Source organism: Psammomys obesus, unplaced genomic scaffold (assembly GCF_907164565.1).
Source record: "Psammomys obesus unplaced genomic scaffold, mPsaObe1.curated_primary_1811, whole genome shotgun sequence".
Classification (NCBI taxonomy): Eukaryota; Metazoa; Chordata; class Mammalia; order Rodentia; family Muridae; genus Psammomys; species Psammomys obesus.
Genome location: NW_026596034.1, coordinates 20824739 through 20895666, shown reverse-complemented (window position 1 = coordinate 20895666; position 70928 = coordinate 20824739). Strand labels below are relative to the sequence as shown.

The following is a 70928-nucleotide window of genomic DNA, read 5'->3' as shown; positions in this document are numbered from 1 at the left end:
ATTCACATCTGTCTCTGTCCACCCTATTCTGAGAGCCCTGCAGTTGTCTGGAGTCTACCTCTTGCCCTAGCCCTCCTCATGTGACCTGAGATGGCTTTCAGGGACTGGTAGACCTAGGTCCTGCACTTTACACTTGGACACGAAGTGCTTTGTTTTTTGTTCTGCAGGGTCTGATGTACCAGGATGCCAGTCGATGGGGCCTCACACTACAGACTTACGTGCAACTCACTATGCTGGACCAGCACACTCGCCCTCAGGTACAGTTCAGATCTCGCTTTCAACCCTGTCAAACAGAACATCCTTCAAATTCAGGTGTTATCACATAGGGAAGTCCCACGAGGAAGTCCCTTTGGACATTCATGCTGTGCAGTCTTCGATGACTACAGCACAATGTCCTGTCCTGGTGCCACCCTGAGCTCATGTCTTTGCAGTCTGAGCACTGATGGGCTTACTGTCATTTAACACAGTGTGTGCTCCCTGCAGCAGCACTGCCACCTGGGGACTTGTTAGAATTGTACATTTCCTGGCCCCTCCCCTGAGCTACTGAGTCAGAAAGTCTAGAGCTGAGGTCTGGCGGTCTGTGCATTATAGAGCTGTTCAGGGATCCTGGGTTCATATTCTGTGTATCTGTGTGTCTGAGAGCTGCTGATCATACCTTCGTGGGGTCTGGCTTTCAGATTCTTGAGAGAATCTGATTTACCTTGGGTCACAAATCTAGTAGTGGTTCACCAGATATTGGGGCAGGACAGGACACACAGAGCTACTTAGACCCTCCCATCAGCAGGGGCAGATTGCCTTAGAAGATAAGATGGCAAGGGTGATCATAGTTGCTATCTATGGGCAGAGCTTTATACACAGCTAGAGCCTTTCCATGTAGGAAAGACAGGACATGGCTATAGCTGTTGGCATTGGCACAGTCATTAGGCCAAGGAGTTTGGTCCAAGTCTGGTTAAGGCTGGTTATAACCTATAGATGTAGGTATCATTCTTCTGTTGACATAAGTCTGTATCTTTTCAAATTGACAGACATGAATAGATTCTGCAGATATATATGAATTTCTTTTTTTCCAAATGTTTCCATAAATGACAGAGAGCAGAAAACCTACAAGTTATCATCTTCCTCCTTGGTTTGCTCTGCTTTGCACTCTAAATTATATCTAACGATATGCTATGATATGTGAATATTATAGGATGCTGGCTGAAATCTGCTAAGGAGGCAGAGAAAGAGCTGATTGGATTGAGCAGGAAAGAGATGGCTGAAGAGGGAGCCAGGAAAAGATGGGCATAGAAAGAGCGGAACAGTATATACAGAAGGGACAGAAGGAAAGATGGTTGCCCAGAGATCCAGGAGGGCAGATAGGTAATCAGAGAGAGTGGGTTGTAGGTTTGAATATGCCTGCAGCTACTGTGGGCCACACGGTTTTGTTCACTAGGTGTCAGGTGGGCAAGCTCCTCCTGCTTCCCAAAAGTGTGTTGTAGATGAAGGAAAAGGTGATCCATGGAGGGTGACATCACTTGCAGAAAGGTGATGTCCAGCCAGCCCCTTCCCCAGTGAGAAGAGAGCATCCCGATTTCAGAGGCAGAGCCTCCAGAATGCCTCCTCAACCCTAGCCTTCTGGGGTTCTGCTTCAGACGCCCAGGTCCTCAAGTGATTTCCCCAACCCAAGGCTCCACTCAGCAAACCACACCAATCGGACAGTGCTTGTCAGCTTTGCCAGCATGTTTCATATCCTAGTTGAGTCTCCCTTCTTCTATGAAAGACCCTGGGTCTTCACACTGCTGCCTTCACTGTGCTTTGTCTTTGAAACTTCAGGATGGGTCATGTCAGGGTGGAGGGAGATGCACTGTGAGCCTCATGGTAGATTTGGCTTCCGCCATCCTGTTGTCCTCTCCTTACAGTCTGATGTTCAGCAAAGATGGAAGGGACGTGTGAGAGGGGTGTGGCAAGTTTTCAAGGCTTCCTGTCCCTTCCTCATCTTCACCTGAGAGTAAATCACTTTTTCCATTCTTTTAGATGTCACCTGTACGGTTGATGGAAAGGTCAATTTACAGCGCAAGATACATTTTTGTAGAAAACCTGTATAGAAGGTACTGTAGTTTGTCTAGTCCATCATTTATTAAACACTCATTTTGTTTGTGTGAGTGTGTGTGTGCAGGCATGTGGAGGCCAAAGGACAGCCTTGGATGTTGATTCTCAGAACTATCCATTATGACTTAAATTCTTTTTTCTAGATTTATTTATTTATTATGTATACAGTGTTCTGCCTGCACGCCAGAAGGGGGACACCAGATCTCATTATAGATGGTTGTGAGCCATCATGTGGTTGCTGGGAATTGAACTCAGGACCTTTGGAGAAGGAGCCCACTCAGTGCTCTTAACCTCTGAGCCATCTCTCCAGACCATTACTTAAATTTTTTTTATTAAGATTTATTTAATTTTATGTGTGTGAGTGTTTTTGTTTTGTTTTGTGTATATGTATGTATGTATACTATGTGCATTCAGTGTTCACAGAGGTCAGCTTGGAGAGCTGGTCCTGATGGTTGTTCAGGATGTTCCTGGCTCTCCACAGCTGTCCGAGCCCTTCTCTCTCTCTCAAGATTCATTTGTGTGTGTGTGTGTGTGTGTGTGTCTTGCTTGCATGCATGTTTGTGCCTGGTGCCCATGGAGGTCAGAACAAGGCATCTGATCCCCTCAGACTAGAGCTATGGACAGCTGTAAACTTCCTTGTGGGCACTGGGAATCAAAACCTGTCCTCTGCAAGAACAATTACTTCTAAGTGCTGAGCTGTCTCTCCAGCTCCCAGATTATCTTGTGTACATACATAGAGCCTCCTTGGTCTTGCTCTTTGTGTGGTGCTGTGGCTCAAACTCAGGTCCTTTTATGTGCCGGACAAATACTTTACCACTAAGCTACATCTCTAGCCCTCTCCTTGTTGCTTTTAGTAAGTGACTCTCTTTGTAGTATTTAAGACATTTACATTGGCAACATTTGGCTAATTTTAATATGTGAAAGTGGCAGTTTCAGCTGGTCCATCTTAACATGATTATTTAATTGCTTTTTACTTGTTCCCAGCTGGATCATGTGCTCTGAAGGCAGAGACAGTCTCTGTTTTACCACCCTGAGCAGAAAAAGCACAGAGCTCCTGCTTAGTGCTTGTCGAAGTTGGTTTGATGGTTTTAGCCTCTAGCCAACTTGTTCCTCAGTGCCCTCTCTCTCTTTCAAACCTCTCCTTTTGAGGTGGATAGGGCACGTTCCTACTTGTTCTGAGCTGCTATGCATTGGGCTCTTGAGTCTGCAGGACTTCCTGAATGAGATCCTCTGTTCCCTGGCCACCCTGAGTCAGGCCCATGTTTTGTGTGCAGGGGCAGACAGCTAGAAGAGGTCTCTGAAGTTGCTTTGTCCTCTGACCGTAGACCTTCCTTGTGGGCTTCAGCTTACCTTCCACAGGTGGCATTCCTGAAGATTCCTTCTCTCCTGTTACTTGGTTTCCAGAGGGCATAAGAATCCACTGTTTGGTTCCTCCAGCCCTTCTCCACTGCTCCCTGTCCCCCAGCACCTCAGCAAGAGGTGGGGGCAGTGGCAGAGCACAGAATGGATGTCCCATGCTGCTTGTTTTTCTGAGGAGAGGGATCTAGACAGAGGACTAGGTGTGGGGTATTTCCTGTGAACCTGAGAGAGAGTGGCTGCCTATCTCCTCTGATGGCTGTTTGTTGGGCTGGCTTGTGAGTTGGTAACCTGGAGTGGAATGACCAGAGCTGAAGGGGAGAGTATAAAATCTATTGGTATCTCCATTCCTCATGGTAGGCTGTGCCAGGTGAGTCTACTTCCCCAGGTCCTTACTGCATTTCCTCATTAGGCTCAATAGGGCAGCTCTGAGCTTCCTTTGGCCCTACTCTGGGCTGTTTGTGGGTGGCACAGGAGGAGAATGTAGCCCCACTCCTTTTTCTGTATTCCTTTTCCAGCTCTTTCCCTGTGCTGGTAATTCCACAGTTGTGCCTCCCTGGCACCTGTGGTTTGGATTTCTGTGAGACCATGAAACACAGCAGTTTAGTGTCTTTGTTTCTGTCCTTGGGATCTAATTGTTTTGAGGTTGTATAGGTGTCAGGAGCAGGATTTCCTGAAGACCTTACTGTAGCCTGGAGACCTTTGAGAAGCCAAAGACTGTTGGCCCACATGTGGCCATGGGTAGAGGCTGTTGGAGCACTGGGGCACCCTGAGGGTAAGACCTTGCCTCAAGGTACAGGAGTATGGGAAAGGGCAGTGGAAAGCCCTCATGGGTGCTGCCTCCCCAGCTTAGCCACCCAGCCCTGCCTTCGGTCTGCACATTTCTTCTGAGGATCATCTTTTATTGTAGAAATCTGTGTTTTCTGTCATGTTACCACCATTGAGCTCCATTGATTGTAGGCTCTATTTGGCAAGGGAGGAACTAAGAAGGGACTGCAAAGCCAGCTCCATTCGAGAGGTGCAAGAAACAGTTCAAAATAAGGGATGATGGTTGCACCCTGCTACATGGGGCAAGCAAGGGGTGAGGAATGGTGAGAGGCATTCCTTATTCGAAATGGCAAACCACAGGCACCACTGAAGCCCCTGACTCTTTCCACACCGAACTCACTTGTGCCTCTCTCTCCATCACCTACCTGGGTGTTCCATAGACACACAAGTCTCCTTAGTACTGGTGGGAGGGGCCCAGGACTCTTCAGTGTTTTTCAGACACCTCTGGCTGAGGAACATGAGGTCCAGCAGAGGCTAGCCACCATGTACCACAGGGAGTGCTCCATCCCCACATTTGCCCTTTTCCTGGGGAGTAGGCCTTCTCTCATGGGAACAAGATTGAGTTCTGAAGGTTGTCCTCAGGACTGAGGGTTTATGGTACAACATTTCTTCTTTCCTGCACCCAGCCTGTGGTTTCCGTTTCACATGTGTTGCCTCTGATTTTGCTGGTTGGAGTTTTATAGTGTCTTTGTGGTACAGGTTTCCAGATTTATTTTCAGGCCTAGAGTTGAGCAGCTGTCAGCCAAACACTTTCTGTTTTGACAGTGAAATGTGGTTTTGATCAGAGCTTCAGAGGGCCAAAGGGAGGAAGGAGAGAACTTGGTGTTCCTGTACGATCACTGTCCAAACAACTCCAGCATGCCCAGTGCACCAGGCTGTCACAGTGGGGGCTGTACAGAGAGGAGATAGTTTAGAGCTCTCTGCCTCTTCTGCCTGCAGTCCCATCTCATCTTGCTGTCTGAGAAGCAGTCACTGAAGGCATGGCGCTGACAAACCCAAACAAAGAGGCAGATAGATCCAAGACTGTGAAAAGTGCAGTTTATTTGGGACTTGTGGACAGAAGTGTGTCTTGGGTGATAGCAAGACAGGAGGATGGATCCCAGTACCCTAAAGTAGGAAGAGAGATTTATTTGTTCAGCCAGGAAATTGGGTAGCACCTGGCTTTTCTTTAAAAAAAAAAAAATTGTTCAGTTTACTGGAAGTTGTGGAACAGTTGCCTTTAATCCCAGGACTCAGGAGGCAGAGGCAGGTCGATCTCTTGAGTTTGAGGCTAGCCTGGTCTACAGAGTTCCAGGACATCCAGGGCTACACAGAGAAACCCAGTATCAAAAACAAACAAACAATCAAAACCAGGAAATTTACCACTGAATAAACAAAAAACTGTCAGCATGTCTGTGTCCGTTAAGAAGCAGTTTGGGCATCAGTGACAAGCATACATCACCCTGGATGACTCTCTGAATATCTCTACTTGCTCTTTAGGGCTTGGAATACATGCTGGATTCATGATGGATAAAGTACAGTTACAACCAACATGTCTATGAACTGTCAACCTGTCCCACATGTAACGTAGAACTAGGTTTGACGGTGCCCTTAGGTTGTGCTTGGACCAAAATGTCTTGGTTCTTACCTGTGGGAGCTCAGCTGGGTACTGGTATGTATGGGTCACTGAAGCTCGTGTTTCCCCACTTCCTGAGATATCAAAGGGAAAGGCTTGCTAATGTGTGGTGGTAGAGAGCCCTTTCATAGTCAGGGGTCTGTGTAGTCATTCCTGACCTGTCAGTGCTGGGTTGATCTTTTTCCCAGGGATCCTTGGAACCTTTGCTGAGGATCTGGAGGTGGGAGCCAGGCTTTGCAATCTGTAATTGAAGGCTTGGGTTTCTAGAAAAGCCCACAGACACACATTGGAGTTCTCCATCTCCTCAAAGCATAATTTCTCAGAGTGTTCCTGCCTTTGGGGCCTTGAACAAGTAAAGAGCAGCCCAAAGGAGAAGCCCACTTCTTCCGGTGAGGTGGGAGGCAGAATGAGTGCAATTATGCCAGCAGCAGTCTTGAGAGCTTTGGGTAAATTGCTGAAGAGGAAGATTTGCGTTTCCTGCTGTTCTCAGAAACAGGAACTTCTGAGCTGCCAGCACTGGGCTGCAATGCAAAGCTGAAGGTGGTGTGGAAGAGTCATGTCTAAAGAGCCACATGACCAGTTGTGTAGTAAGCCCGGTGGGTTGAGAATTGACTTCAAAGGTTTTTACAAGACTGCCTGGTCCTCCTTTCGTAAGAACAGGAGTAGAGGAATGGAGTGGGCCCAGCTGGGATCATGGCATGGATGCACCCAGCACATGGGAACAGCAGGCGGGTCCTCCCATCTCCCCTGCCTGGCCCAGAAACACACTGATCCAGGTTAGCCCCACAGTTGTCAGAGCAGGGAAGACAGCTAATGCAGTGGAGAGCAGGTGGGACTGATGGTGAGGCCTGGCCCTGAACCTTCATATTATTCTCATCTGTAACTGAGGGCTGGAGCTGGCCTCAACAGGAAACAGTGTATTTAAGTATCAGGTTTCTGTCTTAATTTGTTTGACATGTCTCATTATGTAGCCTGGGGTAGTCTGAACTAAGAATATTTTACACAAGCCCAGGTTTGTGTTAACCATGAGATCCTCCTGTCTCAGCCTCCTTAGTGCTAGGATTACAGGTAGGTGCCACAACCAGCCTGTGATTTGGTTTCTTGAGCATCAGGTACTTTCAGCCGAACTAAACGGAAACCTGGTGCAATGTATGGTGAGCTGTGAAACTGTCACTGGTCCAGTTAATGAGTTTATTTGGTCTCACTGTGATTTGGTTTGGGTCACTATTGCTCTGATGAAATACCATGACCAAAAGCATCTTGGAGAAGAAAGGGCTTATTTCACGCACAGTTCCATAAAACAGTTCATCATCAGAAGCAGTGAGAGCAGTCAGGAACTCAAGCAGGGCAGGAACCTGGAGGCAGGAGCTGATGCAGAGCCATAGAAGGGTGCTGCTTACTGGCTTGTTCATCATGGCTTGCTCAGCCTGCTTTCAGAACCCAGGACCACCAGCCCAGGGGTGGCCCCATCCATGATGGTCTGGGTCCTCCCCAATTATTCATTAATTAAGAAGATGCCCTACAGCTGGATCTTATGGAGACATTTTCTCAATTGGGGCTCCCTCCTTTCAGATAGCTCTAGTTTGTGTCAAGTGGAGATAAAATTAGCTAGCACACTCTGGCTCTGCTTCTCTGCATTTCCCACTCTGTCTTATTCCTTTTCTCATTATGATCCCATCACGGTGACAGAACAGTTATGGAACTATTCCCCTACCAGACTCTTGCCTCGCTGGTCCAGTTTGGGACCTTGCACTGTGTTGGCTCAGCTTGGTTTCCAGAACCCATCACCCAACTTGGGGAAAATGAGGACTTTATTCCAGTATACCCACTGGGTCTTCCTAAAGTGGGTGGGGCCAGCTTTCTTTGAAGCACTAGAGCCTGTGGGATGGCCTTGAATAAATCATGGGCTACTACAGAAGGGGTGGCACTGGCCAAAGACAGCCAGTTCTCACACCTCACCTGCTCTTGGGAACAGGCTTTACTTTATTACCCTGGTGCTTGTATTTAATTCACTAGAGTACACACTGCAGTGTGTATTAGTCAGAGTTCTGTAGAGGAATGGAACTCCTATTCATCTACACACACACACACACACACACACACACACACACACACACACACTGAATTTACTAGAATGACTTACAGGCTGTGGTAAGTCACCTAATCCAACAGTGACTGTCTGCCAGTGGAAAATCCAAGAATACAGTAGTTCAGTTCACAAGACTGGATGTCTCAGCGGCTCTTCAGTATACACAGGAATCCCTAAGAAGTAGGCTCTAATGCTAGTGAAGGAATGGACTTCCCCAGAGAGTAAGAACAAGCAAGCAAAGAGCAAACGCCGCCTTGTTCCATGTCATTTATATAGGCTGCCAGCAGAAGGGAAGGCCAAGATTAAAGGTGGGTCTTCTCACTTCAAATGATTTAATTAATCATTTAATTAATGTCCCCAGCCATTTGGGCTTTAATTAATTCCAAATATAGTCAAGTTGACAACCAAGAATAGTCATGATAAGTGGCATAGGAGTCCTGCCTCCTACCTTCCCAGTTACTTGAGATTTGCTAGAAAACCACCTTCTTTGGTTTCCTTGTTGAGGACTGCTGGTGACCTGCCCTGCTGTTCTCATGGGCACCGAATAGTCCTGCTGTTTTCTTAGGCTCCATCTGCTCTGCAGAAGGCATCCTGGTGGTCTCAGGGACATGGGAGAGTGTTCTTCTCCAGGCTGGTGGGCCCTGTGTCTGGTTTCCAACACAGGGCTTCTTGGACCCTGATCTAGACAGCCCAGGCCTAAGAAGCTTTTCCATTTTTAATCACCCCTCCCCACCCCCCAGTTCTGCCTCCCTTCTGTCAAGACCATCCCCTTCTAGCACACAGCCTGGATACCTATTCTCTTTGCAGCCAACCTGGTCATACCCAGGCTGGGTGGGTCCCACAAGGTGATGGAGGAAGAGGTTGCTCCAAGAGAAGGAAGACTTCCTGGGCCTGCAGGCGCCCTGATTATTTTCTGGCTTTGCCTTCCAGCTGTGACCACTCTTGTCTTTCTTTCTTGGTGACCTCTCTGGGCAGAGGATGCCCCAAGAATGCCAGAGGGAAACCAGGTCTCCTCTGTCCCTGAGCTCTTTGTTTCCCCTTGTGTTCCTTGTGTGTATGTATGTGTGTATGTGCACACATTCATTATATGTACATGTGGAGGTCAGATGAGGACATTGAGTCCTGCTCTGTCACTTTTGTCTTATTCTCTTGAGATAGGGTCTTTGACTAATCCAAAGCTTGATTTTTGTCTACACTGGCTGGTCACGGAACTCTGTCCCAGTACCCCAGGGCTGGGTTTATAGGCACACAGGGCATGCCTGGCTTTTTATTTCTATTTTTTCCTTTCCTATGGAAAGTTGATCTCAAACACTCATACTTGCAGAACAGGCAATCTTATTTACTGAGCCATCTTCCCAGCGTTGCTTTTTAAGTTTTAACATTTAAAATATGTAACAATGCCTCTCTTCCCACTCTTGTTTTGAGCACTAGTACATTGTTCAAGTTTGAAAAGTAAAGAGCAAAGGATAAGACATCCTACAGCTATCTTTGAGTAGTTCTGCAGCTCAGAGAACAGCACTGTGGACACTGGTGCATTTCTTCCTAGTCGTTTCAAATGTGTGGACATCTGGGTTTTATGTGCTTGGGCCACGTGCATAGGGTTAACCTGTGTTCGTTGAGCAGCAAGTTCAGAGCCTCTGCCCTGTCTGCATTTGACTTCACTGCACCATCCTTCGGCCACCATGGGCTTTACTGCTTCAGAGACTGACCAGGACTTCACTTATCCTCATGCCGAACAGTGCATGGCAAGCATCCCTGAATATTTTTATAGAAGAAGAGCTCTAGGTGTGAAAATGATTCGCTAATCTACTCCCAATGTGAATGTTGTCTCTGTGCTTGGACGACAGACTATAGCCTTTGTCTCCATTCCAGAAGCAGTCGCCATCAGTCAGTGCCATGGCCAGGCCCTATTCCCTGGTGGTGGCAGGTCAGATAGATGCACAGGATCCTGGCAGTACGACATGGCCATCCATCATTTGTGGACTGCCCTATATGATGTGCTCTTGGCGGTGCCCTTCCAAACAGAAGCTACCTGTCAGTCCTTTGGGGAAATGACACAGCACATGGGTAAATAAAAACCTTTGAACTCTCATTGCAGTGGGAAGATGCCCGAGGTTGACTATGTGATTCTGTCTGAGTGGTTTGACTGGATCATCAGGAACATAGATGTGTCCGTTGATCTGATAGGTAAGACAGTCTCTGCATGGCTCCTACCTGGAGCCTCCCCGGGACACAGCTGGGATATACTTGTGAGGTTCCACCTTGCAGGGATACCTACTACCCATGATTCCTTCACTATCATAGGACCCCAAAGACAGGCAGAAATTTAAGGGCTTCTTCTCTCTGTGAAGGAAGTCTGGTCTTGTTTCTTTAAGCTTCTTACCCCTGAGTCAACTACTTCCAGCCCCCTGCCCCCATCTGTTCTGATCTGCTGGCTTATCTGTGTTGGAGGGAGGGCGCGGAGACAGAAATTGGACAGTGGCTGAAGCTGATGGCTTGCCAGACCCTCTCTAGGAATGGAATCCCTTAAAGCTTCATGGTGATACTCCAGGGCTGAAGACAGGAAAAGGGGATCAGGGCGCCTGTTGCTTACACAGGGACTGGTGGGAGACTGAGCAGGCTTGGTGAGGCTCCTGCATGACTCAGGTAGTTCCTCTCCACCCCAGCCCATGTGTTGTCCTTGTCTGTGCTCCCACACCAGGAGCACAGCAGCCAGAGCCACTTGTGTTTTTAAATCTCAGTGTATCTTCGAACCACTCCTGAGATCTGCTACCAGAGATTAAAGATGAGGTGCAGGGAAGAGGAGAAAGTCATTCCAATGGTAAGAGGCCAGAGCCACCTCCACCTCATCCTGCTAGCCCTCCCCTCCTCACCCACCCTGACATCATCAAGGTTATCTGTAGCAGAAAAACAGGAAGTACAACTGAGGGCCAACTCTGGTTTCCTCTATAGCTTTGGAGCCCTTATAGGTACCAGGGCTGTTTCACTTCCTGTGGTTCCTGACTCAGGCTTCTGCACTTCCATGTATGTACACGAGTGTCGTGTGCACACACACACACACACACACAGGCACGAACGCCTGCATGCACGCACGCACGCCTGCATGCATGCACGCACGCACATGTGAACGCACACACCATGGATTTACACAAATTTGTCTTTGTAGAGTAGTTTCTGTGTCTCAGCTGTGATGTCATGTCCCTGACCTTCCTTATACTGCCCTTCTCTTGCCCCTAGGCCTCCTATAGTGATAGCCCTCAGGACAGCACAGTGTTTGCTTCCAATTCTCTTTACACTGTGAGCACTTCTAAATTTGGTTTTATTTCCTGTCTTCAACATGTGACCCAGGGCCTGGCACCGCTGTTGCTCAGTTAATATTGGACTGAGTTCCTTATGTGCACAGTTGTCCTTGAAGGATAGACAAGGGCTTAGCAAGCTCTTTTGAGACATCATGCTGCTGTGGATGCTCAAGATGGGCTAGGAGATCTGAAAGGCCTGTCTGGTCCCTAAAGCCCAGCCCAGCCAAGTTTTGGTTTGGACTGCAAGGCACATCCCAGCCATGAAGGCCCAGCCTTGCTCTGAGCATTTCCTTTGAAACCTCGGAGATGGTGGTAGAGGAGAGAGCACTGTGGAGCTTAGGCAGCTGTGCTGTGGTGGGGCTTGGCATTTCTGTGCTCTATTCAATGACTCAGATGTTCCCAAGAAATGCCCTGTCTGGAGTCCTTCTAAGCCATTATCCAAGGGGTTGGCCTAATGATTTTGACAAGGTCTTTAGGACAAGCTTGGCTCCTAGTACCCAGGGGGAGTCCAGTGGTGGGTTAAGAGGGCAGCAGCATGGTTTGTGAGCCAGCTTCTGGGATGGAGGGCAAAAGTTGCTGGAGAAGGTGCCTGGGCAGCCAGCATACACTGGCTGAGAGCCTGAGTGTGCAGGTGGGCAGGCCTTCCCAGCATGGAAGTAACAGTGGTGTGGGGGCATCTCTCTCCTTTCCCTTGTGCTGCCCCAGTCAGGCTCTCCACAGGAGTGGGCCTCACGGCCTGGGCAGTCTCCAATGAGTGCTCCACAGGAGGAATTTAGTGAGAGGAGAGGTTTGACCTTTCTGGTAACAAGCCAGAGGGAGGCTGTAGGGGCTGTTCGGCACTGGGACACCCGTCAGTGACAGCTCTACATTCCCACAGGCAGGAACTGGGCTCCCGCTGGAGAAGTGGCAAGAAGTGGGAGCTTCCGGGTGGGGAGGTGTGCTTTTCAGCTTGGCTGGGGAAGACAGTGGGTGGTTGGGGGTGCGCTGAGCATTTAACTCACAGGCTGTTCCCACAGCAGGTTGCTTGTTACAGGGTCCTTTCTTCACGCCGCTGCCTCATAGTCCTTGACAATTCTGCCCTGCCTTGTCCATGTGAGACACTTGGGGGTGGTATTCCCTCCCCTCCCGCTTCCCACAGCCTTTGTGTTTCCGTGACAGGAATACCTCAGTGCTATTCACCGCCTCTACGAGGAGTGGCTGGTCAATGATAGCCTTTTCCCAGCGGCAGCCCCTGTTCTGGTAAGTAGTGGCCCTCCCCGAGTGGAGACTTTTCTATGAGGAGGAAGGCCCAGAGAATGTCACCCAGGCCAGAGAAGAGTTCTTTCTCTCACTGCCCCCACTCACAGAGGCTCAGAGGGACAGACTTGAGAAAAGGCTAGTTCTTTTAGTGACACGTCACACACACAGCGTCGCTGTGAAGAAGAACCTCAGCTGCTCTGGGCCTGGGTTTGAGTTTGGACCTTTGGTGATGATGGTCCCCATCCTTTAGAGGGTGGCACAGAGCCATTCATCAGTGTCTTGAGGAGGCATATTAGTGGCTGTCCTTAGTTGGCACACAGTGGCACCCTCAGGAGGTGCTGAGGGGTGTGCAGGTGTCACACTCCTGCTGCCTCTGAGCTCCTGGCCTGACTGTGGTGCTTCCTCACAGCAGTGTATTGATGTGTCCCTCCTGTCCGCATGTCCCACTGCTTATGCCTTGTGTTCAGTTGGCTCTTCCTAAATTTCCTTGGGCGGACAGATACTACTTGAGGCTGTCACGTATGCAGTAGGGGATCAGGAACTTCTGTTTGTGGCCTTGGGCTGTGGGCCACATAGACATTCTGGTCATGACAGGCAGGCGGCAAGAGACATCTTCACGTCACAGTAGACTTCCAGAGTTTATTTTTTCCTTTTCTGTGAAAAGAAAACCTGAGGGGCTGGGAAGTAGCAGAGTTGGCAGAGAGCTTGTCTAGTCATCGAGTCCCTGGGTGTGGCCCCAGCACAGCCCTGACGTCCAGTTCCAGCGAAAAGAAAAGGCATCGACGATAGGGTGGATTCTTTTGTGAAAATTCCGCTGAGGGGGTAGACTGCCTGAGCTGGGAGCTGTGTAGTTCTGACCTTCTTGGCCTCCCAGCCTCTATTGCCTCCCCGGCGGGCATGGAGTTGGTTAGGGCAGCCATGACCTGTTTGTTTTATTTCCAGGTGATTGAGGCTAACCACAACTTGGAGAAAATGTTAGAACTCTTTGAACAAAACCGGGCCCGAATATTAACTCCAGAGAATTGGAAGCATGGCCCGTAGGACCGGGGCACTCTACGAGACAGTGCCGGGAGCAGCCTAGCAGGGCCTGGGTAACATTCGGGAGCATTCGGAAGAATCTCCTCTCAGGAGAGTCTGTTACCTTGTCAGATCTATTCTCGTAATGGTCTTTTCATTATGGGACAAATGGCTTTTTCTGTCAGGTCCTTGCAGCACACATTCCCCACCCGGGCAGCTTTCTGACACTGAAGCTCTTTGTCAAAAATACTTGCTGTGTCCCTGGTGTTGTTCTGGGGTCTGTGTATCAGGCCACCTGGTGGGGTGGGAGAGCAGGCTTCCATCCCAGGCAAGGATTTGAAGCTCAGAAAGGCACAGGACTCTTCAAGGTCACACAGCCAGTGCATGGCAGAGCTGGCACCATTTAGACACCTGACTTGGGTTGCCTCTTCTTGAGCCATTTCCCACAGCACTGCTGCTCTGAGCTCCAGCCCACCAGGTCTTCATGAGAAGAGCTAACAGTATGTGGATTCCATCATATGTCACTACTGGGCAAGTTTCAAGGAGAATAGACATCACTAGTCTTTGTACACCTCTGTTATTTGGCATGAGCCCAGTGTTTCCTGGTGTGACGGTGCTGTAGCCTCTACCCTTTGTCATCTGGACCTCAGTGTCTATAGGGGAATCCCGCACTGGCCTTTGGATGGTGCCAGTGTCCTTGAGGATGAAGGTCCTTCCCAGATTGCTGCCAGTTTCATGTCATTCTGTGTCAGGAAAAAAGGCTTTTGGGATCTGGACACTTTGCCCTGTGCTGAGTGAGGCCAAAGGCAGCCAGCTGGGCTTCCAAGGCCCCATCACTTTCTCCTGTCCCTATGTGAGGAGAGTGCCCTTGGAATCACTGAGTGCTTGTGCTCCAGGGAGAGGGACACAGTGGCCTTAACGCCTTGGAAGTGTTTTTCCATCTGAGCGGATGTCTTGGACCACAGAGCATGAAGCCATCTCTATTAGATCAGAAACTGTCTTAGCTTTGCTTGGCCATAACTGTACTGAAGGTGCAGCTGCTGCTTGAACCAATTGAGACCAAGAGAAAGAAAGAACATTCCTCGGGGCTAGTGGAGCTGGACAGTCAGGGCTTGCCAACAAAGGCATTTGAAGCCTGGCTGCTCTTAACATTCTGGAGTGGACGGAGCGCCTCAGGAGAAGACTGGCTGAGGTGGACTCTGGAGAAACAGTGCAGTGGGCTGCAGATGAGTGCCAGCTGGGCCTGCTCTGGCTCTCTGTAAGGGCTGGGTATGCCTGGTGGCCAGAGAGAGGGCCAAGAGTCCAGCTCTTGGTCCTTAATAGTTTGGACCAATTCTTGGGCCCTTTCTGTAGTATGAGGGATAGCACCTAAGGGGACTGTTCATCAGCACCTGCAGTCCAGTGAGGCATAAGCCATAAACTTGAGAAAGGCAGGAACCTTGGCATCAGCAGTCCTGACATAGGGGCATCTTGAGAATTTGCAAATGAACAGTCTAGTGCTTGCTGTCTGCTCAACCAGAGCACCTGTGTGGGGAGAGATGTGATGTTTCTCTTGCTATGTGGCAAATAAATTCTACATCTCAGTCCTGATGTCTCTCTCTCTCTCTCTTTTTTTTTTTTTTTGGAGTCAAAGTCATACTTTATAGGCCAGGATGGCCTTGAACTCTCAGCAGTGTTTTTGCCTTAGCCTATTGATTTCTGGGGTTTACAGGCATGAGGGCACCATGTCTGGCTTGTGTGTTCATTTTTAATTTAAATGTAATTTTCTTTTTCTTTGTTTATTTGTATGTGTCTGTATGTACATGTGTGACTATGGAGACTAGAAGAGGGCATTGGATCTTTTGGGACTGGAGTTACAGTTGTGGGTTGCCATGTGGGTGCTAGGAATTGAACCCAAAAGAGCAGCCAGTACTTTTAACCACTGAGCCCTATGTGTACATTTTTCACGTACCGTGTCTCCTAACATAGTGTGCATGATTCAGAAAGAGCCTGCCATCCTTGCACCTCTATACTGCAGATAGGAGACCATCTATAGCAGTGGCTAGGGTTTGCAGAAACCTTCTAGCTCAGAGATCATGCCTGAAGCAACCATGGCCAGCTTTCACAAGGGCTGCTGCCTGTTAGGCAGACCAGGTAAGGACAATGGTCATGGAGCAAGTACCAGTACTAACATCTCCTGGCCAGAAGAGGGCAGGTAGCACACGGTTATGCGTAAGGCCTGGTTCTTAGACACAGGGTATCACTCCCTATTCCTGAGTGGTTGGTAGAGTGTGGCAGAGGTTGGCATCCCTGAAGAGCCAAAGTGTTCTTGTTCTGACTCTAAGACCACTCATTCCTTCCATCTGGGTCAGATTTCACAAACTACAATTTGGAGGGTCACTTCTCAGTGTATTTATTTATTAAGAATGTGGCCAAATAAATTTGGAAAACACTTTGCTAAGCAAGGTCCCCTTGCTTCTTGTTTCCAGGATTTCTCAGGCTGGCTAGCAGGCTAGTGGGATCTAGGCTTCTTGGAGGGAGAGAAATGGATGGTATTTCCCAACCTCTGGGACTCTGGCTTCCTAAATAAAATAATAATAATAATAATAATAATAATAATAATAATAATAATAATAATAATTTTGAATTATATATGTTCCAGTGTGACTGTGTGGTACCCAAAATGTGTACATGTAGTCCAGAAGAGGACCTTGGATGCCCTGGAGCTATAGTTACGTATGGTTGTGAGCCGCTAGACATGGATGGTGGGAATCAATTAGGATTCACTGTATAATCCTTTTTCAAACTTCTAAGGTGAGCTGCTCAGTCTTGTTCAGTAACTTGGGGCTCTTCTGGGTAAGGTTAGGCGTATCTCCCTCTCCTAATAAGGCGGCCTAGCTCCTTCATGCACACAGTATGCACACACCCCTCTATAACCAGGTACCTTGGCTCACCGCCTATGTCAGGTTGTATACACACCCCTTGAAACAATGGGGTAAGTCCTGCCTCCCCTAACAACAATTAGACAGTTTCTATTGCAATATATTCCCAGTGTGTCTAGGTGTGAAGAATAGAAAGGCTGATCAGGCCTCAGCTGGTTTTGGGTGTACATTCAGGATAAGGCAGAACTGTGTCCTGGAGTAAGCTTTTAGGGAGAATCTCCTATTTTTACCATCTTCTGCCTATGCATAACAGAGTGTGTTTATGGTGAAAGTCAGATGCATTATGGGAAGGGGTATGACAGCAGAAAGATGATTTGGTGACCAAACCTATCGATCAAAACAGCAGTACCCTCACTCCACAGCTTAGTAACAAACTCTTCATTCTCCTGGGAGCCATAAAAGGAAGCACCAAATGGTAATCAGAGCTTTGAGCATCCTCACTCATGTAGGTCTTGACAGTATGTCCCTCTCTAGTCTACACTGTCAGTTCCCTCTGGTTAGAGTTACTACTGGCAGTTTTTTGTTTGTTTGTTTGTTTTTGCTAATTGGTGTGAACCCTTGTTTCAATTTTGGATTAAAAGACTAAGAATCTAGATATTACCTGACACCACCCTGACAGCCTGGACCACCAGCAAAAAAGGCAGCAGGCTCACAGGTTCTGGGGTTAGGATGGAAGCATCCTTGGATGGGAGGGGAGTCCCTCTTTGTTCTACCATTCCAAGTCTAGCTGATATTCAAAGTCACACTTATCCAATATCATGAAACTTGGTAGTTGAGAATGGGAGGCTTCCAGATGGGGATATGCAGGGCTCTGGGTCTTGGAGGACGTGATCCCTTGGCTGGTTTTGTGTGTCAACTTGACACAGGCTAGAGTCATCAGAGAGGAAGGAGCCTCAGCTGAGAAAATGCCGCCATGAGATCCAGCCACAAGGCATTTTCTCAATTAGTGAGGAATGGGGGAAGGGCCCAGCCCACTGTGGGTGGTACCATCCTTGGGCTGGTGGTCCTGAAGCAGACCAAGCAAGCCATGTGGAACAAGCCAGTAAGCAGCACCCCTCCGCCATTGCATCAGCTCCTGCCTCCTCCCGGATCCTGCCGTTTGAGTTCCTGTCCTGACTTCCTTCAGTGATGGACTATGATGTGGAAGTGTAAGCCAAATACACCCTTTTCCTCCCCAACTTGCTTTCTGGTCATGTCGTTTTTTCACAGGAATAGAAACCCTAAGGCTCTTCGCTGAGAAGTGGGTATGTGGGAAAGATGATGTAAAACGCGTCTTAGCTCTCACTTGTTTTTTAAGACAGGGTTTCATGTCACTGAGCTGGCCTCACACTCAGTATGGAGCTGAGTCTGGTTTTGAGCTGGTTCTCTGGTCTCCATCTCCCAATGCATGCATTTGCACCATGTTTGGCCTCCTGGCTTTTTCATTCCTTGGCTGTGGGTAGATTTGTTTCTTGAGAAGCTGGAGTGGCCTCCTTTTTCCACTAGCACAGACCTCACAAATTGGCAGACTCAGTTTCCTCCCTTCCGTATGATTCTCCTGTTTGCTTTTAATTTCTTATGATGTTAGTAATTTTCCCCAACAGATGTTTCCCTAACATCTTAGTCCCCAGAACTTGGAACTGGTCATGCCTAAGAGTCACTGGCCTCTCCTAATTCTCAAAGGGAGGCTGTGATTGGCAGGGAGAGTGAAATGACAGGTGAGGTTCCTGAAGTCTCCCTTCATGTTGTCCTGCTTCTCCATGGCATCTTTCTGGCCTGATGCCTGGCTCTATATTGGCCTGCTGCAGCCTGGTGTATTTGTTGTTGAGAGAACCAGTTATACTTTCTGGACCCTCAGAGAGAAACCACTAGCTGTCTAAATGCTTAGCTTTGGGGGAACAATGGGGATCAGTAGGGAGTTGGGACAAGGGATATTCAAGGACTGCTTTGGTCTCAGTAGAGTGGGGAACCTTCATTTTCAGCAGCTCCTAAGGTTCCTGTATAATCTGTGAATTTGGGCTTGTAAGGGTGGGAGAGCCAGTTGAAGGTACTGCCTGGACATTGTCCTAGGTCTGAGACTCAGCACTTAACTGTCATGCATAACACCAGGGGAAGGGCTGTTTCTGTCAGACTAGAACTATTCTGTTAAAGGTTTTCTATTCCAAAGCCCTATTCGCCCCTGTTTAGCTCTGTGCTGGACTGTGTCCCAGTAACCAGCCGTGACCCCAGACCGACAGCCTCAGGAAGATACCTGGGAACAATCCATGGAGGGAGAGGCTTGAAGGAGGAGAGACAAGAGTTCCATTGAGATCCTCCTGAGGGAGAAGACAATCTCTGGACTGTGGCCTCAGGCCCTACGTGATGTCACAGATCCATTCCTTAGACCTCTGCCCAAACTTACGTTTCTCTTTAGAAGCAAAGCCTGTATAATAACTGGAGGTAGCTGTATTTCTTGTGAGGGTCTTGTACTTCCAAAACTCATAGAATGGTTTTAGGATGGAGTCTGCAGCTAGGCATGATGGACATTGGAGCTGTGCCTCTCTGGGCATGGAGTACCCACTTCCCCAACAGAGAAACTTTGGAGGTAAGAGTCGAGATGGATTCAAGATGTTGCCCAGTGAGTCCATTCTAGCTGGAGGCCAATTCTGACTTCATCAGCCTTGGGCCTTGGTCATCAATCATCCCCTGCCACCTTCCTGGGCACCTGTCATCACCATGTGGTCACCGTCTACCTCTGGTTGGCAGTCATTGAGACTGATGGTTGGTAAGTAGAACCAGGACAGGTACGGTATAATGGAGAAGGCCAAGGTGGGTAGAGTGTGGTATGTTGGCATGGCGTGTTGGGTTATGGGTAGGATAGAGGAAATAGGCTAGAGCCTGATGCTCTGCAAGTATACAGTCTTCTTTGCCTCTTCCTCTCTTTTGGAAAACCCATCCTAGGATAGAATATTTGGCTTACCTTCCCTAGAGTGGCACATGTCCTCAGGCCAGAGACTCCCCTTGCCCTGCTTCCAACCACAGCCACTTAGGGGCTCTGGGAGAGTCCTGTCCAGGCCAGTCAGATTTCTCTGAGATCTGATATTTGCTTTCTGGCAGAGAGAGGATCTCTCTTCATTCTGGGTCAGGAAACAACCATGAGACATGAGACATTTGCTGCCATTTTCCCAATGGGAGACTGGAGACAGTCTGGTGGTCAGAGTCTAGAGAAACAGTGTACCTACCCATGTGCTTGGATTTCCTGGATCTAGCTATACCTGGAGTCTGATTTATCACTTGAACAGTTTAGTTACATGAACCATCAAGTAACCATTACCTCTTGCAGTTGAGTAAAGGGTGACGGTTGGGGCTTAGAGCCTGTCAGAGGGCCAAGTTCTCCCTTTCAATAGAAACCTAACTGTGCTACCCTACAGCCCCTCCCTATGACCCAAGGAGTCGAGCTGAAGAGTGTGGCAGTTCGGTGGCTGAGGCTGTGATAACAGGGCTGCCACCTTGGGATTTCTCGGAGACGTGCTGGGCAGACACAGCTGCGGCACAGCTGGGTGGTCAAAGGTATGCCTGGCCTCCAAGCTCAGACCTACTAGACTTGCCTAGTTGGGCTTCAGAGAGTTACCTTGGGCTTGGGAAGTACCATGTAGCTAAGCAGAACAGAACCCAGGACAACAGATCTCCCTGTGATGATGAGGCTGTGGCCGTTCTACTCATATCCAGTCTCTGGACAGTCATGCTAGTGTCAGAGGATGCAGAAGGGAACATCTGAGCATGAGGCTGGGCCACCTCTGCGTGCAACACCTGGGCTTGCAGCTGGGAGCACTGCACCAAAGGGATGCTGATGTGGGCACCGAGGCTGTCCGAATAAATGTGTCTGAGGCCATAGGAGGAGGGCGTTAGGCACTGGTGCCGTGTGTGCATGTGTGCATGCATGTGGAGGGGGGCGGGTTACCTAGCTGCACAGACTTGGTTTGTGTATGAATGCAGGCTTGACCCGATGGTGGTGGATGTTGCACGAGGTAGCCATGGACTTCTGTGCTATCCAAAGCCTGGGACTTTCTGTGTCCACCCGTAATGACTCAGCCACTGTACAACTTTGTCGGCCAAACAAGGAAGCTGTGACTTCCCTGTGTGAAGTCCTCCTCTGATCAGAAGAGCCTGCCCTGCAGATGCCAGGTATGAGAGACACACATCTGTCACCTCCCGGAAGCCTGACACTGAGGCCTTCCACGCATGGTGTCTCCCATCTTACCAGTGGGAGAGTTTTGGTGGTCTATATCCTCCCAGGCTTCCTTCCCTTTCTTTTACTTCCCTGAGGCCATTTCCCTGACCAGCCTTTTGACAACATCCCAGGGGCTGCTCGTGCTTCCTCCTGGCATACCACCCGAGTAATGGACCACCACATGCCATTTCCTGGGGATTCTAGGCACCCAGTTGTTCTCCTTAGGTCTTGTTTCCTGGCAAAGAGAGGAGTCAGACTCCTTGTAGGACCATGCAGTCGTAAGCATGATGTCCTCAGCCCGAGGGGTATGTGGATGGAAGAGACAGGGAGAACCAAGAGGCTGATAGTTCCTGGAGTTTTAAGTATTTAAAATGAGTGTCAGTGTAGGTGGTCTGGGTGGGGGTCAGCACGTGGCTAGATATCATCACCATGAAGGAGGAAGATCCCCAGAGTGGAGCATAGTAGCTTGTAGAACAGAGGGGCAAATATTTTACAGAGAGAAGAGAGCATGGCCAACAGGAACTTGCAGAAAGTGAGACTGAGGGACAGAGTCTCCTCTAGAAAATGCACGAATAAGTTCAACCTCACAGAACATCTCAGTGGTAGGAGATAAGCCCGGGATCCAAGCATCAGGCTCAGCATACAGCTCTGAGTGTCCCAAGGCTGTGGGATTAAAGTAAAAGAAGGGACTTGACTTCCTCATTCTAGGATGGACTCTGTGACTATGAGCAGTGACAGTAGAGGACCAGCAGGTGGCAGTGTGTGCTTGAGCATGGACAGTGCTGGACAGTTGGCCTTCATTTCTCCAGCAGGGACATGGGATTTCCAGAAGGAGCCTGTGGGTCCTTGTCTCACAATCACACCCCCATTTTAGGGTGTGATCTTGGGGTCTAGGCCTATTCTGGTGCACTGGAATTTTAATAGAAGGAAATTGTATCCTAGAAAAGAAGTCAGGCTCCGTGTGTAAAGAGGTTACCAGGCAAACCTTCCGTCTGAAGGGCTCTAGGAAAGAGGAGTGTTTCTGTAGAGGGGAGCAAGGAGCATATTTCTGACTGGATACCATTTCCTATTTTTCTTGGAAGGATAAGCCTTTGGAGTACTGAAGGCCAAAAGGTGGTAGGTATGAGTCAAGTCCTGAAGTTGGTGGCTCACTGTATTCTCAGTGACATCAGACAGGTCTTGGAGAAGTGATCCCATGTTTCAGTGAGGCAAAAAGAAATGTAAGAAGGGTCAGGGGAGGTGGCTTAGTAGGTAAAGCACCTGCTGTAAAGCAGGAGGACCTGAGTTCAGATGCCCACGACCACAGAAAAAGCCAAGCGCAGTAGCATCGGCAGGAGTGGGGTGGCAACAGGAGGTTTTAGAGACTTGCCTGGTCAGCCAGTCTAAACTTAGAGAGGTCTCCAGGAACTAGGGGAGCAGAGACAGGAGGATTGGGAGCTGGGCTACATATCAACATATTGTTTCCAAAACCCAAATAAAAGCAGAGAAACAAACAAACAAACAAAAAAGGAAGTCCTATGAGACTAGCATTACAAATGTCCCTCTCTACAGGAGAGGGACCTCAGGGCTCAAACCTGAGAAATAGCCAAACTGGGCATGACAATGTCCAGAGGCAGATTTAAGACTGCTTCCGTTTAGAGGGTTCCTTTCTTCTCAGTTTGCAGCCAGCGAGATCCCCCATGCATTCCTTGAAAGTGTTACTTCTTTCTACATCTTTGTTTGGTATGATGTATTTATTTTGAATACAAAAAAGATACATTGCTGCTTACTCAGCCTAGTCTAGGGAGGAGAAAAGCTGTTCTGTAGATCCCTCCAACATGATGAGCAGGCAGGGATGTTTTTCTCCCCTAGCACTTTCCAGAGCTATAGAAATAGGCTGTGTTTCTCATCCCTGGGCTGCATTTTAAAGGCTATACAGTACAGCAGACAGACGTTTTTTTGTCTAGAACGCAGAACACCACAAAGGTGGCCAAACTGCTTGTAAACCAGGTTTCCTCCCCAAGGCGGAGCCTGTGACTCTAGGGTGCTTGCAGGGTGCCACAGAACCTGTGGGTGGGGTCCCTTTCAGCTCTGCATTAGAATAAATGCTATTTCTATAGAAAATAAAATGCAAGGTAGCTGTCCTTGCCACCCCTCTGCTTAAGAAAGGGGTTGCTGAATTTTCTTAGCCCTTCGTTGGAGGAATTGAAATTGGGGGGGGGGGAATCAATGGGTCTGCTGCTTTGGCATGAGTGACAAAGGTAGGGAGTGGTGGAGGGAGGGTGTCTTGCTCCCTGCAAGCAGCAGTGCTAGCAGGACATTCCTTAAAGATGCTTAGCTTTGGCAAGCTGGGTCTTCAGAGATCACCTCTGCCACCTTATGTAGTCTTTGATGGAGATTGCTGGAGCTCACAGGCTAGTATCTGAGCCCTATCCAACCGGCTGTCTCCACACACCTGCTTCTGTGACGGCATGTTGGCAGCAGACACTGGTCTTCTCATAGTAGCATGGTGATTTTTTTTTGGCGGAGTCCATATTCCTTTTATTTTTTTGTCTCTGCATATGTCCCAGAGAGGCAAGTCCAGAATTCATCAACTCAGTCCCCAGTTGCCACCCCGGATGACAGCGCTGGTTCTTGGGTCGACTTGAAACCTCTTGGACTCAGGCTATCAGGACCGGCTGTTTACTGAGCAGTGGGAAGTTTCTGAGCCTCTGACTGGTGTCTAGGCAGCACTGTGGTGAGGCTACCTGCACCCCGTCTCCCTTGAGCTCTCAGTGCTGTCATGGACATGGGAAGAACTGTGGTGCTCCTCCGTGACACGTGCCCAAGGGTCTGTCCTCCCCTTGTGACTTGGGGTGGGTGGCTGAGCCGACTAGCACCGCCAAACTGAGGATACTGAGACAGGGAGAGGCTCGACGGCTTCGAGGATGACCTAAGCCACCACACCTGTTCCTATCCACCCTGCAGGTGGCAGGATGGTTGACACTGTGGCTCTTCTGCCCTGGAGGTGAGAGGCACGGTGCATAGTGGGACCTCGTTGGAACCTGTCTCAGCTCCCAGTGGGACAAGCCCTGGGGTAGGGGTTGTGGCAGGAAGCTGACCAAGCAGTTTCTGCAGGAGAGTCAGAGTGTGGCCACAGCCTAGAGGAGGCTGGGGGAGGGGGAAGAAAGTAGGACTTTCTGTCTCACCTCTGCCCAGCACAGTTCAGAGAGGTGCTGCCACCAGGCACCACACTGGGGAGGAAGAGACACCAGTTAGGGGGCACGTCATCTCAAGAGAACCTTCCTAGGTGAGTTTGTGTGGTAGTGGGACCTGTGTATATTCAGGTGTTTAAATAAGTGTGGGAGGTGTCATGTGTGCCCTTGGGGTATGTCCGTATGTGTTTATAGTCATATATCAGCACGTGCATGAGCTGTGTGTGCACCGGTGTGCCTGGAGGAGACACGGTAGCCTGGAAGGACCGAGGTCACTCACACGACCCTCTCAGGGCTGGTGGCTAGAACCTGGGTTGGGGTGGGTAAGCCCTGGGAGTTACTTGGCTGTGGTTCTGGTCCCGGCAACGGCAGCAGATCAGATGGGGAGCCTGCTCCACACACAGCTTCATAAGGTGGCAGCATGTCCACGGAGACAGTGTGGAGGCCACTCTGGCCCTGGGCCCGCTGCTCCCACTGCTGATGTTGGCCGTGGCCACTGCCTGAGTCAAGGGTGCCATTCAGCATGGGACAGGAGTCGGTCAGCGAGTAGGGTGGTGGTGCATCTGTGGGGACATACAGCTGAGTGGCCCCTGGTCCCACGCACTCCTCATAGCTGCGAGAGAAGAGTTTTCACTCAGGGAGTTATGGATCCCAAGGCCCTAGGGCAAGTGGAAGAGTATATATTCTGTGTGGTGAGGAGCTGCCCTGATTGCAGAAGATAGCCAGCCTCACACATGCTGGCTTTAACGGGACCATGCTAGTCCCCAGGGAGGACAGACTGACACCCTTAAGATATGCATCCTGGGGCAGACATTACCCTCACATCCCATGTGAACCCAAGCAAGCCCCTACACCCCTCTCTCATGGGGAGGGATTTAGATTCCCTGGAGCAAGAGCAGACTCTGTCTAGAGAAAAGTCCCAGGTTAGGTGTCATGAATAGGCCTGGTAGGAGCCCCTGTCCCCTGAAACCATAGCTGTAGGGTTAAGAGCACCTGCTGCTCCTCCCAGAGCCCCTGGTTGGAGGGAAAACAACGTATTTGTTAGGATCAAGGTCTACGGTGGGGAAAATGACAGGGCTCTGACCCACTGTTCTAAACGGTGGTGACTGCAGGTGGCTGGAAGAACTCAAAGCCCAAGAAGGCACCATCACTTCACAGGCCGCAAATCCCCAGTGAGGGCTGGCCATTATAATTCCTGTCCTAATGGGTGGGTTTTGGAATCTGGGGATCTAGATGTCCCACCCCAAGAGCAGAGGAACAGCGGACTCTACACTCTATTTCCTTGTGTAAAGTAGGGTGGGATTTTTCTTGGTAGCAAGAAGGCACTGTGGGTAGCTGGGGGTCATGGTTGAGCGTGGGACGACAACTCTAGAGCCCCTGAGGATGTGCCTTGAGAACATGCTCACCTCCCTGTCCCCCAGGAAGCTCTGTTGCTTTAATTTGTATGGGGAAGGAATGTAACTAGTTGGGGAAGGGCACTGTGGGATGTTCCTCTGTCCTTGTGGTTCATCTAAAGGACGAGGCCAATGGGGGCTACTTTGATTGGATGTAAAGGTGCACAGGCATAGAGTTTGGGAGGCAGTGGGGCTCTCTGTGAGTCAGGGCTATTTAGGTTCATATCAGACAGGGATTGTCTGATGAGAGTCCATCCTGCCTGGGCTAACTGAGATTGGGGCCTAGATGTGCCTAAGGCAAGGGTGTGCAGAAGGTGGGGACAAGACTGGAAAGGCAGGCTGACCACACAGCACACAACAGACCCAACAGATGATAGGGGCTAGAGTCAAGGACTCTGTGGCTATGACCATCGTGTGTGAAAAAGACTGATCCTGAAAAAAAAAAAAAAAAAAAGAAAAAGAAAAAGACTGATCCTGGGGTGGGCAAGATCCTGGTGTCACAAATAGAAGCTCTACAGATTTTTCTCCCTAAATGGATACTGATCCCATGGCCACGATCCCGACCATCCCACCATTCATGTCCCTAGGGAGATCCCCGGAGGAACTTATTGAAGCTTACGAAAACTGTCATGAGACTACCCTCAAACCATGAGGCTTCCCTCCCCATCACCCGTCAGCCTGAAGAAGCCCGGCTAGTGTCTGTAGTCCATCCTGATGACAATCTCCATCCTCAAGGGGACTTATTTGGCCGGCGGGAAGAGGCTGTGGCCAAGCCAACTAGAATCCTTTTGTATTTATACACGGGGAGCTGAGGTTCTTTCCCTGGGTGGGAGATCTTTATATCCAGGGGGCCCCCTGCTCTCCCCACCACGGGGCCTCCTTACCCTGGTGGGGAATCTGGGTACAGCTCCCTGAGCACTGTGACATCCACATCTCCATCAGAACTGAAATCCACGGGCGGGGGCCAGTCCTCGGCAGGGCTGCAGGCGCGGGGCATCCTGTGGCTGGCGTGGCCCTGTGAGGGTCCTCCGGAGTCTGTGGAGAACAGAATCGAAGGCAGTGCTAGGGACTTCCCGCACAGCGGCGATCCATCCAAGGCTCGGAAGTCCTCATGTGACCACCTCCTTACCACACACAGCTGCCCCCATCCTGAGCAACTCCGCCACAATGCGAGAACTGTGTGTGCAGTTCGGGGAGGACAAGGCTTGTCCTATCCTGAGGAGCCTCCAGGATGGATCAGAGCTTAGCCCAGGGCAGCCTTGGCACTGGGTGGAAGTGCTAAGCTTTGATAAGTACAGAACTAGGAGAGAAGAGGCAGGCGTGCTCAGCTCCTACTCCCCACATAGACTTCTCCTTACTCTTGATCCAACAGTAACGGAAGAATCTAGATCAGAAACCATATCCACAGGTCCAATTCTGGAGTTACTCATGGGAGTCAAGAAAACTCTCAGAGGAAAATACTGCAGACACATCCATTCATTATTGGTGGTTCTGCCTGTCTGGCAGGTCATGACCCTTATTTAATCCTCCATATTTCCTGTATTTTTAAGGTTTTCTATAATGAGTACATACTTTCTACTAGAAAAAAAAAATAAACCCAATAACAGGCTGTGGAAAAGGAGCTCAGCTGAGATTCTTTCCCCTTCAGAAGAGCTTGGAAGGAGGTGGGAGAGGAAAGCCAGGAAAGATGAGACAAAACAATAGAATAGAAACTAGGCCAGAGCCACTGGGCACTGGAGCCGGGGTCCTGTTTTGCCAGCACTGCCCAGAGGCTCTCCAGGCTCATGCAGGCTGGGATCCACTTGCAGAGCTGGAAATTATTGCTTTCCTTGTCTCCCCATCCCTGGCTGGGGAACTATAGTACTCAACCCACTTCTAAGCCTTGCCACAAAGACTCATGAAGGTCCCTCCTTCCATATAGCCTCTGAAAAACCTTCTCTGGGCTGGGTGCAGGTGGGGCGAACCACATACAGGCCCTGCCTTTGTGGCTGTCACCTCTGTGACAGGCTGGAGGTCTGGGTATGAGGACAAGGAAGAAGGTGCGTATGTGTTCTGCTTCACTTTTCCTGGTAGGGATAAGGAGGGCTGAGGATGTTTCTCACAGGACGTAAGTAGCCTTTGAGCCAGGCCCTGGGCAGCTTCAGAATAATGGCAGGGCCAAAGCATGTTGGAGAGGGTAGATGCTGAAAGAGCATGAGCAGGGTCATGGGGAAGCAGGGGCTGAGTGGAAGGAGCAGGAGGACATGAGGGATGAACTGGATTTGCCAGGATGGAGAAGAGTTAAAGTAGTACCTGGGCTCCTCATGGGAGGGTAGGTCATGTCAGCCTGGTATGGGCTCTGCTCTTAACTTGTCTCCCAGGGAGAGCTTGTCCTATGGGGTCTAGGCTGGCTGAGTTTTCTTGTCTGTCCATGCAAACCTGCTGACTTTTCTTTCTAGTCCTAGCTGAGAGCATGTCACTAATTGGCCATCTTTCTTCCACTGACACACCTCTCGGCATTGTCTAAGGTTTGGCCTCTTCCTTCTCTCTAGACTTTTCCAGAGGAGCAACAGCTAGGTCTGAAGGGCCCTTGGCATCCAAGTGTCTGCTGGACCCAGCCCTATGCCCACAGGTGGTCCTTTAGGGCTGTGCAGGGGTCAGTCTGAGGGCTCACATGTCTAATCTGACTCTTGCAAGAGGGTGACCCGGATCTGATGAGCAACTGCTCCAACCTCAATTTTGATCAGCGAATTGAGGTGGGTAGGAAAGCCAGCCACTCAAGACTGCCCAAGGAGGATTTTGGATTATGAGAGTATGCAAAGAGAGCTCCACGGATCAGCAGGTGTTCTTTCCTGTTGTCCTCTATGCTACCTCCAGGTGTCCCTTAACTGCTAACAGGTGGCCCAGCCCTGCTGGTTCTTCCTTGCCTCCAGGCTCCTCCTGCCTTGGATGGGGAAGGCCCTCCAAGGCCCACAAAAACTTCAACTATAGTGAGAGGCCTCCCAGGGTCCTCCACTTCATAGGGAAGCCTGTGTCTGCTCCCCCCACACCCGTGGGGGCAGGAGGTCTCTAGTGAGTAGTGGCCCAGGCTGCCCCTGTGCCAGCTCTTGTAGGCCCTGTTCCTGCCATGGAACACTGGTTCATAATTGAACCATTCTGCTTCATTTAGACCATTGGCAGTCCTTGCCAGGAATGAGATAGAGTCAGGTGGCCCTGTTCTGTAAAGTCCATGCATTCTGACAAGGTAGACACTCCTGGGACTGGTCTCCCTGTCCCAAATAGCCATCAAGAAATCCTGAAATAGTTTGTTGTTCTTTGTGGGCTTTCAGTGATATATTTTCACTGCTCCATCATCCATTCATCCATATATTTGTATCTCCTCATCCTAGCACACTCCCACCTGTGCCTAAGTTCTCATTTATCCATCTTTCCATTTTTTACTCACCCAGCCTTATCTTTCTTACTTAAGCATACCACTCAATCCACCTGTAAATCCATCCTCCTACCCTCTATTCATCTATTTCTTAATTTGTCTATCTATCATACCCATTTATCTATCTATTCCCTCTACCCATCTATCTACTGATCTATGCTTTCAATCCCTTATGCACCCATTCCTCTACTGCCTTATTCCACCCATCAATCCCTCTCTGTCCATTCTTTCACCCATCCATCTTTCTCTCCATTCATCTTATCACCCATCTACCTACCTACTCAAAAACCCATATTTCCATCCATCCATCTTTCCATGCATCCATTCATTCATCCATCCATTCATCTCTCCTCTCATCCATATCTCCACTTACCTGTGCACTCATTCACCAACCATTCCTTCTCATCCATCTGCTCATCTACAAACATATCCTTCTACTTATCCACATATCCACCTATCTACCCATTTATTCGCTCACTCACTCACTCACTCACCCAGCCTTCCATATCATCACTCATCTATCTTTTTACTCATTCTCTATTCATCCATCTCTCCATTTGTCTATCCACCTATCTGTCTATTTACCCTCCTACCCACCCACCCACCTAATTATCTCTCCATTCATCCTATCATCTACCTACCCACCTACCTACCTACTCACAAATCCATCTTTCCATGCATCCATCTCTCCATGCACCCATCTCTTCATGCATCCATGCATGCATCCATCCAGATACCAGCTGGACCAGTGTCAATATGGCATGAAACAACAGTGGCAGGGGTTGAGGAATATGACACACTTTCCAACTGGCTTTCAGCTTCTTCCTAGGGTTCTTCACTTGGCAGACCACAGGCCTTTCCTGCTATGATAATGGATACTTGTGAGCTCTTCCTGATGGACCAGGATACTTCCCTGACCCTAAAGCAGAGATTCCATCCCATGAACACCTCCTAACAGCGGCATGAGTAGCATGACCCAGAGCTCACCGTGGCCTTGTTCGTACTCTTGGTGGCGGTGGCGGTGGCGACGGTGATGGTGATGGTGGCGGCGGTGGCGATGGTGGTGTCGCTGGATCCGGGCCTGTCTGTCCCTTCTGATGCTCCCCACAATGATGGTGATGCAGGAGAGGGTGATGACCACACCTATGACAGCACTTGCCACCAGCACTGGAGACACCAGCAGGTGGCTGTGCTCAGAACTCTCGGAGAATGTGGTTGGGTAGAAGTAGCTGGTACGGTTGTATCGTGCTACTGTGGACAGAGAGAAGGGACACTGAGCTGGTTCCCAGGCCTGCCACACACCTTCCTCCTTCAACAAGGCTGCCCTGGGGGCCATTTATCCCTTAATAAGTAGAGGATAGTCAGGGTCAGGCTTTTTGTCCTGGTTGTTCCTGCTGCTCTACCCAGCTGCTCTTAAGGGCTTCGGTGTTTGTGGGTTACCCTCCTTCATTTCCCCTGGCTCTTCTGCTCCAGGAGCCCGTCTAACCCACAGACAGGAAACCTCAGATAGGGCAACGGAGATGGCTAGTTTCAGGAGTCAGCTGACTCTGAGAATTCTCTGTCTGTAACTTCTGAGGTTGGGATTATACGGTTTCCCAACCTGCTCAGCATTTATATGGGTTCTAAGGACCTGAACTCCAGTCCCCAAGCTTGCGTGGCAAGTGCTTTAACCACCGAGCCATCCCTCTAGTCCACATGCACACTTTTTGATTCTCTGCCATGAAAATGCCTATGTAAATTGATGCCTGGGATTCTGTGAGGGCAAAACACTGGCCAGTTTTCAGAGGCCCTACTAGATGCAGGCTCAGCGCTAAGATCTCACTTCTCTGAGGTTAGGTTCATCTAAATCTTCCCATTCAGTATGAAGACACTGAGACCAAGAGCTATTGGATAACTCACGTGCTAAAATGTAACTGAGGCCGGCTCTCTCTGGGCTGTGGTTCCCTCACTAAGTCAGATGGAGATGGATGAGAAGCTGGGGGTGGGGTGGTGCATTACAACAATAAGGGAAGCTAAGAGAAGTGAGTTATGTTATACTGTGAGGAACTTGATTCTCACTGGGGTTAATCTGTGTAAATAAGAGGTAGCTTTGGTAGACGTGTGTGGTAAGCCCTAGAAAAATCACTAAATAAATATGGTGGAGAATCTTTTAAAGAGATTCAAATATTATACTACAAAGTATTTGGTTATAGCAAAAAGGAGAAATGAAAGGGGAAAAGACATGAAACACACAGACAAAAGTAAAATGATACAGCTGTATCAACTGTCATGCTGAATGTGATCTGATTAACTAATCAGACCAAGAGACTATCAGTCTGGGCAAAAACCCATAACTATGTTACTTTCTATAGGCAGTATAGAGAACCAGAATTAAGAGTGAAAGAATGGAAAAATATATAATATGAAAACATAATTATAAGATGGTTGGAGTGGCTGTAATAATTAAGAAAAAAGAGACTTCAAAACAAAGTCACTAGAAAAAAAATCTTACAATAAAAGGGTTAATCCATCACGGAGCCACAAAAACTACAAACATATATTTACTTAACAGCAGAGTCCCAAAATACTTTAAGCAAAGGCTAAAACACTGAGAGGAAATAGACACAGTGCAACATCAGCGGGAACTGCAGTACTCCATTTTCTATAAAATTAGCTAGAAGCCAGGTGTAGTGGTACATACCTATAATCCCAGCCCAGAAGAATCATAAGTTCAAGGCCAGCCTAGGCCACATGGTAAGATCCTCTCACCAACCAACTAATGAACCAGCCAGCCAACAAATGAACAATTAATTAAAAGATAAAAATAAAATATAAGATGCATGAAATTATAAAGAAATTAGACTTAACATACACCCACAACCCTCCACCTAACAGAATATGCATTCTTCTGCAGCATAAGGCTATATTCTCCAGAATGAGCCATATGCTAGGATGTAAGATAAACCCCAGTTGATTTAAAAATCATCAAAATGATACAAGCCATGTTCTTTGATTACAACGAAGATTAGAAGTGAATAACACCAAGAAATTTATGAAAATTTAAAAATGTAGAAATTAAGCAACATACCAAATAAGTAAATAACAAATCAGAGAGAAAGACATAGGGGAAAGTCAAGCATAGGTTGAGTTATAGTGAAACCTAGCATATCAAACTCTGTGAGATGATGCTAACCTTAAGGAAGTCTGCAGCTTTAAGTGCCTATACTAAAAAAAAAAAAAAAAAAAAAAAGATCTCCAATCAACAAATGGCTTCTACCTTAAAATACTGGAAACAGAAGAGCAAACTGAAGTCTGCGTAAGAAGAAGGAAGGAAAAAAGATTACAATTGAAATTTGTGAAATAGAGACTGAAAACACAAAGACAGAGAAAGTCAGAGAGGCCATACATTATTATTATTATTATTATTATTTTTTTTTTAAATGAACAGAATAGGTGAGTCTTAAGCTAGAATGACCAAGGAAAGGAGGATGGAAGGAGAAGGTTCAAAATACTAAAATCAGAAATGAAAGAGGGGGCATTACCATAGACCCAACAGAAATTTAGTTATCAAGGAATACTGTGAACATTTAATTGCCAGAAAATTAGCTATCTTGTATGGAATGTGAAAATTCTTAGAAATATACAAAACTGAGCAAATAGACCCAGGAGAAATCAGAACCTTTAAGCATATTTATCACTAGAGAGGCTTAGTGGCTAATAAAAACAATTCCACAAGGAAAAATATAGCATGAGACTGTTTCATTGGTAAATTGTTTCAAACATTTAAAGAATAAATAACTTTAATAGGTACAAAGTTTCAGTTTTGGAAGATGAAAAACAGTTCTGGAGAGGATGGTGATGACAGTCACACAATGTGTGAACAGTCATAATAAAATTCATGTGTATAGTTTAAATGATTATTCATATATAATAATAAATAATATTCAAATAATAAATAATATATGTTATATATATATAATGTCAAACTTCACAGATTCTCAAAAATAATAGTTTAGATGAGAATACTTACCAACTCATTATGTAAGGCCATCCTTACCTGGATACCAAAACCAGACAAAAGGATTACAAGAAAAAAACATTTAAAAAATATTTATAGAGTAAAATCGCCTGCTACAGCGCTAGCGAAATGAGTTTGGCAGTGCTTGACTTTTTGACTTCTGATTTGGCAAACAATTCTTCGATATGACAACATAAGCATGAGAGACCAAAGCAAAACAGATGAACATAAAAGTTATAACTCATTTGCACCAAAGGAGATTATGAAGGAATGGAAAAAAAACAGTCCATAGAATGGGAGGGAAATGTTTGTGAATTAGTTGTCTCAGAGGGTGAGAGTCTAGAATATAAAAAAAAGCTATTAGTACACCAGTAATATAAAGATTGCACCATTAGAAGTAAGCCTTGACCAGAATAGACATTTCTCCAAAATACAACTGACTAATAAACATATGAAAATGTACTAAAATTAAAAAAAAAAGATGAAAGAAAAAGCTGGGTGTAGTGGCACAGGCTCTTAATCCCAGCTTGGGAGGCATAAGCTGGCAGATCTAAGAGAGTTCAAGGCCAGTCTTGTCTACATAGTGAGCTCCAGGACAGCCAGATCTACAGAGTGAGACTGATGGTTTGAGTAGGAATGGCCCTCACAGGCGCATATAATTTAATGCTTGTTCATTAGCGAAGTGGTTCTACTTGACAGGGATTAGGAAGTATGGCTTTGTTGGAGTAGGTGTGGCCTTGGGAGAAGTGTGTCACTTGGGGTAGGCTTTGGGGTTTCAAATCCCCAAGCTATGCCCAGTGTCTTCCTCTCTCTCTTCTTGTTGCCTGCTGATCAGGAAATAGAGCTCTGAGCTACCTCTCCAGCACTATGTCTGCCTGCATGCCGCCATACTTCCTTCTATGACAATGATCAACTAAACCTCTGAAACTGTAAGGCAGCCCCAGTTAAATGTTTTCCTTTTTAAGAGTTGCTGCGGCAATAGAACACTGACTTAGACAGAGACCATGTCTTGAACAAACAAACAAACAAACAAATAACCCAAACCAAATGAAAGAAAGAAAAGATGCTGAAATGCGAATCAGAGCCACAGCAACTTACTTGGATGGCTGTCATCAGTAGTATCAATGGCACTGACCACTGTGGAGGAGTGAGAATCTAATAGACTGCTCATGGGAGTCTGCATGTTGCTACTGGCTGTTTTCTAAAAGCGTTCTGGTCCTTCCGAAATGATTGAACGTAATCTCAGATGATCAAGCCACTATCCTCCCAGGCATTTACCAGGGAAATGAAAACACATCTGTGCAAAATTAATATTCAAAATAATATCATAATAACCCCAAAGTACATGGAACACGGCTTCTTCTTTCCCGGTCTTTGGATTTTCCCTCAAAAGCCACACCCTCAGATATGGCTAAATTCGGAGATCCAGTAGTGTTATTGGAAGGTGTGGAACCTTTGGGAGGTGGGGCCTCACAGGAGGTCTGTAGGTCACTGAGGATACATCCTCCATGTGAGATTCTGGTGGATTCTCTCACTTTCTTCTCTGACTAGACAAGTGTGCACCAACATACATTCCCCGCTATTATCACCCATGTAGTGAGGTGAGCCAGTCAAGGAGTGGTCCTGGCTGGCTTCCCCGTGCGTTTGTACTTGGAACCTTCAAAACTGTAAGCTAAACGAACCTGTTATTTTATAACATTAATCACCTCATAAACATAAACGAGGCAGGTTGACTTGACCTGGCCATAGAGCATACACAGCATGCGCTTTCTCAAATGACACTACGATCTCTGAATGTCTCACTTACTCCTTTGTCTACTCGTTTATTGCGTCTTTGGGCTGCTTGCCCACATTCCTAGTGTGTTAGCCCCTTAAAGGCAGACAACCCATCTGTCTTGCCTGATTCACTGACTCGGCAGCGCCTGATCAAGGGCCAGCCACATAATAGATGCTCGTTAAATATCTGCAGGATGACTAAATGAACTGCAGTGGACTTGTCTGGCTCTCTGTTTTCCATCAGGCTAGAATCCAGCTTCTCTTCTATTTAACAGCTCGAATTTTAGACGAAGTGCCAACCTCTCATTTTTACTGTCAGCTATTGTTTTCTGTTTTTCTTCAAGATGCACAGATGAAAGGTGAAACTCCCCTCTACCCATCCACCCACCCACCCACCCCCATTCCAAAGCAATCATTTTAAATTGTGCTGTTTAAACCTCAACTTGGGGCTAATCTATAGCACGCCTTTCACTATTTCTTATCAATGCCAGTCACAGGCGCCACTAATCGATCATGGTTCTCCTCCCTGTTTGACAGCCTCAGCACCCATTTCGACATGGCATTTCATGCAGTGACTTAAGCTGCCCAGAGCTGGTCATGAGACAGAGCTTCTGGCCGTCAATCACTTAGTGTGACACAATACAACATGCCCGCCCCTCCCAAACCAATGGCTATGCTTTTCCTCTCACCTTCAGAGTCAAGGGCAGGGACTATGTGGTATGTGGGGTGTGCACAACTGGGGAACAGGGAGCTCAGGGGAAGAATTTTGCTTCCAAGTGGAGCTCTGGACTGACCCCCGCCCCCAGATGCGGAGAGGACTGGGGACACACAAGTCACACCCCGATCTAAAGCAGCTGTACACAATACTAGAAAGCTGTCACTGTCAGGGCTGCAGGTGCAAAGGCTGTAAACAGAGGTGTGTGTGTGTGTGTGTGTGTGTGTGTGTGTGACTGCACATGTGTATATATGTCCTGTCTGCTTTGCTCACTGTGGAGAACCTGCTGCCAAACAAGGTGCCAGCTCTGAGGGCCCACCTTGAAGATGTCCCTCCCTCCACCTGTCAAAGCAGGAGATGAAAGTCTGGCCTTGTCTTCGGACTCCAGGCTGGGTGGGAGATGGCGTCTCCAATGCCTGCAGATGAAGCCAGTTGGTGCCAGTGTCTCCTGCATGGCTGGCTGGGAAATTAATCTCCCAGTCACCATCACCCAGAGAGGAGGCCTGCTTTAAATTATGAGAGCAACTCTTGCAATTTCAAACTCAGGGCCATTTTATTAAGAAGATAAATTTGACTGCAGAGCAATAACATGACAGCTCCCTTCAGACCTCCGCCTCCCTGTCCCCTGCACCAGATGCAGCAAGGACAGAGGAAGAAGCAATCTTTGTCTCAGCCCCTGACTTCTCCAGGCAACTTCTCCAGAGGTGCACACAATTCCCTGATAATACCACCACCCCTCAGAGCCACAGGAGTGGTGGCTGTCTATGAAATAATTTCATTTCATTCAATGATGGGATCCCCAGGTAAGAGGTAAGGAAACAGACACAGAGAGGAGATTAAGGGATTTCCCCAAGGCCATAGGCACCACAGAAAGGCATCTGGGCCAATGGGAAGCCAAAGCTCCCTTGCTCTACACTCAGATGAGGGTCTGTGGACATCGGGTGCTGTATTCCGGGAGCCCATGGCTTCCTGTGAAAGGGAAATTTCTCCTAAATTGATGCCTGGTTTCTGGGCCATTTTCTGTGTTGTCAGGCTGCCATCTAGGCATACTCAGGCTGAGTTAGCAGAACATTGCTAATTGATACCAAGTTTCCAGAGGCAGGAGCTCATGTGTCTCAGGTGGGAACACACAGAAGAGAAAGCTGCCTAGGGCTGGGCCACCGGCCACTGTGCTGTGGATGTTGTACCTCTGGATTGTTTCCAGAACATCTGGAGACATTCTGGACTGCAGAGTGGGACTCTTGGGTGACCTGCAATTGCTGATTGTGCTGTATGTGGCTTTCACAGGATGAGCATTTGCTATGGTTTAGCTCACTTAATCTGTGCTGCGACACCCAGAGGCACAAACTTAAGATAAAAAAGCAGGGGTGCAGGGCTGGTTAAAGGGGGTGGAGCCAGGGCTTGGGGCAGAGCACTTTACAGCTCAGGATGCTGTGATCTAAGAGGCCTTGGTTTGGCACCTCTGGAGGGTGGGTACCTACCCTTTCTATCTGTCAGTCACCTCTGCTAGCTCAGAACGGAAGCTCAGGGGCCACCTGAATGGCACCAAGAGGAATCAGTGACTCACTGCTCTGTGTGCCTTGGAGGAGGATGAAGGAGTATCATTCTCACTCACCTATTGGCTTCTCCTCCTGTCCAGCACTCACCCAACTCTCCAAGTCTATTTATAAGGTCCACAGATACGCACAAGTTAGGTGGAGTATGCACATCTCTGATGAACAGAGTTCATCAGGTCTTGTGGGATTTTTGTTTGGTTTTTCTTTCTCTTCCAGGACACTGTGTAGTGTCTTACTATGTATCCCAGACTGGCCTGGAGCTCATGATCCTTCAGCTTCAGCCTCCCAAGTACTGAGATCACAGGAATGTACCACCATGCCCAACAGAAGATCAAGTCTTGAGGAAGGAGTCCAAATCTAGGGAAGATCACCAGTTCATGATAAAACTCATCTGGCAAGTTGCACTGCACAAGAACTTTGGGGCCCCGATGAGGGTCATTGTATGTGAGAAATCATGGGAGGCAGAGGCTTCAGGGAAGACTGATGGAGAGTGACCTTGGAGACACCAGCAGAGCCAGACCAGGAGGGCTTTTAAAAGTCAAATTAAGAGGCCGTGCTTTGCCCAAGGGCAAACAGTAGCATGGTCAGAGTGTTCTATGGGAGCTGGTGGGCTGCAAAATTGGAGGCAGATGGGCATGATGGGAGACAGGAGATTTGTGAAGAGGCTGCTGTATCTGATACTGGGGTGGGGAGTGTTCACATAAGCACAGAGCTGTGGATGCAGGATGCTGATTACAGTCTCCCACACCGTGCAGGCTAGAGCACAGACCTTGGCTTAGGCAGATGCACTAGAGGCCACAGCCTAATACTGTAGAGACTTTCTTGGCTCCATTAACCTGTCCTTGGGGCAAGCTTTGGAGGCATCCTAGCATTGTTCTATTCTGTATATGGGGTTCTGAGGGCCCACAGGGCTGGGGTGCTGCCTGGATCCATGGACCACTAGTGTGTCAAGCACAAGCTAGCTCTGGTGCTTCTGGGCTGATGGTCCATGGATGGGCTAGGACTCATACTAACTCAGAAGGTCTTAAATGATCTGTGCAGATGCCACTGTCACCCCATTTACAGATGAAGGCACTTTACCCTGGTCCTGAAGTACCATGCTTAAGATTGTATAGCCATGGCATGCAGGTCTGGGATCTAAACTAAAGCTTGCCTGGAAGTTCATGAATCAGTGACATACAGAACAGGCATTGTGCTTTGGGTATGGCTTTTCCCCTCAGAAGTTTATGTGCTAGAAGTTGGGCCCCAAAGTAACAGCAGGGAGCAGCAGTGATCTTTAAGAGGTGGGGAGCAATGGATGGGAGACAGGTCATGGAACACCACCCTTGGGAGGGTCTTGGAGCAAGTTAGGTAATATGGGAATGGGTCGTATGATTGTTTTATGAACCCCCTCAAGTGCCACTTCATTCCTTCTTTCCCCTCTATCCCTCCCTGCCCCCCATATCTCCCACCATCCCTCCATCCTTCTCTCTTAAGATTCTTGGAAGCCAACACTACAGCCTGAAAACCATGAACAAAAATAATTGTAAAGTAATCAACCTCACTTTTAAAAAGCAATAAACAGATTAAGACACTGGGAAAACAGAACACAGTGGCTGGGTATGGGGTGGGCAGTGTCTGTTCTATCCTGGCTCTAACACTCACTTACTATGTGACTTTGGACATATTCTTCCCTGGACCTGCTGTCTGCTGTGAACTGTTCTTCTTGCAGGGTAGGTGAATGGGGTTAAGAGGGAAGAGAGGGGTTGACAACCATGAAAGGAGGTAACGAGATTCAAGCTCCCTGTTAGGCAGCCTAGGGCAAGGTTGACTCTAGTATGGAGAACTGTAGCAGACCATTGCTACTAAATCCTTGCTGAGTACGGAAGCCCAAAGGTCTCAAGAAGTACAGGCAATCCTACTTATAGCCCCCAGCTAGCTGAGCCTCAGGGATGTGACACCATGGTGCTGAGTCAACATTTTTTTTACTATCCTCCCGCCCATTCTCCCAGAGACGCTGGTGAGAAAAAGAAAGGAGGAAGCAAGGACATCGATCTGACTGATGGCTCCTGTCACAAAAATTCCTAAAGCATTTGTCACAGGTGCACTTAGGTCTAGACTCAGCAGGGCATTTTTTTTTTCACAGAAGAAATGGACAGGGTGGCCATGCAGTCAGTAGAAGGGATGGAGGGAATGTGATACAGGCGCCATCTTCCTCTACTCTCCACTGATAGAAGATCCCAGCTTCCTGAGGGGACTCAGAGAGAGTGCAAAGGACAGAGCTTGTTGACTTGGACTCTTACCTCTCCTCTCCTGCTGTCTTGAAAGACATCTCAGCTCACTTGCTGATATGCAGCCATGAAATAGATGTTTCAGGAGGATACCAAAGGGCGTGGCAGGTCAGAAACATCTTGGAGAGGACACAATGGGCGACACACAGGACAGGATGAGAGGCGAGAGGACCACGGACAGAACCATGAGGAGTTAGGTCCTAGAAGAGCTCAGGGAAGATGGTATGCTCCAGGTGGGAGTGTGAGTGTTGCCTCAGTCCACAGGTGTGAGATAAGGCTACCTGCTGTTCAGAATTCTTCTTACAATAGGGAAGTACCTCTACAGGAATTTAACTAACGTCATAGCAAGCTCTGTTTGTGACATCAGGAGTGGGGAATATTATGGAAGAAAGGAATGAAGTATAAACTTGTCTACTTATTCACCAATTCTCTATTAATTCACACAACTAGCAAATTATCTCCCCTCTCAGGCATTATCAGTATAGGCATCCTCTCAGCATCTACTTAATAACCCACTTATCTGTCTATCCATTTAGCCACCATCCATCCATTCATCCATCTATTCATCTCTTTATCCATCCATAAACACATCCCTTCACCCACCTACCCACCATTCACTTGTCTATTTATCTACTGAGCCATTCACTCATCAACCATTCATCCACCCACCTATCATATATCTATCGACCAATTCCTCCACACACCTACATATCATCCATTCATCCACCATTTATATGTCTACACTTCCCTTCATCCCTTCATCTGGGTAGATCTTTCCATCTACTCAGATTTATCCATCCATCATCCACTCACCTATTCATACATTATCCATTCATTCACGCATCCTTCACCATTCCTCACCAAGTGCTAATTCCATGCACATTCTAGGCTTGTAACGTAACTATGAATCAGATTGAAATGAAGCTCTCAGCAAGAAGCTGGACAGCAAGAAATCCCCCAACAGATGTCCTACATGGAGGGAGGGTGGAAACTCAGTGTGTCATGGAGCTTTCTGTTGCCACATCAGCAGAGCAACTCTGCCTCCATCTGGTCTACAAGTCAGAGTTGACAGGAGAGCATGCCATCGCCAACGAAAACATTTTCAACCACCATGTTCAAAATATGTCTGTGAAAATATATATGACCACCCACAAGCTGTTAATAATTCTACAAACATCAACCCAGAGTGATTTATTCTACTATTTAGACACATCCTACCTCTCAAATAAACTCACTAAAGTGAGTTCAGGTGTCTCTCTAGCTAGCTCAGTCCCACGTCATTGCCATTTGGCCATTATTCACCACTATTTTATTTCTGGTTTGCAGAAATAGTCACTGGACTTGAAGTCCAGTGAACCAGTTTCACAAGCTGCATTTCCTCTTTCTGAGCCAACTGCTGTTATAGACCAGCGCTGTGGTTGAAAGATATACTTTTCTAGAAGCCACAGCAGTTCTCTGTTCTTTGCTAGACTCATCACTGTCCTCAAAGTACTTCCTGCTCTTTTCTCTTTCATCTCCATCTAGAGATGGTCCTCATCACTCAAATTAAGGTAATTATGCTTGAAGGTGTTTGTGTGAATTACACAAGACCATGTAGGTAGATTATATAAACAATCCATAAATGCAACCACAAATCTGGATATGACTATCAGAATACCATTTCAATTCCACTTGAGGAAAGAACAGTGAGAATCTGTGGAGCCCTTCCCTGGGATTGCTTCCCACAGCCCCCTACCAACTCTGTCGGCCTCAATGGGGCAGGCTGTGGAAGCCAGCAGATCCTGATACTGTGGGTAAAAGGCAGTATAGTTTACTTAGGATGCTATTATTTAAGCAGCAGTCGCAGTGGTGAATAAACAGGCTAGCTGCTACACCAGCCTCAGGTCGTGACTCTGAGTATAGCAAGAAATGGCTTAGTGGGTTAGCTGGCTCCTGAACAGGGGCAGGAGGTTGGGGAGTCAGCTTCAAGGGCCTGAGAAGCTCTCCAAATATCCTGGGGTTGACTACTGTCTGGCATCCAGTGGAGAAGAGCCCAGATCTCTTAGGCCACTGGTCCTCAACCTTCCTAATGCTGCATCCCTTTAATAAAGTTCCTCATGTTGTGGTAACTCCCAACCAAGAAAGTACTTTCATTGCTACTTCATAACTGTAATTTTGTTATGAATCTTAATATAAACATATGTTTTCTGATGCCCTTTGGTGACCCCTGTGAGACCTCCCCGAAGAGGTCTCCATCCAGGCTGAGAACCTCTGTCTTAGGCTAATGAAGTCTTTATTTGTGTGTAAACAGATGCAATCTTACTGAGAACTGAAAATGAGAGCCTGAAAATGGAAAACAGCCTGCCTGGGGAGTCAGTGTTTCCCTGGGCCTCACACTACAAATTCATCAGCAGAGAGGGTAAGTAAGTTTTATTATCACAAGGCATTTGAGTAAAACCTCTGACTGTTCTTTGAGTGAATTCTGGGGCTGTGCAGACAACAGTCAACTAGAAGGAAGGAAATCTTAAGACTACAACCAAGAAAGAAAAATGCAAGTAGAAACATCAGCAACTGTATGTTGCGGTAAAAACTGATTTTTAAAAACTCAGTTCCAACTATGTGCTAAACAACTGGACAAACAACAGGTCCAGTGGCATAAGAACTAAGATTCTGTAGTTAGTACATTATCTAAAATGTTCAATGGTCAACAAAAACATGCATAAAGAAACGGGAAAATACAATTTATAGTCAGAAAATATTTAAAAAAAACCAAAAATCAGACAATAAAATGTCTGTATTTTCAGATATCAGACTAGATGGACAAAAACTTTAAAGCAGCTAGAAATATGTGTAACTCAACAAGGAAGTTATGTATATGTAAAGAGCTTAAGGGAAGTATGATTACAATGCTCTAAGGAACAGAAAATCTTGACAAACCATAATAGAGAACTAGATGAAGCCAGGCAGGGTAATACACACTTGCAATCCCAGTGCTTGGGAATTAAAGCCAGGAGGACAAGGAGTTTAATGCCATCCTCAGTCTTCTAGATTCCTCTCTATTGTGACAAAACATTGACCAAAAGCAATTAGGGAGGAAATGGTTAATTTCAGGTTAAAGTTTACAATCTATTATTGAGGGAAGTCAGGGTAGAAACTCAACAGAAAGTGGAAGCAGAAGCCAGAGGAATGTTGCTTGCTCACTCCCAAGCTCAGGCTTGGCTAGCTTTCTCATAGTGTCCAGGACTACTTGCCAAGGGAATGGTGTTACCCACAGTGGGCTGGGTCCTTCTATATCAGCTAACAATACAATCCCCCATAAACAAATCCATAGGCCAATCTGATCTGAGAATTTTCCTCAGTTAGAACTCCCTTCTCAGATGATTTTAGGTTGTGTCAAATGGACAGGTAAAGCTAACAAGGATGCTCAGCTATATAGTGAGTTCAAAGTCAGCCAGAGGCAAGAAAAGATAATAAGAATTTGTTAGTGAAACTCATCAGCAGATGAGTGCTGGAGAACTGGTAAACTTGAAAACAAATCAACAGAATGTCACCCAATGTAAAGAGCACAGGAGAAAGAGAGAGAGAGAGAAGAAAAAAAATGAATAGAGCCTTAGAAACTTACACCAAATTTGCCCCAATTTGGTAACCTGCTTTACACATCTAAGAAACTCGGCAAACCCCAAGTAGAATAAACATAAAGAGATCCACACTTCAACACGTCAGTCATACTACTGAAGGCCAAAGACAAAAAATTTGAAAACACATACAGGGGACACCAACATGATTCACAGTCTAAAAAGAAATCGTGGAGCACCTGAGGCAGAGGAGTGGCACAGTCAAGCTAACCATTAATTAAGAGCTCTGTATTAGCAAAACTCCCTCAAAACGGAAAGCACATCAGTGACTTTCCAGATAAACGAGAGTAAGAGGTGAGGCTGCTGGCAGATTTGTCTCAGGAGAGACACTGAAGCTGAAGAAGAAGTGACAGCAGGTGATAGCTCGGTTCCCCAGGGGGAAATGCAAAGTCCTGGCCAGGGAAAATGGAAAGATAATTACACAAGATTTTGTAAGTATATTCTTCCTCATTTATTCTCTTTAAAATAGCTTGTTGGTGTGTATGTGTGTGTGTTTTTGTGGGTGCCCATGGAGGGCAGAAGGCGGCCCTGGGTCCCCTTGAGTGGGGTGATAGATGCACCTGGTGCTGGGTGCGAGTGCTGGGAACTGAGCCAGTCCTTCGCAAGTGCTCTTAATTGCTGAACCACCTCTCCAGTCCCCTCATTTCTTCCCCTCGCTTCTTTGAAAGACATAAGGTTCTACAACAGTAATTATAATGCCGTTTTGTTATGTTCACATTATTTATGGATGCGCTGACTATGACAATAAAAGACAACAAAATGGAGGGTGTGTGCATTCGATCAAAGTTTCCCTAGTTAACTGGATAGAGTTACTACTATTCTGAAATAGATTGTGATACAAGAAGAGACAGGTATAACCCTCAGAGCAATTACTAACAGAATTTTTAAAAATCCCAGAAGAATACAACCAGTAAGTTAAACATGTTTACTTAATGCCAAACAGATAAAGGAGGAACACATGGACAAAAGAGACACTAGACAAAAGGAAAGCACACATTAAAAAGGTCCTTGTACTGGTCCATTATTTACATTTTCATTAATTTGTGTTTGTAAAAAGATATGTATGGATTAATTTGCTTAAGCAACTGAGAGTATCGTAGTGAATAAAAAGGCAAGACTAACTACACACTGACCACAAGAAACACGTTTTAGTGAGATTCAAAACAAAACAAAACAGGTGAAAAATAATGGGGGAAGGAATAGCGTGTAAGTAGTTGGCGTGACTTGTTTGCACATTTTTAGTGAATTAAACAAATAGTTTAGTCTCTGTGCATGTACACGCATACACGCACCACAGCATTCGTGTTGAGGTCAGAATACAACCTGTGGGAATAGGCCCTCTCCTTCCTCCATGTGAGTCCCAGGGATGGGGCTCAGAATGTCAGCCTTGGTGGCAAGAACCTTTACTCACTGAGCCATCTCACTGGCCTTAGGTGACCTAACTACGTTAAATTCAGACAAAATTTAATTTAAGGCAAGAAATATTACTGGGGAAGAGGGCACTTCCTAGTGCCAAGTCAACGGTATCTGACGAAGATATAATTGCTGGGCACATGTACCGAACAGGGAGTCCCCTAAAACATGAACGAGAACACCCTCAGAACTGAGAAGTCACAGGGATAGCAATGCCGCAACCTCAGTGAGTAACAAACACAACAGCTATCTAGAAACTCAGCGACTATCTGGAAGGCTTGAAGCACACTAGCAACCAGCTTGACAGAATTCATCTTTACGGGGCCCTTTACCAACTGAAGATTGCAGGACTATCCAAGCACACGTGAGACACTCTTTGCGATGTGTGGGTCACAGCACGAGCAGCAGTAAATTCAGAAGGATTGGAAAGTATAAAGTATGTTCTTTGGCTATAGTGTGATTAAAGTGGACACCCACAATAGAAAGATACATGACAAAAATGTCACACTGTCTCCTCCAAGCCCTGTGCACCCTGATACAAGAGGAGGAATTACAGCTCCGCGGTTGCTGCCCCTGACGTCCTGACCTGCCTGGGACATGTCCTGGACATGTTAAAGGTGGTAGAATTTTGTCTCTGTGTCTGTCGAAGTTTCCCCAGTATCCAGAATCAACCACAGAAAGGTTAGCTGTGTACTGAAGTTAATATATCCTTAGTAGGAAGTGAACTAGGCCAACCCAAGTTACAGAGCAAGATCAAAAGTCATGGGTTCAAATCCTGCCTGTGTCTCTGGTTACTTGGGGCCATTGAGCTCTTTGAGCCTCTTTGTCTCATCTGTAAAACTGGAGCACTGTCCTCTGATATAAGCTAATCACAACTCATTGGCTAACAGGATGCCTGGCTTGTAACAGGTGCTCAATATATGGAATCAAACCTTAAAACCCTGAAGATATTTCTTAGATGCAGATCTAAATGTGAAAGGGGTATCGGGTATGGTGGCACGTACCTTAAATCCCAGCACCCGGGAGACAGAGGCAGGTGGATCTCTGAATTTGAGGCCAGCCTGGTTTACATAGTGATTTCCACGTCAGTCAAGGCTACACAGAGAAATACTGTCTTGAAAACAAAAACAACAGCAGCAAAACCAAACAAAAATGCATGTGAAGGGCAAAACCATAACACTGGAAACGGGAAAATCCACAAATATCTTCATGACTTTAGAACTTTTATATAGGACACAAAAGGTTCTAACAATTGAAAACATACAATGGGTCTACGTTGAAGTAAAGAACTCTGATGGAAATCTGGGCCACACAGTGGGATGAGTAGGACAGTGAGAGGGTTGAAGGATTGCTCAAGGGATTGAGATGTGAACAGGGTCAAGGTCATAGCTGAAGTAGGCAGGGAAGCTGAGAAAAGGCTTCTCACATATGTCATCATTAACAATGTGTGCCAGGACGCTGAGGAACACCTCCACGAGCTGTTTGTCTACTGACATAGAAAACAATCCTTTCTCTTGTCTTCAAAGAATCATCCTTTTTCCATGATTAGCTTTTCACTCTAACAGGCTTGCTCTTCGCTGGATACACAAGCGATTAGTCATGCCATCCATTACGGCGGCTCAGTGTCAAACAGCATTAACTGCATCATCATCTGTGATGATGCAGGAAAACCAATTTTAAAACCTAGGCCTCATGTTCATCAAGAGAACCCAAGTCAGCCTGCCTTTCTTCAAACGATAAAAGCCCCACAGGAATCCTGTTCAGACAGCAATATGCAGTCCTCAGCCACAGCTGACAGGAAGTGTGTGCTGTTCACCCAGAGAGGCTCTGAATGACGGCGGCTCCCATCATCAGTGTGTCCGGTACCTCTCACTACCTGCTTCAGGCTTGACTGAGTCACTGTCAGACCCCACATCTACAGCTGAAATGCATCTTCTTGGGTACTAACTTAAACGGACGAACAGACCTTCACCTGGCCAGTTTAGGAGCTAAGGTAGAACAAAACCTGACAGGGGACCCCAGCCAAACACTTACTAAGCCATGCTGGGCACATCAGTCTCACCCTTCTCCCAAAGTTCGGTGTTTTTACTTAACACTCAGCATAATCTATATTGTAAAAGAACTTAAAGAACACATGCCGATACAAATCCAGCTGTAAACCGCACACTGTCTGGGTTGCTGATAGTCATGTTGACGTAGATAATTGGATTTTACGCTTGGCAGACAGGCCGGCGCATCATGACTACAGGTATAATTGATCATCCCACTCCTCCAGGATGCCACTGTCCCCACTGCTGACAGTGTGCTGATGGCATACTATGCGTCTGTAATAGCCACACGTCCTCTAGTGTCCTTAAAACGTCAGGATCACTGTAAATGTTTTAAAGTATTGGGGAGCTCTCTTTACCTTGAAAAGAAAGGAAAGTTTCCGGAAAAGCTTAAGTCATTTCATGAGTGCTCTCGTACACGTATGTACTGAAATCTGAAAAGTCAGTAGCAATAGATAAGACCTCTTCCACAAGATTGCTATGTGACTTAAGGTGCTCAACGTGGTTTTCACATTTGTAAGATTTTATTCTTGCAATGGCAGCGATAAACCCCTCTACACCGAAGGAGTACAATAAGGTATTTCATAACCTCAAGTTTAGTTAAGCATGAATAAGCCCAATAGTTGTAAATGTGAAAATTAACACATATTTTATGGACAAGAAAAGTAGGCATATTTTATTAATCCAAAGATACCAAGACGAAAAACAGAGGCTATCCCCACAGGAAAATTTTTGCAATAGTATGTTGAGCTGAGGAATCATTCACAATGTAAAAGAGTGCCCAGAAGCCAGCAATAAAAGCACACCATCGAGGAGAAAAAGACTTGAGAGGCCCTTTAACAGGGGGCTGTTCAAAGTACTATACTAAGTCACCATAGAAATGAAAACTAAAACACCCATACACCATATCTATTTCTTACTTGAATGGTTAAGACGAAAAACTTAGATCACGCTCACTGTTGTCAGGGTATAGAGTGGTTAGAAGTCTCAGATTTGCTGCTGAGAGGCCAGGTTGGAACAGCCACTTTGGAAGTGCTTTTACCTGTGAAAGCTAAATATAGGTATATCCTACCATCCAAGCTCCAGCTCCTAAAGGGGTTGTCTTCTCCACATATTCACCGCAATTGGGCCATATAGTGTGATGATGATGGGCAGACACTAAATAAAAACTAATTAAAAAGTTAAAATCCAGCTCTTCAGTTACACTAGCCACATTTCTAAATGCTCAGTAGCCACATGTGGCTTGGGTTGATTATAGCAAACAATGAAGATAGAGACCATTTTCATTACTGGAGAAGATTCTGTTGAACATCATTGTACTAGAATAGTCACAGAATGGCTATTCACTCATCATCTCAAAATGGAGAATACCCAGATGCCCATTAGAGTAGAATGGGTGAGTTACGTGTGGTATGTTTACACAAAGGAATGCTATATGGTAGAGCGAATACACGATCTTCATCATACTCAACAAGGTACAGTGTATAATACAATGTTGAGCAAAAGAATGTGTTGCATGATGCCAATAAAGTCTGACATATAGGCAACACCAATTTGTAGTTGCCATTGGCATAGATCAGTGAGTGGAGAAGCATTTGAAAGCGTTCTGGGTGCAGGTAGGATCGCATTTCCCAGCAGGAGCACGCTCAGTTTGTGAGGCTTCTTTGAGCTGTACACTGGCGATGCTGCGCCTTTCTGTATGCACATAAGATTCTGTGGAGGGCTGGCGACGCAGCTTTCATAGAAGAAAAGAAAGGAAAGCAAGAATGAAAGAAAGAAGAGGGAGGGAGGGGGAAAGGAAAAACAGAAGAGAAAGGAAGGAGAAAAGGAGGGGTGATTGAAGAAAGAGCAGAAGGGAGAAAGGAAGGAAGATAGAAAGGTCTCAGATATGTAGTTTGCCAGTTTCCATAATGTAAATACTCTCACCACGGTGATTTTAAAGCTACCAGTAGTTTAATCATTTACTCATAAAACCCCTAAATATTTTTAATTATTGGTTCTTGTGGGCTGACATTTCTGCTTAAAAAAAGAAAAAGAAAAAAAGAAAAAGAAAATCCCTAGAGACTGAGCAGGGTAGGAGAGGTTCACCAGCCCTCCAGAGGCGGAGACTCCCTGTAACTGGAACTTGAAGTGGGGTGAGGCTGCTCCTGTCAGGAGTAGGTGGGCTTCTCTGACTGTCCTTGGCCTCTTAAGTGAGGATGGGGTATGTGTGTGTGTGTGTGGGGGGGTCACATAAGTAGGGGCATGTAGGGTAGGGGTAGGGATCTTGCTATGACAACCTTTGTCCTTTGAAGCTGCCCTGCTGCAGCTTCAAAGAACTCTGCTCTCTCCAGAAAACAGAGCGGAGCCTCTTTCTCAGGGCACTTTCTGACTTTTGTGTGGCAGCCTGACTTAACTGGAAAACAGGAGACTGGGATGACATCAGCTCACATGCTCTGTGACATGGATCCAGATCCTTCTCTGCACTCAGTTTCCACATGAGGGGGGGTTGGGACAGGGCCCCAGAGGAACAGTTCCTGCAGAGGGCTTCTATCTAGCCTACATTACAAGGCTGAGGGAGCTGCTTTATGTCTGGGCAAGAGGAAGTCAGTGGGGGAGGGGGAGGTCCTGATGACAGCTGGTCAAAATTGCAAGACAGTCACTGTGCCAAGCTGGGGCTGATGGGAAGGGAGAGAAGATTCTTCTTTTCAGGGAGGGGCAGTCTTAGAAGGATCCTGCAGGGAAGGATCCCGAGTGTAGGTCTATCGCTATCACTGTGGGATTAAGAGTCAGGGTGGGCTAGACAGTGGTGGCGCATGCCTTTAATCCCAGCACTAAGGAGGCTGAGGCTGGAAGACCTCTGCGAGTTCAAGGCCAGTCTGGTCTACAGAGTGAGTTCTAGGATAGCTGAAGCTACACACAGAAACCCTGTTTCAAAAGATAAATAAATAAAAGAAAGAGGGAGAAAGAGAGAGACAGAGAAAGCTGAGACAGAGAGGGAGGAATCAACCATATTGAGCACACTCAAAAAAGAAAGAAAGGAGAGGGAGGGAGGGAGAGGGAAAGGGAGAAAGAGAAGGAGGGAGGGAGAGGGAAAGGGAGAAAGAGAAAGAGGGAGAGAGAGACAAAGAATCAACCTTATTGACACACTCAGTGTGTTCACCAAACCCTCAGGTCACACTGTAAACTGGTCTTAATTATCCCATTTCACGTGGCTAAGTAGAGGTAAGCTAACTAGGTTTGTTCCAGTGTTGGCTGAGCCTGGCTCCTTCAGACCTACATGCTACCACTACATTAGGGCAGGCCTCCTCCCCATCCCACCCTTCAACCCTTTCCTGCTGAAAATGCCAGGAGCCTGGTTGGAGGCTGGGGTGTGAGAGGTACCAAGTGAGGCCTGTGGAGGGCACTGGGCAGAAGGACGAGTTCTTCAACACCTGCAGATGGAGCTATCCTCAAGTCTTAAGGAAGAGGGGTGGGCTCAAAGAACAGCCTCTAGAAGCTGATGGTGTGGGCACTCACAGGGACACAGGGTCCCTGGACCGGTGTTCTTTCCCCTCCAGCACCTGCTCTCTTGTTTCTGAAGCAGACAGGCTGCTTGTGTCTGTGGTGGCATCACAGAGGATGAGCAGTCTCTCCGGAGCCCCGCGAGCAGTTCCAGGTGCAGGGAGAGCCGAGTGCCAGGGTGGCTAAATCATGGCAGCCCTTGGCAGAGGAACAGCAGTGTGCTTACTCATGCCTTGGCTGGAGAGCACGCCATCCTCTCTATAAACTTGGCTTTGGGCGACAGCTCGAGGGATCATACTTCTCTTGGCAAGATCACTAGGTGTGGAAACCATTAGCCCCGCACCAACGCAATGCTCACCATCAAGTTCCTTCTCTTCCCCATCTTCCCACACTTGTCCCGTCAGTGAGCTCATCCAGACTCTCAGCATCCATACACTGACAGCTCCCCAATTTACAGCTCTGGCTGCAGACTCATCCCTGAACTCCAGGCTCACATATCTAGCCATCTGCGGGCATCTCCACCCTGGTGTCTACACAGCACCTCGGACACAGTGTGCCTTAGAAGCCAGCTCAGTCAGGTTGCCAGCTGTTCCAGGAGTTTCCCCAGCTCAGCCAGTTGCAGAGCTGTGCTCCCGCAAGCTCAGCCCGAAGCACTGCCACTCGGGAGTCCTTTCTTCTCCTCTGCTCTATACCTGAATGGTTTCGCTTTCCAGCTGCTCCTGTTGTCCTTTTCTTTGTCCTGGGCTCTCCTACTATGTCCCGCTCTACTTCTGAGCTTCCTGACTACCCACAACCTCTCCTTTGGTCACTCTCTTGCCTCTTCTACCAGACCAGGGTGATCAAAGCTTTTCTCAGCTTGTAATCCTCCAAAGATTCCCAGGAAGCAAAAGCTGACAGTGGCCTCCAAGGCCCTGCATCATATGGCTGATGTGGTAACTATGGTACCTTTCCTATATTCTTCAGGCCCACCGTCCTCACTATGCTGGAACAAGCCATCCCTGCTCTCATTTCTGACTCCTCCTGCTCAGAGCAAGTTCAAGACACCTGCATGACTCAGTCTCCCCGCTGAAAGCCCCTGTTCCACCACCTCCTCTAACAATGTTCCTGCTTTTGATAATTTTATGTAAATGGATGCTTTGCCTGCAGGTATCTGTTTGATATACCACATGCCTGCACACCCATGGGCATCGGATCCCTTGGAATTGGAATGAAGTGGGAATTAGGTGGAATTCATTTTTTACCTGCCACCTCATCCTGCTGTATTTGCTTCATACCATCCCCTACATTATAAATAAATACACAATTTATGCTCATGTGAGTGTATGTGTATATGTGTGCTCAAGCCAGAGGTTGGCCCTGCGTGTCTCCTCTATCCCTTTCTAGCTTTTTTTTTTTTTTAGGTAAGGTGTTTCACTGAACTTGGAGCACACTGATTGGCTGGTCAGAAAACTCCAGGGCTTTTCTTGTAGCCACCTCTCCAGGGCTAGGATCATAAGCACACATCATCACACCCAGCCTTTTTTTTTTTTTTTTTAATATGGGAAAAGCTGGGTTCCACTTTATTTATCTAGCTGTTGTTCAGTTAAAACTGAGACCCGATAACCCTGGGCCTGACCCCATCGTCTTCTAGCTGTAGCACCCCAACTAATTCCTTTACCTCTTTAAGCCTCAGTTTCCTCATGTGTGGAATGGGCATGTTAACCCTTCCTTGTAGAACTTCTTCAAGCAAGCGAGGCAGCCACAGAAAATATGGCTCCTAAGGCCTTATAAGGTTTCCCCATGCTACGTCATTGGGTCCTCACAGCAGCTCTGACGTGCATGCTCTTACCAACTCCCATTTTATAAGTGAGGCAACTGAGACCCAGGGGTCAACAATTAAAGTCCCTTCCCCTCTAGTCCCTTGCTTCACCAAGATACGGACGAAGACTAATGATCTTTAGGTAGTACCAGCATGCATTTAGAGGAACTCTGAGTTTAGATCCAGGCCCACTGGGAAAGGGTACCATGATTGATTAGTGATGTCTGCTCTGGGATCAGAAATGGTGGACTGAGTGTGCTCCATTATTTTCCCCTTTTGCCCTCAAATCCTTCCTTTTGCTGATAGTAGCAGAGGTTAACTGTGACAACAAGTAGAACCAAGAACCACTGTACTGTGACTCTCTCCCAAAAAGTCTATAGGTATTGATGGGAAGTGGCATAGTTCTTAAATGGTGGGGCCTTGCCAGAGAAGTTAGATCACTAGGGTTGTGCCCTTGAAGAGGATACCGGAAATCCAAGTGTTTCCTTGCGGTCATGAGATAAACAGAATTCCTGTATCACATGCTCTTTGCTATGATGTTCTGCCTAATCATGAGCCCCAAAGCATAATGACCAAATAACCACATCCTCCTAAAGTTAATTACCTCAGACATTTTTTCACAACAGCAGAAAGCTAACACATGGTCCATAAAACAAATCTGCCCCTACAGCCTCGCCTCTCTGTTTTCCCATCTCTACCACTAAAGACATCACTAATACTGAGAAAGGCAGATGGACAGTTTCCTGAGCATCTTTTCAGAGCCTGATCGATACCATGTTCAGTTCTCCCTGTGGCACCTCAAGCGGCAAACTGTAAGATTCTACCGCTTCCACTTTACAGATGATCAAACGGAAGGTTTGGGCTGGTGAGTAGTTTGCCCTAGTCCATACAGCTGGAAAGTATCAGTGCCAGGATATTCCCATACTCCAACCCAACATTGCCCTTACCCTGAGGAGCGCCATCGGTGTATGGGATGCCAGGCTGTGGTTTCTGCCAGGCCTCTGGCAACCAGCATGAACTTAACAGTGATGTATCCACTTGTCTTCTCCATAAGTAGGGCATGTCTCCCCCTCCTTCACTTCACTTTGCTACATGCTTAGTCTCCATTCCTCCCCCCCCAAAAGCCCCTCCTCCTTCAGATCTGTCCCTTGAGGCCAGAGGGAAGCGGTCTTCCCCTACTGCACAGGGAGCTACATGGCACTGTCATCTGCTAGATGACAACGAAGAGGCTGTCTGTGGCATCTGTGCTAAGAGCCTGGGTCCCCAGGGAATCCTAGGCTGTTCTGCCCAGCAGGGGCCAGATGGAACCATTCCTCCACCCCCAGCCTTCCTGAGGAACACCAGGCCTCCTCCACACTCACAGCTCCAGGTAAGCCCTCGGCAGGCTGGGAAAGACCCACAGACGTCACTTCAAGTAGAGGAACCCCCTTTCCTTTTGCAGCGACATGGCCAAAAACTTCGTCTTCCCTAACAGGGTTTTCCTGTCCTCCTCTTTCTTGTTCTTGTTTTCTCTCTGCCTCGTCTTCTCATTTTCTGGGTGGGGTTGCTGCTGAGAGCTGTGGGAGGCCCCCCTACAAGGGGCAGAGACAGGTGTAGATATCTGAAGGCAAGATGGGGTTGGAAGTTAACAGACCTATGGCCCAGCCTTTTGTGGCTGATGTCTTCCCTACTTCTGGGAGGCCAGAGAAACATGCCACATTCCCAGTGTCTGCAGGTGCTGGCATATCTGGTTTCAGGGGCAGCTTAGCATCATTTACCCAGCCACCTTGCCTTTTGTTCCAGGGAGACGTGACCCATCCACTCTGCAGGCTTCACAAGCTCTGACTCCAAGATGGAGCCCTTCCTTTGAGAAACCTTTGGGCTTGGTTTTCCTTCTGTGGGTTGCACTTGTAAACCACAGGGGCCAGTGGCTCAGAGATATGAATGGGAACAAGCTGTCCCCTACTCTGTTCCCTGGCCGCAGCCTCTTTGCACAACCTGGCAAGAATATCAGGTGAGCTTGCTTGGTGGTCTCTGCCAGGTTTCTCACGGCCCAGAGCAGCTCTAGACTAGAAAAGAGATGTTTAAAAGGAGTGTGTGGCCCCAGATGGGCACTCCTGGGATTCCTCCTAAGTATTTCTTTTCTCTATTATTTTTAAGTTTTAAAATTTGAGACAGAGTCTCATTCTGTAGTCCAAGTTGGCCTCAAACTCACTCTGTAGCCCAGGCTGGCCTTTAAGTAGTGATGACCCTCCCAAGTGCCAGGGTTACAGTGTTCCCCACATGTCTGGCTCCGGAGAGCTTCTGTGTGTGGGCTCTCTGGAGTTTTGAAGTACCTCTGCCCTACCATACCTCCCAGGACCTGAGTGAGAGCCTTCAGTGTGCATGGGGTAGCAGAGTCCAGAGGGCACTGGCTTCATTCACTTGCTCATTTGCTCAACCAACACTTACTACCTACTAGGTGCTGGGCAGTGAGCTTGGTGCCAAGGACAACCAGAGGGCAAGGCCCAAGGAGACCTGCTTTCTGGAATCTCTCCTTCTACTGGGATGTGGACAGGTAAGCAAGCATAAAGGTAAGTGAACAACTTCTAGATTGTATCTGAAGATGGGAGCAAGGGGATCCAACGGAGAACTGTTGACCTCACTCAGAAACCCCAAGATTCCCCTGGGCAGTCAGCACTGATGGGTATATGCTCAACAGGGAGACTGGGGGGGGGGGTCACTCTATATTTCTGGCCTGAGGGCTGAAGTCAACGGTGGTACCTAAGTCAATATAAGGAAGGATGGTTTAGTTTGAGGCAGGTTGAGTATGAGGTGGGGTGGGTGCAGTAGGAAGCAGAGGAACCCAGGAAGAGGCTGGGACAGACAGCCTGGGAAGTGCTGGCTCAGAAGCTGCAGCCAGAGCAGAGTGAGAATGAAGCCTGGCTGTGAGGAATAAGGAGGGGGCTGGGCTGGACGCTGGGGCTGAGCAACGGGGACAGATGCAGTTTCCTCTCGCCACTGCCGAAGGGGCTACGGTGGACAGCATGGGTGAACAGAGTGGCCGGAAGAAGCTTGGAGGGGTCAGGGGTCAGGAAGGTGGAAGCCAACTGGGTCAGATACAACTGAGTACGGAAATGTGTGGGGCACAGTCTGGGGAAGTAGACAGATGCCGCGGTGAAGCAAACGGAGTGTGCTGGGAAAGGTGGGCCAATTCTCAGCTGACTCTGAAGAAAAGGAAGGAGTTGATTGGATAATTGAGGAGCCCCACAGTATTCCAAGTTCTCGGAGGCCCAGTTGCTTAGACACCCCTTCATCTCGGAGGTAGGGCTGTGTGACCCAGACAAGCTGGGGGTGATTTGAGACCTTCTGCTCCTTAGAGTTGCCTGCAGCTCCTCCTCACCCAAAGTGCTCCATTATGGAGCTATCCATTCGATATGCACTTATTAGACACCTCTTGTGTACCAGGCATTAGGCCTGTCAGGGTGGCGGGTGGGAGAAGTAGACCAGAAACATTCAGGAATTGCTTCCTTGTGGGTGGCCTACAAGCTTGAGTCCTCAGGAGGAGGCTGAGCTGTCTGGTGGCCATGGCTTCTACTAAGCCAGGCTTTTAAGTTCTAGAAAGCCTGCCACACTCAGCATTCTTAGCTCCTGGTTTCCCAGCAACCTTGTCTCACCGGTAGGGAGGGTAAAAACCCAGCTATGTTGGTCCTCTGCAGGGCAGGTATTCCCAGGCCTTGAGTAGCAGCTGGCCTGGGACAGGAGCTTTTGTTTTCTGGGTCTGCCCTGGCAGCTGTAACAATAATGACCTGGATATTCTGAGTTTACAAATCACAGTGCATCAGAAATAACTGGACTAGCCTCTTTCCTCCCCTGTGCCTCCCCTTCCCTGAGTGACCAGCACCTGGCTAAGTTTCACCACATCCCGATATACTCTTGACAGATGAGCCCACAGCCGGCCTCTTGCCTGCAACATCAATGGCGAGGATCCCGCCGAGATTCTGACTGAATCCCATCCACATGGAACATGCAGGCTCCCCCCTCACTCCCTCCTTCGCTGGAATTCCCTCAGGAGTTAGCATCTGCGGCTGTGACTGTGTGAGACACATGTCCTCAGCCTAGGACGGCACAGACCTTAGTGAGAGATGAGGGAAGAGTCAGTATGTGTGGCCACCAAGGCATCGGGTGGTGTCCTTTGATGTCACTTCAACACACGGCCACGACTTCTCAACAAGGGATTGGCGGTTAGGCCTGCTCCCCACATTACAAGTCATGCCAGGGCTGTAAGGAGAGGAAGCCGTTTCTTCTATGGAGCCACGAAGGTGGCATGAGTGGGTGGAGCCAACCTGGAGGGTCTATGGAGGCTGTTATCTTGAGTCCCCACCTGGCTAGTCTAGCACTTGGACTCCTCGCGCTGGCAATTCATGAGAAGAGACTCTGTAGGACCCAAATCCATTCGGTGTTTGCTGGCATGTAGGTGTTGAAAGAACCTAAAGCTTTTGTTTCCCACAGAAACCACATACTGTACTACAGCACAAAATCATGCTAAAGGCCCCGAATAGCCTGGCAGGGGCAAACATGCTTCTAATATGTCCCATCCAGCACTTCTCACAGTTACTTGGCCATGGCGTTGTGGGTGGGTGGAGAATGCATCAGTGCACCTCAGAGAAACCTTGATCTGCCTTTTGGGAACAGGACAAAGTGTGACTTTCAATTTCCCACTGCAGATGCTGGATGGTCTATGTCCCTGTCCCTGAACCCCAGATTCAGTCCCTCCACATTAGGGCTGGCTGGACTCCCCTCAGTGCCTTGGCCAAACATTCCAGCGCCACCCTTGTGGTTTCACCCTTTATCTCTGCAGTAGCTGGACCCCAACAGTGACGGACGAGGAAGAGACTTACAGGGGCAAGGGCGTTTGAAGGACATGTAATCCTTGGAGCAGAACAGCGGAGCCAGCCTGCCCACGAGCACAGCTCTGACTTCTTGAGGGGAGGCTCCTCCACTCACCTGTGGAGACACAAACAAGCAGGTGATGGGATGCCTACAGCCTCCTCCATGTCTACTGGCTGGGTGCTGACATCACCTGAACCATCAGTTTGGGGGAGTGGGTCTTATGAAGTCTGGGATCCCTGGGCTACAAAGTACAGGGGTAGGTTGAATGGGCATCGAGGTCACAGTGATGTGCAAGTCTCTCTCTTGGGTGGACCCTGGGGTGAGAGTGTGATGGCCAGGAGTTCTACTGTGGAGCACTCACTGTTCCCACATCCTCCATGGACTAGAGCATCCTGAGTACCTTGAGGCTGCAGGGTGAGTGAGTCTGAAAGACAGGCCCAGAGTCCTCATTTTTGGGGGGTGGGGGAGAAACAGACCCGGAGAAAAAGACAAGCTTGCTTGCAGTTTCGTGGCGGGCTTTGGGAGGCTGTTCCTTGACTCTCAGCTTGAACTGTGTTACGACTATTGCTCTAAGAACCTAGAGTGCTCCTTTCCTCCTCACTTTATAAATAAGGAAATTGAGGCTCAGAGAAGTCCTGCAGCCTTGCCAAGACCAACAGCTGCCAACTACAGGCTGAGGTGAGACTCCAGATCATCTGCTTCCATCTCAAGCCCCCGGCCAGTCAGTATACCCCTTTAGAAGGCACCTAATATATTAGATCACCAATTTAGAAATAAAGGCAAGAGAAGGGAAAATGCCTCTTTCCTGCCCCTAAGTATCCCCACGTAAACTCGGTGTAACATGTGGATTTTCAATGCAGCTAGGCTATGCCAGGTCACTTTAATGCTACTTTAGAAGGGGAAACATTTCAAAGTAACACCCTCTCATGCCACTAAAGAGCTGGACCCAGCCAGTCTCTCCTTGTGTGTCCTCAGAGGACACAGCACAGGTGCTTACTTCTTAGGGAGTTGCACACCTGACTTCAGAAACTAAAATGTACTTTAAGAATTATTATTATTATTATATGTGTATGAACATTTTGCCTATACGAGTGTGTGTGTCTGCTTGTGTACCTGGTGCCCTTAGAGGCCCGAAGAGGACTTTCAGTTCCCTGAAACTAGAGTTTCAGATAGTTGTAAGTCACCATATAGGCGCTGGGAACTGAACCTGGGTCCTCTGGAAGAGAAGCCAGTGCTATTAACTGCTGAGCCATCTCCCCAGTCTCCTAAAATGCACTTTTGGGGGTGACCAAGTTGGACCATGGATGCTAGTCCAGGGCTTCCTGTAAGGAGGCTGGTGGGGACCCTTCCCCCTCTGTCTCAGGGGCCACCAGCTTTTGTGACACTGGGGATTATGTCCTGTGGCCAGAATTTACCTGTGAGAGTCAGACTCAAGAGGCTCTCAGCCTGGCCTCACTTGGGAGCACTTTTCAAATGTGTTTTCTGCTCCAAACAGGCACAGAGTTTGGATGGTGCCCATTGGCCGGGCACACTGCAGTGGCAACGTTGGCTTTTCTGTTTAGTAGGTGAATGAGAGAACTGTGTTTGGGCTGCCCTCCTTTTTCTCCCTGATCCCTTAATACTGAAGTCACTGCCGCCACTTCCTGACATTGACTCTAGACACAGTGTTTCACCTCCCTGAACCTAGTATCCTAGGGAAGCAGGTGTAAGCTTGGAACAGGGAACCAGGTGTGTGCCACAGGCCTCACAGAGTTCCCTTTGTTCTCCGTGCGGGAGGAGAGGTGTAGCTGACCTGGGGACATCTCTCTAAGTACTGACTTGCCACTCACCTCTCAAGATTGTTCGGCTTTCCCCATGGGAACCCCAGGACCCCTAGGCTGGCCTGACATCCACTCCTAGTCTCTCCAGAAACCAAGGGAGAGTTTTGACCTGGTGGGAGGGAGGGTAGGAGGTCTTCTCCTAGGCTGCTAAGAGAACCAATTTCACACCAGAAGATTCAAGAAGGAGTTTAAGGCCTGTGACTCTACGCCTTCGAAGATTACACATGAGAACTGATGTCTGTATTCACATTTGTGCATGTGCAGTGTATGTACATACAGGTGTATGTTATGGGCAGCTCTCTCTCTCTCTCTCTCTCTCTCTCTGTATGCATGCACACATGCCTGTTCATGCCTGTATGTGTGTGAAGACACCAGGTGCCCTGCTCTAGCATTCTCTACCTGCTAATAAGCATGGTCTCTCACTGAACCTGGATCCAGCAAGCCCCAGAGATCCTGTCTCTATCCCCACCCACCCCCCAGCTTTGGGGTCATAGGCAGACATGGCCACTCCTGACATTTTTTAAAGTATGGGTCTGGGATCCTCCTGCTTATGGAGAAAGCCTCTTGTCTACTGAGCCATTTCTCCAGTCCCTGAGAAATCTCCCTTAAAGACAAAATGGATGTGTTGATCTCTTGCACAAACCCCTTCCACAGCTCCCCTGCCCCTTTAGGAAAATGTCCATTTTTCTCGCGCCAGCATCCACAACCCTCGGGCCTTCCTAACACTCCAGTGCACTGGCACGTCAGAGTTTAGTAAATGCAGGCTGCTAAGAGATAGGTACTTCCTATCATGCTGCTCCTGGGGACACCGGATGCTGTGGTGCAGCTCACCTTCTCTTGATGGGCTCCCCTTAGGGTGCTGCCTCTTTGGGGACACCCATCCATCCCTCTTACTGGAGCCAGAGACTCTGAGGTGATTCTCAGGGCAAGGGGAGGATGGCTGTGTCACTGTGCAGGGCCTAACAACTATTGTATTACATGTGGTCAGCAGCTCATGTCCTATGTGGGGACACTTGGCTCTATAGCCAAACACCTGGGACAGGACCTTGGGGGTGAGGAATATCATCTCAGTTTTGCAGATGAGGAAAGTGAGGCCAGATGTGGTCCCTTGCACAAGGCCACAGAAAAGAGATCAAGGCAGAGCTTCGTACATAGGGACACCGCCACTCCTGGCATCCCTCAGTTACTGCCTGTGGTCTCTCTGGAGATCTGCTGCCCTTGGTGTTCTGGCTAGCCCCACTGTCAGGCTACAGCAGGTCTCTTGGACTTTGGGACCACGTTCTCTCCTTGGCCCATCTACTTAGAGAGCTCCTATGGTGCCATCAAACCTCAGCTTTAGAGGTCTTTGTGAAGCTCCCTTGACTGCTGGTGACAGAGCAGTCTCAATGGTGGCACTTTCCCCAGCATGTGGACATCCTGGAAACTAACTCTAAATGATCCTAGATGCAGAGCATCTTGGGAGCATGGAGGGTCAGCATGATCTATGTGTGATCTAGTGTGAGCTGACCCTCACACTAGCTTGGGGCTCAGTTTAGAGGACACTCTCAAAAGTAGCTGGAATACTGGAGTAAGTCAGCCTTAGCCTTATCCTAACATATGGTACTCCGCAGAGCCAGCTTTCGAATGATGCCAAGAAGCAGGCCTTTTCTGTAGAGTTGTATTGCCATATATCCTGTTGCTGATGGTGACACTGGTGTTTACCATGGCCAGGGCCACCGTTCCCAGCACCCACCCCGTTTGCACTTGCCAGGTGTCCCCTTAGATCCTCGGCAACATAAAGAGCGGCTTTCCTTTAGAAATTTCTCTTTTTTCTTGTTTGCTTTGCTGTTGTTTTTAGACCAGGTCTTGCTATGGCGTCCATGCTGGCCTTGAACTCAAGACCCTCCTACTTCAGCCTTTTGAGCACCGGGTTACAAACATGTGTCACCACACCTAGGGCCCCATGCATGAGGGGCAAGCAAACTATTCCTGATATACATCCCTTGCCTTTAACGGGGTTTCTCTGGACTCTAAGGAAGCAGCAGACGGTCAGCCTGTGAGTCTATTTTCTCCTCTCTCTGCCCACTAGAGGGCCTCCAAACGACCTATAGGAAAATCACTTCCTGGTTGCATCAGACCCTGTTTGGGCAAAATTCTGTTGTAGTCCCCAGGCCATGTACGGTATCTACCCCAGGGTCCCTGTATGTGAATACATCTGTGAAGCAGTGGCGAGAGCAGTTGAACAAGCCTGGCTCAGATGGGCTGAGACCATTTTTTTTTTTTTTTATGGGGAGTCCTGGCCAGCGTGGGCCCATTTATTCAAGGTTACTATTACCCTGCCTGTCTCTCTCTGCGCTGAGCACCAGAATTTCAGCTTTTTCCTACTATGACTCATCTCTGACTGGGTTGTCTGGCTGGGAATGCAGGGGAGGGTGGGCAGGCAGCTCTCCCGGCTTTGAAGTGGCTGAATAGTGTGTGTGGCGAGACCACATCATTTGTACATCCTTTTATGTTCCTGCTCCTGCCATACCTCCACTCTGGGCTTGTGGGACACTCAGACCTGCATGAAGGGGGTGTAGGGCCTACTGGGAAATGGTGCCAGGGAAGACTTTGTGCCCAGTCTGGAGCTGGATCCAGGAGCCACCTGCCTCACATCAGAGGGAAGCAGAGACAGGGAAGGGCTTTGAGTATGGACTGGCTCTCTAGTCATGTCTTGGAGGCCATGTGACACACCTGCTCCATTGCTGTCCCATGCTGTCAGCTCACCAGGTCCTCAATATGAACCTCAGATTTTATAGATGCCAGTTCTGAGCTCCAGAAACAGAAAGGGACCTGTCGGAGGTGGTGAGCCAGCTTACACTAAGAGGGCTCCTAGGAAGGGTCATAGCTGGGCAGCCACAGGGTCAACTCTTATCATTTCTGGAAGACATCTCTGGCCTTAGGGTGACACTGAATGACAGGTGATGGATGAGGGGCCTCTCGGATACTGGTGCGAAGTCTGTGTGTACTGGGTCTCGGGAGAGGCCAGTGGAGCCAATCTTTGAGGGTCTGTGCACACACACAACTTTCCCACTAAAGGAGGAGCTATGGTAGCAATGGTCATGTATATTAGGTGACAGGCGAGACAGGATAAAGACAGGTGAGGAAGTAGAGCACTTTTACATAAAACAACTCTATCAGGCTTTGGTAGGAAGGTGACAGGTGAGCAGAGTTAAGAGAAAGTCAGCCAGCTGGGTGGATCCCTCGGGAGGAGACCTGGGTGAAAGGAGCAGAGTGTTCAAATGCCCTGGGCAGGAAAGGGAGGGTGAGTTTGATGGACATGTGGATCTGAGAGAGAGAGTGAGAAAGGGGAGGTGGTGATCATGATCCCCAGAGCAGACTGTAGGTGTGAGTGACGCAGATAACCTAGCACCCCGCCTGGCCCATAGGAAGTGCCCAGTGACTACTGAGTGAATGAATGACATCATCTCACAGGGCTTTTGTTCCTTGGGTCTATGTGTGGGCTTGTGAGCACTCTGAGCAGGAAGGAAGTGAGAAATTTTCCTGGACGTGGTTAGATGCACTACTCTTGCACGGTTGCTGTTATTCACCTCACCCCAGCAGGTCTAACATCACCAGCAGAACTTTGTCCTGTCACAGGAAGGGACCCAGCTGGGGACTTCCTAATGGGGAGATCCGTGCCTTGGTAAGTGCTGCCAAGCCACACACTATTGTGTGAGTGAAGGCCGGAGAATAAACTCAGGAGTGGGGGCAAGAAAGAGCAGAGAAGACAATGGCCACAGAGGTGGGTAAGAGCCATGAAGCTCACTGGCAGATGCCTCAGAGAGTCTCCACTTGTCTCTGTGGGCAACATCTGGCCACACGTGCGCTGTACTGGATTGCTCAAGATCTGTCTGAAGGTTTTGGGGTCTCTACTTGCCCTAATTTACCAGAATTGTTCCTATATACCTCGATTTCAGCCTTCCTAATGCTTCGGCCCCTTAATACAGTTCTTCACGTGGTGGTGACCCCAACCTTAAAATTGTTTTCGTTGCTACTTCATAACTGTAATTTTGCCACTGTTATCAATTGTAATGTAAATATTTTTGTAAGAAGAGGTTTTGCTTTTGTTTTTGTGTTGGCTACTGTTATCAATTGTAAATATTTTTGTAAGAAGAGGTTTTGCTTTTGGTTTTGTATTGCCTACTGTTATCAACTCTAATGTAAATTTTTTTTTTTTTTTGTAGATAGAGGTTTGCTCACAGAGGTTTGTCAAAGGGGTCCCAACCCACAGGTTGAGAACCACTGCTCTCCAGGGTAAACTCCCACCACTGTGGCCAAACGTAGAGGTCTATGTTCTATGCAACGTCATGAGCTAGGCCATCTGCCAGCTGGTCTGGTCTTGACCAAGAGTACGTCGAAGCCTGACTCAGGGCTGAGTAACGTCAGAAGAGACCCAGGTAGGTATTACGTATAATAGTGAAATAAGACATGACCCCAACGTGGCCACCAATAAGAGGACAGACTGAGCAAATTATGGTACTCATGTATAGTGGGATTTTATATAACCATGAAACCATGTTTTTCAAAAGTTTTAAATGTATATGGACCCTCAGTATAATGTTACATGTAAAAAGAATCCTAAATATTTTGGGAAAAATAAAAACAGGCTATAGAACTGTGCATGATCTTTATTTTGTAGAATAAATCCTAGTGAAAACATTCACATACAGCAAAAGATTATGACAAAAATAGAATACATTGGATTAAGGGGAGCTTTTTATGTATTTTATATTTTTTAATGATATCCAAAATTTTCTACCCTGAAATATATTGATTTTATAATCTGAAAGATCATAAAAGTGAAGACTCAGAAAAGAATCTTTTGTGGTAGAAAGCAACTGGTTGAAAAAGTCAGTGCCAGTTCACTGGAAAAGACTAAAACTAATTTGCCTTTGAACTCTTATTACTGAAAAGGCTTAACAGCCATAAAGTATCCATGATACTAAAGCAAATATTTTAAAGAGATTTCTTTTTCTTCTTAGTTTATTTTGTGCGTGTGTGTGTGTGTGTGTGTGTGTGTGTGTGCATGTGTGTGCTCCTTGGAGGTCAGAAGAGGGCATCAGATGCCCTGGAGTAGGAGTTAACGGTGGCTGTGAGCCACCCAGTGTGGCTCACCCAGTGTTGGGAACCAAACGCTGGTCTTCTGCCAGAAGAGCAGCAGGCACTCCTAACCACTGAGCCATCTCTTTGGGCTCCTGAAGCAAGTTGTTTGCCAAATATTCGAGGGAATAGTGTCTCCCTTACTGTAACATTTTGTTTTTAGTCATTCTGCACACTTGGCAAGAATAATAAAAATAGCAGACTTCCTGTTTTACAAGACACCTTGTGATCTTGCAAAAGCATGCTAAATGTTGAGTGCCATTCTAGTCTCAGGAGACATCACAGTGATGATATCACTGAGGGAAGGAAATGGATAAATCAGGGCTACGGATGCTGAAGGTGATAAATGCTTCGGAGAAAACTGGAGAGAGGAGATAACAAGTGGGAGACTGCTCTTTTAAGTCAATTTGACTAAATGAGTTTGATAATTGTTTGAGTAGAAAAAAAAGGAGTGTCTAAAAATGTGATAGGCCATGGACAGTAAGCACCTTCATTTTCAGCTCTCAGCCACAAAATGACTAAAGATCTCCATGGAGGAATCATCTTGATAACTAATTGCATGTCGCTGAAGTCAAAATGTGCTAATTATCAATTTCACAGACTCGTGTAAAAATTACGATGAATCACAGTGATGTTACATATTCTATACCCAGCTTCGGTTCCTAACCTTTCTGGAGCCACAGTGTTCTCCCTGATGCTCCTCCCGACCCCACTCTACCAGAATGCTGTTGTCTGAGGTCAAAGGAAAAATGCTTGTGCTTGCAAAATCACCTGTGAGGGGTGTTTACAACACTGACATGGCAGGACCCCTGGCCAAGGTTCACGGGATGTGGTCATATGCCTCATGCATTATTTCTTCAGTCTTCGCGACTGCCATGGCAGGTGTTCAATCAGTACTCATTCCATTTTCAAGACAACACTGAGGCTGTGAAAGGGAGGCCACCTGCTCAGAATCAAATGCTGCAAATCCAACCACGAGCTCCAGGAGCTGTGCTGGCAGCCATAATTCTATCTTGTGCTCACTTCTCAAGGGGCAAGCCTCACTGGCCTCAGTTTCTCTTTTAGGACTCTGAACAGATCAGTGCTTTCCTGCTCTGCTACCCCATGCTTGGCACTAGAGTTTCAAGAGACAGTGATATCCTCCGAAGATGTCCAGCCCATTATTGCCAAAGACCCATGATCCATTCTGCCTCCCCATCATGCTCCCTATCAGCTGTGCTCCAGATACTGAGTGAAGCAGCAGAACAAACCTAATTAGCTTCTGATGAACTCCTTTGGGACGAGGAGGGGAGAGGATTATAGAAAGTGGAGGGAATGGGCCACCCTAGTGGCTGAATGGGGGAGGGCTGGAGGAAGCTACAAAGGAAGGAGAGAGGGACTTCTGGAGAGAAGAACCCCAAGGGACAGCCATTCTGCCCAGCAACAGGTAGACACATTTCTGACTTCATTCCAGTTCTAGGTGGCACAGACATGGGTGTCCTCTGCTTTCTTTCCACCAATGCTCCTGGCCTCCTACACCCTCTGAGCCATCCCACGGATGCTCATGTTCTCCCTAAACCCTGGGCATGCGACCGGTCTGCTCTGGTCCTAAGGTCCCAGCTGCCCAGACTCAGGGAGCTTCTTTCCAGAAATCAGGCCACCTCTCAAGTTCAAATCATGCTGTCAGTCATTAGCTCCAATTCCTTCACTGGGCTCTCCATGGGGTCGTCTTCATGGGATACCGTGACCTCCTGGCCTGACACATCACAGTCGGCAAGGAACCACACTGGGTACCCTTCTGGCTCATGGCAATCTCACTGCCCCACTGACTGAGCTTCTTGCTACCTGTTAGAACCATCACCTGCGGCTCACCTAAGTCGCACCATGGAAAGCAATCCTCTCTTTACCTCAACCAGAGAGGATCCAGGTGTGCAAATTCCTTTGTGCTGAGTTTGAGCACTATGTGGGGGTCTCAGCCTGGGGTGGCACGTGCCAGCCAAAGGCAAAAAAAAAAAAAAAAAAAAGGCAGAGTAACCCTTGTAGTCAGGCAACCTGGACAGAGGTACAAGGCGTAGGCAGGGCAGAGGATGCCAGCAAGTATCTGAGAAAGACAGAGGCTAAAGAAAGTCTTGTTTTGCAATGGGTTGTCAGCAGGCCCCCAGGGAGCCAAAGGCCTTCTTAGAGGGCGGGAAAGGGGGCAGCATCAGGTTCCCTCCCGTCAGAGAATGACACCTGTGGCCAAATGCAGTCAAGTGTTGATGCGAGATACCTGCTGATCATTCTTCAGGTGCCACAGAAGAATCATCTAAACACCACACAGCTGGGAAAGCCATCAAGGTTGTCTCGCGGCTCTAAAGTTCCTGCACACTCCACCAACAGAATCATGCATACTTTTCAAGGAGGGAAACTGAGGCACTTGATGGGGAAGTCAGTGGTTCTAGTAAGCAGTCCTTACATTGGAGGAGAGTCTAGAGGGCCCTCTGTTGGTCCTCAGGTGCACTTGGACTCTGAGAATCAAGACCTGCTTCTTTGGTAGGTCACTCGCGCTCTCTCCTTCCTAGCCTGGTTTTGCCTGCCCATGCTGGCACTCGAGAGGAAGGTAGCGCAGGGTCGACGCTATGAACCTGTTCTCAGACTGCAGAGTCCGAAGGACAACCAGGAAGGGACTCAGCTAGGGGCAGGGTGGGCATTGCCCAGCTTGGGAAGGAATCTGGAGAGAGGCGGCAGTGCCACACAGCGCTACGCAGTCAGCGGAACTGCCACCTTGGATACAGTTTCGGGGTCTTTTCCAAAAGTCGCTCGGAAAAGTCTGCCTGACCAGGGGGCGTGGAGGTGGGCGGTGCTACAGTATAAGCGGAATGGTCTAGGTGTCCTAGACGCTACAAGATTAGGGGCGCGGCCCAGGCGACCCGCCCGTTGGAGCGTCAAACTTGTGGCTTAAAGTGGTGGGAAAGGGAGGGTTCAGGCTCAAACTCCATAGAACCCCAGTCCCTCTCCTCTCTCATTCCAGACAAGAGTGCGCCCTAGTGTCTTGAGTGGGCTGGTCCGCGACCCTCCAAACCCAGGGGGCAGGGCTGGGGACCCACTCTTGGGCTTCCACCCTGGGAGGATACTCGTCTGAGACTTAGGCAGGAGGGAGACCCCCGATTTCTCGCCTTTCCCGGGGGTGCTCGGGGGCCGGTGACCCTCTCGGGGATGTGGGAGCAGGAACCGCGGGAGTCCCGGGAAGCTACTCAGTACCGCGCGCGCTGAGGTTCCGCTCGGGACCGCGTCCTCCACCGCCCAAAGAGTCCCCGGCCTCGTGCTTAATCTGCCGGGACCCCCCCCCCCCCTCTGCGGCCCTCCCCGCGCCCCGCGCCCCTTACTCGGCTTGGCTGCGGCGCTCCGCTCCGTGCGCCTCGGTGCCGGCTCCAGCTTCGGCTCCAGCTCCGGTCCCGCTCGGGCTCCCGCTCGGATGCCGCGGCGCTCGGGCTGAGCCAGGGCGTCGCGCTGCTCCGCCTGGGCCTGCTGTGCGTGCAGGGGCGGGGCGCACCGGCGGGGCCCGGCGAGCGGACCCGCGCCCGCGATCCCGCAGCGAGCCGCTGGCGGCGGTCTCCAGGGCCCTGCCCTGCCCTGCCCTGCCGCAGCCCCGCCCGGCCGCCCGTCGCCGTCCCCGCGCCGCCGCTCGGGCCACCGTCACCCTCCCGGGTCCTCCACGGCGGCGGCGCGGTTCCTGGGTCTCAGCTCGGCGGCGCCGCGGCCCGGGTCATGGCCGAGATGGGCACGCGGGGGAGGTGGGAGCGCCGAGCCGCGCCCCTTTGCACACAGCCGGCTCGACACCCACACAGCGGCGGGCGGGGCAGGGTGGCGAGGAGGCCTAGGGATGCAGGGAGGCCGGCGCGCCAGGCAGACTTGTGAAGGGTGGACAGACAGACACGTGCAAGAAGGATGGGCCAACCATATGTCAGGGAAGGACAGCCAGACAGGCTGGACAGAGGCAAGAGCAATGGGCAGAACGGAGGGTGGGGGCGGCAGGAGGGACACAGCCTGCTGGCCTTTGGGATGGGCTGAGGAGCCTGTCAAGGCCGGCGGTTCCCAGCTGCTAGAATTCTCTTCACGTAGGCTTGGTCAAGGCCTCCGATCTGAGCTATCAGCAGGCCTATTTTCTTCACCCCTTGACAGATGCAAGCCTGCCTTGGAAGATGCCTGGCTTAGGAGAGAGACGGGGTTCCAGCTCCTGTTCCTCACGCAGCCCACTTTGTGAGCCTCAGGCATGCCCCAGCCCATCCCCAGGCCCCTTCCACCATCACCACAAGGTCTCTGTTTATGACACACTTGAGTATGTTGGTGTGCTCTGCAGTTAATCTCCAGCCCTGGCAGAATCATTTCGAATATTTATTTGCCTAGGAGAGTCCCTTAAAGGGGGCTACATCTGGGTGGGACTGTAGGGGTCTACGTAGGGTGACACTTGTAAATCTGACCAGTGAATCCACACATTGAATTGTGCCGGCCCTCTCCAAACCCTTGTTTTATTGATGAGGGAGTTGAGGTTTGAAGAAGCAAGGACACCCCAAACCCTGCCGCCTGCCACTGGCTGGAAGGCAGTTCTCAAAAATAAGACATGATGACCAAGAGCTGAACATGTTGATGATCCATCCTTGGGGAAAGCAGAGGAGCCCTGGAGACCTTGTGGAAGAGAAGTGAGCCAGTTGCAGGCCCCAGCTGGGAGGTGGGGCCCGGGCAGCCTCCAGGAGAAAACAAATGGCTTGACACTGCAGCTCTCTTAGGTGCCATGGCTCCTGTTTCCATGTGGGGAGTCGGGTTTAGAGAGACGCTCCCAACCTCTCTGGGCAAACTCTCCAATTGGGACTCTGCCTCCTTGACTGGGCCTTTAGTTCCTCCCCACATCTAGAAGGGTTCATCTCAGCTCATTGGGGGCTCTCATGGGGGTGGGCGTGGGGGGTGGGGTTGCTGAGAAGGTTGAGCGACAAGATCAGAATGAAGGATCCTAAGAAAAGGCCTGAGTGGGTCCTCTGTCCAAACCCAAACATTTCCTTTATCTTGTGGATGAACAGATGAAATACCAGGAAAAAAGAAGACAGGACCAAACAAGGGAGCCAGGCCTGGGGGTGGACCATTAGGCCACAGCTCTGCCCGTTGCACCAGGACCGGCAGTGACACCCTGCACAGACATTGGTTGATCCAGATGGATGTTCTAGTTGTTGAGTAGTTTCTCCTGGGCAAGCGTGAGTGTGTGTGTGTTTTAGGGGGATGAGGTGTGGGTGTGGCTGTGGCTCACGTTGAGTGGAAGGGCACAGACCTAAAGAATCCATTGCTTTGTACTCCCACCGTCTTATCTGAGTATCTCTGGCCTGAGACACCGGTACCTCAGATCCAAGAGCAGTTTCAGGTGGGCTTGGTGAGGTTGGATTGTGACCACTTGGCTGCCATCTCTATCTCTGTCCATCTGTGGATGCATGCTAGAGTGGGATGTGAGGGAAAACACCAAACAGAGAAAGAAGAAAGTAGAACTACCCACTAGAACACTGTAATTTCTTTCTCCTTGAAAAAAAAAAAGTTGTATAATTCTGCAAACATCCTTAAATAGAATGAGCTTGCTGAGTGTGGCCTCTTTCCTTACCTGTGTCACAGTTTGAATAGCTGCCTACCACTGTTCTCGAGGGTTTTACTGTGTTTTGTTTAACTGTTTCCCTATTGCTGGATGTCTAGTTTCTTTCCTTTTTTTCACCTCAGTAGACCTCCTGATGGGTGAGTTTGTGCACAGCTCTGAGTATCCTTTATACCAGTGTTCATGTCAGCATACCTCATGGACATCAGGGATGCACAGTGGTACCTGGCACCTGCTCTGTCAAGAGCCAGGAAGGAAGGTTGCAGAGTGGGAATTCATGTGCCGACAGTAAGGTCTGCACATGTGCCCAGGGGCCATGTGTTAGAATTCAGTGCAGAATTCAGGACTGGAAGATGGATAACTTTAAGAGCTAACTGAGCTGCTATGGAGGAAGCCGTGTCGTCGGGGTTGCTTCCTCAGGATCTTCCTGCCTCAATCTCTTCACCCGTGGGGTACCTGTAAATATGCCATGATACTGAATGAAAGCTCATCCTAAAGTGTGGCCCTTGACCTTGGACTTCTGAGCCTTCAGAGACACAAGCCAAATGCATTTCTGTCCATTGTAAATCACCAGTCTGTTGCATCCCATTGCATATAAGACTAAGGGGACTTCTTACAACAGTACACTGAGAGCCCCCAAAAGCTGGCTGCTGAGACTTACTGAAGAGTGACTTCACGCTACCTCAGTCACTAACAGGGAACTACCTCCTTCCCCAAAGCAATTTCATTTTGTAAAGAACAGGTCCCTTAAGCCGTGTGGTACACTTTTATAGACATGTGGCACAATGCTTTTTCAGTCTTGAGCTGTCATAAAGGACCCAAATCTCTACGTGGCCTTGACCTTGAGGGTAGGGGCAGAGACGCCAGAAAACCTCTTCTGCCAGTTTGGTGAAGTACTTCCCTCTTTCCATGTAAATTATGTTGTCGGTGCCCTGGAACCTGTTCTGATGCCACTAGTTGCCGATGGAGCAAGGTACCACATGGCTCATGGCTGATGGTGACACCTGACAGAGAATGAGGAAACTCATGCAGTGGGAAAACATCCGCACTCTTAGGGGAGAGCTCTGAGACCTTGGGTAGTTTTGTGGCCCTTCCCCCCACCACACACAGATACACACAGACGGAGAGATCAAGGCCCTCAACATTTAATGACTCTCCAGTGATGCGCAGCTAGGTAGGCAGCACCAGGGAAGAATAAGAAGGTTTGTGTGTGTGTGTGTGTGTGAAGTTTGCTTTTGTTGTTGTTGTTGTTTTTTCTTTTAAAATAGCCTCCCCTCAAAAGGTGCCAGGTGTCCTGTAAATTGAGGTCTGTGGGAGCCAGGCTACAGCTGTCCATGAACACACATTCTTTGAAGTCTCCATTAGAATAGGGCATAACATCTTTTAAAAAAAATAAAAAGAATGGTAATCCAAAACAACTAGTTTCTTGATGATGTTTTCGCACATGTGTTATTGTACTTGGCTCACACACCCTCATTGCCCTCCCTCTCCCCCTTGTCCCTCCTACTGACCCCAAAGAGTCCCCATCCCCTCTTTCTTCCTTTTATTGCAGAGAAATTATTTTATTTTTAGAGTTTGTATTTGTGTGTATGTATTTGTGTATGCCACCTGTGTGCAGGTGCTTTAGAAAGCCAGAAGACACCACTAGCTTGGACCTGGAGTCATCAGCAGTTATGAGCTGCCTGACATGGGTGCTGAGAACCACTGGGTTCTCTGGAAGAGCAGTAAGCACTCTTAACCCCCGAGCGGTCTGAACACTTTCCCTTTCTTTCTTTTTGACAGTATTTCACGTAGTCCATTCTAGCCTAGAACTTCGTATGTATTCAAGAATGACATTGAACTTTTTTGTAAAATTATTATTTTTATTTTATGTGTGTGAATGTCTTGCCTGTAATGTATGTCTGTGTATGTGGGCATCAGATCCCTTAGGACTAAAGTTACAAATGGTTATAAGCCTTCATGTGGTGTTAGGAATTGAACCCAGGTCCTCTAGAAGTACAGCCAGTGTTCTTTTTTTTTTTTTTAACTTTTATTAGTTACACTTTATTCACTTTGTATCCCCCCATAAACCCCTCCCAGCTCCCCTCCTAATCGTACTCTCCCTCCCCCTTCTTCATGCATGCCCCTCCCCAAGTCCACTCATAGGGGAGGTTCCCCTCTCCTTCCTTCTGATCTTAGTCTATCAGATCTCATCAGGAGTGGCTGTATTGTCATCTTCTGTGGCCTGGTAAGGCTGCTCCCCTCAGGGGGAGGTGATCA

At 48.3% G+C, this 70928-nt stretch overlaps 2 protein-coding genes across 3 annotated transcripts in view; one reads left to right on the top strand and one right to left on the bottom strand.

Annotated features, from left to right (window-relative positions):
* Tk2 (thymidine kinase 2) overlaps window positions 1-15121 on the top strand; it is a 25562-nt gene extending 10441 nt beyond the window's left edge. For both annotated transcript variants that reach the window (XM_055621500.1, XM_055621499.1), the window contains 6 exons: window positions 168-257; window positions 2014-2087; window positions 10075-10163; window positions 10718-10797; window positions 12434-12514; window positions 13457-15121. In XM_055621500.1, coding sequence (XP_055477475.1) covers window positions 168-257; window positions 2014-2087; window positions 10075-10163; window positions 10718-10797; window positions 12434-12514; window positions 13457-13555 — 513 coding nt within the window. In that variant the 3' untranslated portion in view covers window positions 13556-15121. The remainder of the gene's footprint in view (window positions 1-167; window positions 258-2013; window positions 2088-10074; window positions 10164-10717; window positions 10798-12433; window positions 12515-13456) is intronic.
* Window positions 15122-22355: 7234 nt separating this feature from the next.
* On the bottom strand, window positions 22356-66486 carry Bean1 (brain expressed associated with NEDD4 1). Its single transcript, XM_055621198.1, has 5 exons — window positions 66427-66486; window positions 56150-56255; window positions 29608-29871; window positions 26093-26243; window positions 22356-24427 (listed from the first exon to the last, which is right to left on the bottom strand). The coding sequence occupies exons 2-5, from the start codon at window positions 56172-56174 to the stop codon at window positions 24091-24093; spliced, it is 777 nt and encodes a 258-aa protein (XP_055477173.1). The 5' UTR covers window positions 56175-56255; window positions 66427-66486; the 3' UTR covers window positions 22356-24090.
* Window positions 66487-70928: the final 4442 nt, after the last annotated feature.

What these genes read in the sequence shown, in the direction of transcription:
- Bean1 (XM_055621198.1), bottom strand. Translation starts at nt 56,174, where the DNA reads ATGTCCTTCAAACGCCCTTGCCCCT. An exon ending in CTTCAAACGCCCTTGCCCCT is followed by an intron (nt 29,872 to 56,149) that starts GTAAGTCTCTTC and finishes CTCTGTCCACAG; the next exon opens with TAGCACGATACAACCGTACC. An exon ending in TACCCAGATTCCCCACCAGG is followed by an intron (nt 24,428 to 26,092) that starts GTAAGGAGGCCC and finishes CTTCTCTCGCAG; the next exon opens with CTATGAGGAGTGCGTGGGAC.